The sequence below is a fragment of the Ambystoma mexicanum genome, chromosome 5q (genome assembly GCF_040938575.1).
Source record: "Ambystoma mexicanum isolate Mex_15411 chromosome 5q, UKY_AmexF1_1, whole genome shotgun sequence".
Taxonomy (NCBI): domain Eukaryota; kingdom Metazoa; phylum Chordata; class Amphibia; order Caudata; family Ambystomatidae; genus Ambystoma; species Ambystoma mexicanum.
In genome coordinates this window covers 436,803,090-436,875,178 of record NC_090933.1, presented here as the reverse complement: position 1 = coordinate 436,875,178, position 72,089 = coordinate 436,803,090, and positions in this window count along the sequence as shown.

Here is a 72,089-nt window from a genome sequence, read left to right as displayed (position 1 = left end):
GTGACATCACGCTAAACCATCTGCTCCATATTCATTGGGCACATACATTAAGTGGGAGTCTAATGGGAGTGACTTCTAAACCCAGTTTCCTTAACATTTGATGTTATGTCACCTTGGAGATTTCTACATTAAACAATGTTTACTTTCTGTAAGGAACTCATGATGGCAGCAGTAAAGACAGACACAAGTGATCACAGTATTGAACTATAAATGCAGGGTGGAAAAATGCCTAACCTAAGGCTAAGATGGGAGAAAGTTTCGACAATCAAAGGAAGAATAAGGCAGTCCTTGTGGTGTCATGTCAAAATTAAAAGGCCTATACTAAACAAATTATTCCTTACAACTAATTACAGAAAGAGTGTGGGAAAAGGTTTCAATAAAGAAAGAAGTGTGAACAAATAATAATTCAGGATGTGATTGCCAGGGGTCTCCCTTACCCATGTTTTGACTATGGGACAAAGCGGGTCTCCTCAATGACCACTTTGACCTCTTTTTGTCTATTCCCAAGGCTTCCTGGTTATGGTAGTTTCCACCATCGGGTAATCGCCCAGAGTGTCCTTCGTGAGCACCCACGTGGTATCGGACCCCTCCGTTGCTGGTGTTCCCCCTCTTTTATCAATAGTTTCTTTATGTTTCTTCAAAGTTAAAATTAGCCGTTGGCTATTTATCGTTACACACAGTTCAGGTTCTTATCAGCTTTTCCCTCGACTCACTGGCTGTGATGAATTGCTTGGCTTTCTTCTCCCTTATGTCAAGGTTAGTACCATAGAGACCTGCGTCTCTCCCCGGCTTGGTTGTGAGTGGAGGAGGGTCTCATGTACCCTTGGCTTTCTTCTCCTTCGAAGGAAAGTTGGTACCATAGAGGCCCGTGTCTCTCCCCAGCTTGGTTATCAGCAGAGGAAGGTCTCATGTACTGTAAACATCTGCTGCAACCCATGCTGGCTATTGCTCATGGACTTATGATTCCCTCTGCGGAGGCTTCACAGGCCTTGGTCGGAAATGGCAAGGTCGCATCTCTCCTTGTCACCCCCTCGGTGTCATGATCCCTATCCCTGACCCCCTCAGTTGCAACAGCCCCCTGACAGCAGTCAGGTTACAGCCCCCCACAGTGACTCCAAGGGCCCTAAAAACCCATCAACAGCAAACATGGAGACAGTCCTGGCGCCTGGACTATCAAGACTAAGGAAAGCCCATTTTGGGCCTTAATCCAACATGGAGGCCCGTCCTGTAGCTCAGTTCCACAAACTGAAGCATTCAAGCTAGTGTTTTGGGTGTGGTCGAATCTTCAGGTGTGGCTGGCTATATAAGCCACTCCCGAACCGGGATTCACGCTTCGCGTTATTCTGCACTCCTGCAGCGTAAAGCTCACTGTGTCCAGCTCCAGCTCATCTGCTTCTCCCGGCGGCCTGAATCTGCAGCATCACTCCTGGATTCCACCGGCAACCTGCAAGAACAAAAACAGTGTTATCAAGAACACTTACCTGTGAATAGCGGCTCCAACATCCATCTGTGCATCAGTTCGCGGACAACAGCAACAATCCCTGTGAAAGACAGAAAGAGACATTAAGAGCAAAGAAGGGAAAAGAACCCCCGAAAAGCACAGGGAACTAAAAGAAGACAGGAGAGGGAACAAAGACTAAAACCACTCACCTGAGCACATTAAACAAGTCAGTGTCACAGCCAGACTGGACCCGACACAAGGGCAGAGGACCAGTGAAGTAACTAGGCCTTCAGAACACCCACAACTCAAACGCGCCCCTGCACTGAGACGCAGGACGGAGAGCTTCACGCACAAGAAAATAAGGTGAGGCATAACCCTAAGGGAAGGGACTTGGTAAGTGGGAGGTGGGAACCCCCATCACCGGCTCAGTATATAAACCCCCCACTCTCCTGTTATAGGACCTGTCCACCAGCCAACATACAAACAAGCAGAAAGGGGTCCAGGACAGCGCACATCCTCCCATCCAGCATTGTGTGGGGTCCCTGTGGATATCAGGTGAGCGTAACACTTGGTCTGCACCGTCTTTCTCCTTCTATTGAACTGCTGTGCTGCGTCGGCTCTCATGTCATGCAGTCTGCCTTGCTCTCCTTTTGCTCTTGTGCTCCACCATTTATCCCTGTGAGGAAGGGAAAGGGCCGTCAGGTGTGTATGATTGTGGTCAATTGCCTGACTTTGCCTGACCCTTGTATTGGGACATTTCCAGTAAACAGCTGTGGCTTTAGTCCATTGTCTTTCGTGTTGTGTGAAAGTGTTCATGTTAGAAAAGGGGGGGTCAGTGTTTTAGAATATCCTATGTGGTAGGATGGGGAAAAGGTGTTGAAAGAAGGGGTGTAGAGAAGGAGCCAAGTAACCGCACCTCAATCGACCCGCCCCTACCCGTATGCTGGAAACCAGAGTATGAGACATATACAGAACAGCTGAATTGACAAAGAGCAGAATATGGACTCAGTCCAGTACTAATAAAAGGGTTAGCATATAAGAGGATCTGGGAGCCAAGGTACCCATTGAGAAAACCTTATCTGCATGCAAAGAAATATGATGGCCATCTGAATGAGATTCCTGAAGAAGCAGAACCAATAAACGGCAAGGATAAGTGATAGTATCACTACCCATTGCCCATTATATGTTATATGGAGCTGAAGATGAAGTACATAAAAAGATGCAGTGATCAGAGAATGCAGATATTCTATAAAGGCATCAATAAAGCAATAAGGGTAAGTGACATCTTGGGCTCAAGGTGAAGCAATTTATGCCACAGAACAGATGAAGATATTAAATCATTTTACACGTGTACAGATGCAGAAGAAACGCAAGAAGCAAAGTAATCGTGAAGCTAGCTCTAAGCTTATAGTAAAATAGATTGCGGCAAGCGCCAACATATACATACATAGGAATGAGAGAATTATGGATGTTTCCACTAAACGTATTAAAGCAGGTTGGACATTAGCAAAAAGGTCTCAGTCAGTGTGTCGCAGTTGAAAAAGCAGACATTGAATTAAAGAACCGGAGCTCAGAAACACGAGGTTGGATGAGCCCCAAGAAACCAAGGTCTCATCAAACTGGAGTAGACTGACTTTGGATACAAAATCGTGTGAAAGAGCAAACCTCCTGTCCAAAAGGAGTGAACATAACAAGGAAGAGGTCTATTGGAATAAAATATTAAATGCACAAAAAGGCTTGATTGTATGGTCTCTAGTCACATGGAAGCATGAAGTTGGACAAACAAGATGATCACCCCTACGCATGGAGGCAGACTGTGCTACTCACTTCCTAATTTTCTCATAGCTAAGAACACTCTCAAGGATGAAGTTCAAAGGCCTAATTGACAGGAGACAACTGAGGTGATGATGGATTGATATGCTAATTGGTGGGAAGTTAAAGTTAAGGCAATCTCACAAGCACCTGGACAGCCAGACTGCAGGCTGCTAACGTAGGTGGAAAAGTACTGAAGATGGATAGAATGCCAACGTAGAGGACCTGCGTATTCAGGGGTCCTATAGCGTGTAAACCAATGGGACGTCGTGTATTTAGTGACGTTCATATAGGTCATTTTTAGAGGAGGGCTTAGTTGCACACCTGATGTCAAGTAACCAATCAAATAGTTAAACTTTCTTAGACTAAGTATGGATCATATACTTAGATATCCCCTTAGAGCCAATCACTCCCTCCGTTAGGTTTTTGTAGTTTGCCACGTAGGATGATGTTGGTAACACGTTGTCAGGTTTCATGGAGCTGTGGGTGAGTGTTGAGGTTTGGCTATGTTTATTCATGCTTTTGTTTTGGGCCTTAACCTTGTTGTACAGAGTGCGGAGAGCTTCCCAATCCAAAATGGAGAATTCAAGCAAGTTCATTGATTGGCCAGGAGTTGAAGAAAGGCATTGTCAGAGCATTCTAAACTGCCTTTCATTGTCAGCAGCCCAGCAGGAAGGTCCTATGTTTGGAGTTCAGGTTACTTGAGACTTTAGCTGGGCCCCTGTGTTTGAGTTAAGCTTTCTGGAACAGGAGAACATTTGGAGAATTGAGAATCTTCACCAGAAGGAAGCAAGCTAAGTGACGTTTCAATGACTGATATCTTATTTAGATTTTAGAGGAGTGTTACTCCGGTATCATTTTCTTTCCCAGTTTCCTTTTTTCCTTTATAGTAGTTAAAAGCTATACTTCAGTTTGTTCCTGTTAATTTAAAGTGTTTATCTGCAAAGATATTTTTTTAAACTGTATCATCATTACCATAAACTGTATAAGATTTCTTGCGCATGCCGTGATGTGTAACCGAGAGTAGGTTTGCGTCTTCATTGTTTGGAATCTCATATGCGTCGCATTCAGCGTGTTTATTTTGAGCATAGAGTATTATCTAAGCTCATTCGTAGCGTCGGTCGTTGAGAGGAAGGAATCTTACGTTGTCTGCGCAAATGACAATGTGTTAGACAATATTAAAAAAACTTTCTTTTTATTGGATTCGTTTTTTGGCTGTTCTTCCTACTAACCTCACGCGCGATCTTCTATCAAAGGAACTTCATCTTCGTAAGAAAACATGACATCCATACGCATGCGTGTTTTAATGTTTCACCTAGAGACTGCGTTGAAGAAACAAAACATTATATTTACACGCATGCGCATAATTGAATGAAGAGTTGATTTGTGGAGAAAGACACTTTCCTTCCGCGCATGCTCAATCCGAGTTAATGCTTCATATTGGGAACGCTATGTATACACACATGCGCGTCGTGAAAAAGAAGGAATTACAACGTTTGCCTTTGCGAATGCGCACTGCAGTTAAACAACGTTTATTTTAGCGAATGCGCACTGCAGTTTTACAACGTTTATTTTTGTGAATGTGCATTGCAGTAAACAACAATTCTTTTATTTTAACCAAGTTAAACACAGACAACACGTTAACAAGTTATAACTGGGTGAAGAATACAAGAGTCAATATTTTAAAATATTTTATTATAACTCTATTTGAAAAAACTAATATATATATTTACAAACTATAACTATAATTACAGGTAAACAATTCCAAGTGCTTAAATGGATGAGATGGAAGAGTAGGAAGGTTCATTTTCTCTTGGAACAAAGACTGTTTTAAAACTGTTTAAATAAGGAATTTCAAGAGTGAACTTATTTAAGCAACCCTCCTTTATGAAGTCTCAGATATTGAAACAGTGACTGTGGCTCTTCAAATTGTCATTCAATAAGAATAATAATCCTCTAAGCTATCAGAAGAGGAAATTCAGGTATGGTGGAGTTTTCCTTTTTTCTATGGGATATTACATAAGAAGGGAAGATAGTACTTTGCACAAGAAAGGTCAGTGACTAAATAGTTATTTTTTATTTTCTTCTGCATAGGTTGAGAGACTTCCAGAAGTGGAACCAGACCTGAATTAGCTATTTTGTCCCAATTCCCCGTTTCCCTCTGGGATGTTTTCAGCTTAACTGTTTGTGATTAGTTGAGAGGGTAGCATCCATAGGGGACTACGGGGGCTTAGCAGCTTCCACAGACAAAAAGAAGTAGTGATAAAGCCTGACAGAATGAAAGGCCAGTAAATAGTCCACCCAAGCTGCTATGAACCCCGAGTTTTCAATGGAGGCGTTAAGTGCTCTGGTGAGGGAATTACAGGAGGAACTGAAGGTGGCTTATCAAGGGAATAAGAGTTTAGGAAAACTGGAATGATGAGTTAAGTGAAAAGATGGCACAGACTCAAAGACCTAGGAGGGAGGTAACAGAAGAAACTGAATTTCCCCCAGAATTGCTAAGGGTTGGAGAGGAGAGAAGTGCAGGAAGAGATATAGGGGCTGAAGGAGGTTTTATGGCTTTATTTATGCCAGTACCTTTGGCAGCTCCAGAACGTTATTATGGTGATCCAAGTAAGTTTCAGATATTTTTAACTCAATGTGAGTTGCATTTTCTTAGTCGGCCAGAATTATTCCCTTCGGATGTGTCCAGGGTAACTTTTATGATGTCCTATTTATCTGGAGAGGCTTCTACCTGGGCGGGGTTACTGGTTAGACAGAGGAGTGAGTCTTTAAAAAAATGTTCTCTTTTTATGAAAGAATTTAAGAAAATGTTTGATAAAAGACAAGTTTCTTTGGAGGTGGATGGTGAATTGTTAGACTTGCGTCAAGGTAATAGGGGCTTAGTTTTATATATCACACAGTTTAGGTCTTTAGTTTTAGAATCTAAATGGCCTGAGGAGAAGAGATCTTTGCTTTTTTATCGAGGCCTTAAAGAGGAGTTAAAGGATGCCCTGTCCAATGTAGTTCAGCGACCGGTTTCTTGTGATGAATTAATTGATTTAGTGGTTCAACTGGATTTTCGTTTGAGTGAAAGGAGATCAGAACGGCGCCGTAATATTCAGGGGGATGTAAGGTCAAGTTTGAAGGGAGATCGATTAAAGTTGGAGGTGGTTAACAAGGAAGTTAAACAGAAGGTGAATGATCAACCAACCAGAGTAAGAGGTCCTTTATCGAAAGAGGAGAAGACTACAAGGCGTGAGAACAATTTGTGTTTATATTGTGGTAGAGGTGGTAGAGGTGGTAATTTTTTAGGAAACTGTCCATTTACACCTAAAAGACTTTCATCCACCGGTGGAAGAGGACAGCAAGTTGCAAACACCGTACAGTCCACGGTTCCACACATAACAGTAAATGTATCCTTGTTTTTAAAGGCGGAAAAGGAAGGGTTTGGTGCCGTTGTGATTGATTCAGGGGCCACCAGGAATCTTATGGATTGGGGAGTTTCTAAGGCCTTGGGAATCCTGTTAGTGAGAAAGGAAGCAGTGGAACAGGTTCGGGCTGTGGATGGAACCTCTTTATCATCAGGTCCAATAACACATGAAACTGGTGTCTTAGTTATGGAATTAGCTGGAGGTCATAGGGAGGAAATCTCTTTTGATTTGACTGACATGCCACTTTTGAAAATAATTTTAGGAATGCCATGCCTTACCCTACATAATACAAGAATTGACTGGAGTGCTCGAGTTGTTGGGTTGCAGTCTAGTTTTTGTGTGGAAAACTGTTTTATGGAATGTCATCAAGGAAAGGATGAAACTCAGGGGTTAGTGTCTTCTTTCTTGACTGAGGCTGGAATTACTGGTCATGATATTGGACCTACTTTAGGATATCTTCCTGAGTGTTATCTGAATTACAAGGAGGTGTTTGATGAAAGAGTAGCAGGAGAATAACCTCCACATAGAAGTTTTGATTGTAAGATAGAAATGGAGCCAGGGGCAGTTTTAGCTAGTAGTCGAGTGTATGCATTAACGGAGAAGGAGAACGATTATCTTAAGGAGTATCTTGCTAAAAATTTGGCTAAAGGTTATATTCGTCACTCCCAATATCGGCCGATTCTCCATTATTTTTTGTACCAAAACCAGATGGATCCCTTCGAACCTGTATTGATTATCGAGCAGTGAATAGGGTAACAGTCAAGAACTGGTATCCTCTCCCTCTTATTTCAGAGATCTTGGCAACAATTTTTTGCAAGCTTGATTTACGTGGTGCCTATCATCTGGTACGAGTACAGGAAGGTGATGAGTGGAAGACGGCTTTCAAAACCCGATTTGGTCTTTATGAGTACCAGGTAATGCCTTTCGGTTTATGCAATGCTCCAGCTGCCTTCCAATTTTTTATGGATGAAGTTTTGAGAGACTTTTTGGAAATATTTGTGGTAGTGTATATAGATGATATTTTGATTTATTCCCAGAATTTAGAGTCTCATAAAATTCATGTTAGTCAGGTCTTACAAAGACTCCAAGAGAATCATTTATTTGCTAAATCTCAGTTTCATACTAACTCAGTGGAATTTTTGGGATACATTGTTTCATCCAAAATATTAGAGATGAATCCAAGCAAAGTTCAAGCAGTTAGAGACTGGCCAACTCCAACAAAGGTAAAGGAAATTCAAAGTTTTTAGGGTTTGCTAACTTCTACAGAAGATTTATTGAAGGATTTGATTTTCTCAAGTGGTTACTCCCATAACAAAAGTTTTGAAGAAAGGAGCTAAGTTTGTTTGGTCAGCAGAGGCAGAGGATGCGTTTCGAGAATTAAAAGAATGATTTAGTTCAGGGACAATTTTGATTCATCCGGATCCATTTCAGCCTTTTTATGCTGAAGCAGATGCATCAAATTTGGCAATGGGGGCTGTCCTCTCTCAGAGACATCGGGATATGGGAAAACTTCATCCAGTTGCTTATTATTTCTATTGCGGAACAAAATTATACGATTTCAGATCGTGAACTCTTGGAAATTAAGTTTGCTTTTGAGGAGTGGAGCCAGACATACAGTAACTGTTTTAACTGACCATAGAAATTTGCTGTCCTTGAAATCGGCTAAGACTCTCACTCCAAGACAGTTAAGGTGGTCATTGTTTTTTGCTGATTACGATTTTGGGGTGAGTCTAAGCCAGGCAAGTTAAATGGAAAGGCAGATGCGTTGTCACATCAATTCCCTGGAAGTGAGTTTGAATCAGCCAAGGAGAGGTTACCAGTAATCGATCCATATCGTTTTGTTTCAGCTGGAGTACAAAAATATGAAGATGTAGAGGAAGAAGTCCAAAAGTCCATGTCAATGGCCCAAATTGAAGAATGGATCCGGAAGGACCCGGTTCGAGTAATCAAGAAAGGATTACCGTATTTTGAAAATAAACTTTACTTACCTAATGTGGAGTTAAGAGAGAAAGTGATAAGAGACTGTCATGAATCTATGCTGTCTGGACATCTGGGTTTTTGAAAGACATTAGAACTGGTTAGAAGAAGTTTTTGGTGGGAGAAGATGCGTCAAGACATTCTGAATTTTGTGAAGACTTGTGTTGTTTGTGCTCAGATGAAGAATCACACAGGAAAACCAGTTGGGTTATTGGAGCCGTTGCCTATTCCACCTCGTCCTTGGCACACTATCTCCCTGGACTTCATTACAGATCTTCCCTGTGACAAGGGTTATACATCAATCTTAGTGGTAGTAGATCTCTTGTCTAAAGAAGCTCATTTTGTTCCAAAGGAGGGAGAGGTTACCGCGGACAGTCTGGCCAAAGTCTTTATGCGGGAAATAGTTAGACTACATGGTCTTCTAAATCAAATTATTTCTGATAGAGGTCCTCAATTTATTTCAAGATTTTGGAGAATTTTTTGCAAGCGATTGGGAGTGGAAGTAAGTTTAACATCAGGTTATCATCCCGAGACTAATGGGCAGGTAGAGACAGTAAACCAAGAATTGGAGAAATATCTGAGATGCTACTTACAGGCAGGTGATGAATGGGTTGAATTAATTTGGCTTACAGAGTTTGCTTATAATAATTGTGCTAAAGATTCAACTACTATGTCCCCATTTTTTCTTGGAAGAGGTTTTCATCCGAGGTTTCTTAGTTTTGAAATTTCGGAAGAGTCAGAGAATCCTGGGGTTGCGGTTCGATTACAAATTATGAGAAAAAATCTGGAAAGAGCTAAAAAGGTGCTAGGCGATAGTAAGTTAAAGTACAAAAGGTTTGCAGATAGAAAAAGAAGGTTTGACCCTGAATATAAGGTTGGTGACCTGGTTTGGCTGTCAACTAGACATTTGAGAATTAAGGGAAAAAATAAATTTAGTCTACACTTTGTGGGTCCGTTTGAAGCTGAAAGGGTGATTAATCCAGTGGCAGTACGGTTGAAACTTCCTACTTCCTTGAAAATTCATCCAACTTTTCACATTAGTCTTTTGAAACCTGTAATTCATGGAACCAGGGTTTTGTCACCACCTTCTCCAGTGCAGTTAGAAAATTCATCTGAGGAGTTTGTTGTTAAGAGAATTGTGGATTCCAGGAGATTAAGAGGAAAACTACAATATGTGATTGATTGGGAAGGATATGGGTCAGAATAACGTACATGGGAGAATGAATTGAATGTGCATGCACCACAATTAGTGGCAAGATTTCATAGGAAGTATCCTTCTAAGGTAGGCCCTGGGACATGTCGTTAAATGGGGGGTACTATCAGGTTTCATGGAGCTGTGGGTGAGTGTTGAGGTTTGGCTATGTTTATTCATGCTTTTGGTTTGGGCCTTAACCTTGTTGTACAGAGTGTGGAGAGCTTCTAATCCAAAATGGAGAATTTAAGCAAGTTCATTGATTGGCCAGGAGTAGAAGAAAGGCATTGTCAGAGCATTCTAAACTGCCTTTCATTGTCAGCAGCCCAGCAGGAAGGTCCTATGTTTGGAGTTCAGGTTACTGGAGACTTTAGCTGGGCCCCCTATGTTTGAGTTAAGCTTTCTAGAACAGGAGAACATTTGGAGAATTGAGAATCTTCACCAGGGATCCTCAGTTAAAGAAGGAAGCAAGCTAAGTGACGTTTCAATGACTGATATCTTATTTACATTTTAGAGGAGTGTTATTCCAGTATCATTTTCTTTCCCAGTTTCCTTTTTTCCTTTATAGTAGTTAAAAGCTATACTTCAGTTTGATCCTGTTAATTTAAAGTGTTTATCTGCAAAGATATTTTTTAAACTGTATCATCATTACCATAAACTGTATAAGGTTTCTTGCGCGTGCCGTGATGTGTGAGCGCGAGTCAGTTTGTGTTTTCATTGTTTGGAATCTCATATGCGTCGCGTTCAGCATGTTTATTTTGAGCATAGAGTATTATCTAAGCTAATTCGTAGCATCGGTCATTGGGAGGAAGGAATCTTACGTTGTTTGCGCAAATGACAACGTGTTAGGCAATATTAAAGAAAACTTTCTTTTTTTTGGATTCGTTTTTTGGCTGTTCTTCCTACTAACCTTGCACGCGATCTTCTATCAAAGGAACTTCATCTTCGTAAGAAAAAACGACATCCATACGCATGTGTGTTTTAATGTTTCATCTAGAGACTGCCTTGAAGAAACAAAACATTATATTTACACACATGCGCATAATTAAATGAAGAGTCATTTTGTGGAGAAAGACACTTTCCTTCGGCGCATGCTCAATCCGAGTTAATGCTTCATATTGGGAACGCTATGTATACACGCATGCGCGACGTGAAAAAGGAGGAATTACAACGTTTATTTTAGCGAATGCGCACTGCAGTTTTACAACGTTTATTTTAGTGAATGTGCATTGCAGTAAACAACAATTCTTTTATTTTAACCAAGTTAAACACGGACAACAAGTTAACAAGTTATGACTGGGTGAAGAATACAAGAGTCAATATTTTAAAATATTTTACTATAACTCTATTTGAAAAAACGAATATATATATTTACAAACTATAATTCCAAGTAAACAATTCCAAGTGCTTAAATGGATGAGATGGAAGAGTAGGAAGGTTCATTTTCTCTTGGAACAAAGACTGTTTTAAAACTGTTTAAATAAGAAATTTCAAGAGTGAACTTATTTAAGCAACCTTCCTTTATGAAGTCTCAGATATTGAGACAGTGACTGTGGCTCTTCAAATTGTCATTCAATAAGAATAATAATCCTCTAAGCTATCAGAAGAGGAAATTCAGGTACGGTGGAGTTTTCCTTTTTTTTCAATGGGATATTACATAAGAAGGGAAGATAGTACTTTGCACAAGAAAGGTCAGTGACTAAATAGTTATTTATTATTTTCTTCTCCATAGGTTGAGAGACTTCCAGAAGTGGAACCAGACCTGAAGTTTGTTATTTTGTCCCGATAACCCTTTTCCCTCTGGGATGCTTTCAGCTTAACTGTTTGTGAGCAGTTGAGAGGGTAGTATCCATAGAGGACTACGGGGGCTCAGCAGCTTCCGCGGACAAAAAGAAGAAGTAGTGATAAACCCTGACACGTAGCTTAGACGTCATTAATGACACATATTGCTTATAAAAGTACAGTTATTTCTTAACTGCTTTGAGTTTGAAGATCGAGCGTTTGCGTTGATGTTTGTTATGCTCCCTGTTTTAGATAATTGACATTGTCAACTTCCTGAGTCAGCTCTATTATTTGGTGTATGAGTAAGATCTGCATCCCCATCCATCTCAAGGGTAATTGTTGCTCATCAAAGGAGCTGGACTATCCAGTTCAGGGGGACACTGCGTCTCACCAGTCAGTGTCCTACTCCCACTCCCCAAGGACCTCCCCATCCAGGTGATCCTCCCTCACTGGTCCACCACCAGGAATTGGATCCAACAGTGCTGGCAGTGTCCTGGCCACCTGGATGACAGACCCACGGGCACTAGCCAGAGAGACACCTTCAGGTTTCTCCCATTTCTAAAACATGTGTAAGGGATTTCAATCAGGCACACACCCAAGTCTCGCCCAGCATGTAGTGCGCAAATGAAACCCTTATTGATTTTTGTTGATAAGTTCAATATTCTGAATGGTATTCCACTCATATCACACCCTTCTCAAAATACCCCCCCGGTCACACTGAACCAGGAATCAGGCTAGCTTGTAACGGTAAATATTTATTTATTTATTTATTTATAATTTAAAATCACAATATATTTTTAATAGGTAACAACAATCGCCAATGGGGTGACAAGAACAATGGATAATATCTTTAATGCACTGGGAATCAGGTAATGAACACAAATGGGTTGGTTTGGAACAGATGGCACTGTGGTTAGAGGTTCCCCCTGCAACACCCCTCAACCCACCAATAGGCAATTTAAATAGATGTGAGGAGAGAGCAGGTACTCAGGAATAATACAGACCAAACAGAATATCACTCCCACCTTCCCCCCTTAAATAAAAGAGAAAAACACATTTGACTTTTCAACTGTCAGGATGACTTTAAAACTGGCTGAGCAAAAACACTAAGGGGCCGATTCATGGAACAAACGTGGCCGAAAATCTTGGCGCAAGCAGGCGCAAGCAGGCGCAAGCGCAAAAAAACGTGCGATTCATGGAAGTCCCTGCGCGTGTTTACCTCGGGATGTGCGCCAAACCCGTGCATGGCGCACAAGTCACTGCAACATCCCGAAAGGCGTGCTCGAAGCCCACAGTGAAAGCGCACAACCTCGGCGCATACACCAGAAAGTGGGCGGAACACGGGGCTAAACGCGCGGAATGGGGAACAACGCGCGAAATTAAGGGCGTAACTGGGGATGTACTGCAGGGAAGCAGACGGAACGGCCACACGCACTCGAACCACACGTATTCATGGAATCGAATAGGGCAAAGCCACGCACAGCAAAAGACACGCACAAGCCGAAACACGTCCGCCACACGAAGGCAGGCGGTAGCGTCCCTGCGCATTACAAAAGTGGCAACATACAGCAATTGGGCCTGTGCGAGCGTGGCACGTGTATTTTGGGGGTGTGCGCGGGAAGTTACACACGCGATTGAGGGGGGTACGTGTATTTCGGGGGTGCGCGGGAAGTTACACACGCGATTGAGCGGGGTACGTGTATTTCGGGGGTGCGCGGGAAGTTACACACGCGATTGAGCGGGGTATGTGTATTTTGTGGGTGTGCGGGAAGTTACACACGCGATTCCATCAGGGAACGTGTATTACAGGGGTGCGCGGGAAGGTCCACACGCGATCTCATCAGGGTACGTGTATTTTGGGGGTGCGCGGGAAGTTACACACGCGATTGAGCGGGGTACGTGTATTTCGGGGGTGCGTGGGAAGTTACACACGCGATTGAGCGGGGTACGTGTATTTCGGGGGTGCGCGGGAAGTTCCACACGCGATTCCATCAGGGTACGTGTATTACAGGGGTGCGGGGGAAGTTCCACCCGCAATCTCATCAGGGTACATGTATTTCAGGGTGCGGGGGAAGTATCACACGCAACATCAGCAGGGTACATGTATTCCAGGGGTGCGCGGGAAGTTCCACACGCGATTCCATCAGGGTACGTGTATTACAGGGGTGCGCGGGAAGTTCCACACGCGATCTCATCAGGGTACGTGTATTATAGGGGTGCGCGGGGAGCACCACACGTGAATTGCACGTGTGGGTCCTCCCAGGTGTTCCCTCTACACCCTCCACGGCCCCTGCAGGTGGCTCACACCACAGGGGCCTACCCTGCACATGTCCTGCAGGCACCCCATCCACCATGGCCATGCCCCCCAGCCAACCCACAGGTCAACTTGCACTACTGCCCACCAACGCATGTCCCCCTGCGCCCCCAGCCACCACAGGCACCCTCCACCAGGCCCCCACCCATGTCTCCCACCCCTCCCACCCCCCAGCACTGTGGGGCACCTGCCAGCAGGCCCCCACCCATGTCCAACTTATGTCCCCCCCCAGCACTGTGGGGCACCTGCCAGCAGGCCCCCACTCATGTCCAACTCATGTACCCCTGCACCCCCACCCCCTAGCACTGTGGGGCACCTGCCAGCAGGCCCCCACCCATGTCTCCCACCACCCCCACCCCCCAGCAGTGCAAGGGCAGCCTCCACCAGGCCCCCACTCATGTCTCCGGCCACCCCCACCCCTCACCAGTGCAGGGCAGCCTCAACCGGGCCCCCACCCATGTCCCCTATTACCCTCACCCCCCCAGCAGTGCAGGGGCAGCCTCCACCAGGCCCCCACACCTGTCTCCCACCACCCCCACCCCCCAGCCACCAGGGGCACCCACCAGCAGGCCCCCACCCATGTCCAACTCATGTTCCCGACCCCCCCACCGCCCAGCACTGTGTGGCACCTGCCAGCAGGCCCCCACCCATGTCCAACTCAGGTCTCCCACCACCCCCACCCCCCAGCACTGTGGGGCACCTGCCAGCAGGCCCCCACCCATGTCCAATTCATGTTCCCCACCACCCCCACCCCCCAGCACTGTGGGGCACCTGCCAGCAGGCCCCCACTCATGTCCAACTCATGTTCCCCTGCACCCCCACCTCCCAGAACCGTGGGGCACCTGCCAGCAGGCCCCCACCCATGTCCAACTCATGTTCCCCACCACCCCCACCCCCCAGCACTGTGGGGCACCTGCCAGCAGGCCCCCACCCATGTCTCCCACCCCCCCACCCCCAGCAGTGCAGGGGCACCCTCCACCAGGCCCCCACCCATGTCTCCCACCCCCCCATCCCCCAGCACTGTGGGACACCTGCCAGCAGGCCCCCACCCATGTCTCCCACCCCCCCACCCCCCAGCAGTGCAGGGGCACCCTCCACCAGGCCCCCACCCATGTCTCCCCCCACCACCACCCCCCCAGCACTGTGGGGCACCTGCCAGCAGGCCCCCACCCATGTCCAACTCATGTTCCCCGCCCCACAGCACTGTGGGGCACCTGCCAGCAGGCCCCCACCCATGTCCAACTCATGTTCCCCACCACCCCCTCCCCCCAGCACTGTGGGGCACCTGCCAGCAGGCCCCCACACATGTCTCCCACCCCCCCCAGCCCCCAGCAGTGCAGGGGTACCCTCCACCAGGCCCCCACCCATGTCTCCCACCACCCCCACCCCCCAGCAGTGCAGGGGCACCCTCCACCAGGCCCCCACCCATGTCTCCCACCACCCCCACCCCCCAGCAGTGCAGGGGCACCCTCCACCAGGCCCCCACCCATGTCTCCCACCACCCCCACCCCCCAGCAGTGCAGGGGCACCCTCCACCAGGCCCCCACCCATGTCTCCCACCACCCCCACCCCCCAGCAGTGCAGGGGCACCCTCCACCAGGCCCCCACCCATGTCTCCCACCCCCCCACCCCCCAGCAGTGCAGGGGCACCCTCCACCAGGCCCCCACCCATGTCTCCCCCCACCACCACCCCCCCAGCACTGTGGGGCACCTGCCAGCAGGCCCCCACCCATGTCCAACTCATGTTCCCCGCCCCACAGCACTGTGGGGCACCTGCCAGCAGGCCCCCACCCATGTCCAACTCATGTTCCCCACCACCCCCTCCCCCCAGCACTGTGGGGCACCTGCCAGCAGGCCCCCACACATGTCTCCCACCCCCCCAGCCCCCAGCAGTGCAGGGGTACCCTCCACCAGGCCCCCACCCATGTCTCCCACCACCCCCACCCCCCAGCAGTGCAGGGGCACCCTCCACCAGGCCCCCACCCATGTCTCCCACCACCCCCACCCCCCAGCAGTGCAGGGGCACCCTCCACCAGGCCCCCACCCATGTCTCCCACCCCCCCACCCCCAGCACTGTGGGACACCTGCCAGCAGGCCCCCACCCATGTCCAACTCATGTTCCCCAGCCAACATGTCATCACAACCTAGATCCCTGGTCCCTATGGTCAGCCTCCAAATGCAAAACACCCACCCGAGTATTGCATCCACCCACTCATAATTGGCAATTACATGACAGAACACCAATTGCAAGTTCCAAAACAAACACATTTCCCTCACATACACCCAATTAGTGTCAGTGAATCTCAAAACCCATATCATGAAATGCATGAAACCAATGAGATACCACACATAGAAGTTCACTAAAAAAATATGTATTAAAGGAAACATAAATATAATCAAAAATAAAGAAACAGAAATGTGAATGTACAAAAATGAAAAGAAGCATGTCCGTGAAAAAAAGCAAAACCAAAAATCAAATTCCAAAGTAATGGTGTCCAAAGTCACTGTCCACAAAACAAAATCCAATGGGAAATAAAAAAGAAAGCCATTGCTCCATGGTTAAAATGTGAAAGAAAAATACAATCCAACAGTGAATTATGTACATGGAAACAAGCCAGGGTCCATTATCCCAACAAAAGAAAGGAAACCTATCTAACTACACTAACTAATAAAATAAACTATATACAAAAATGTGGGCAATGTCCGAAAGGGCCAAAATAAATTTTAAAAAAAAATGAAACCTAACACTACCTACATAACTATGTACAAGGGCAGCGGGCTAGTTTGACGGCTCACTTGTGGATGTCCCGGGCCAGGGCATCATCGAACTCCTGCTCAATGTCCCGGAGGCAGTCCTCCTCCATGGCCCCGAGGGGCCGCAGGGCTGTCGCCGTGTCCACCTCCAAACCCCTGAGGATTGCCTCGAGGCACTCGGCCCGCCTCAGGGCCCTCCGCATGGAGTTCTCCGCCCTGACCATTGTGAGCCATGCCTCTTCCGCCCGCTGCCACTCCGCATCTATGGCGTGGCACAACCGCTGCCACACGGAAGACACTCTCTGTCCTGGGTCCTCCTGCCCTCCGGCCGATGCCTGCCCCTCCGATGTTGAAGGCCCTGAGCCTTCATGGCTCCCACCACATTGCTGCTGCTGCTGTGCCTCTGCCCGTGCACTGCCTCCTGCTGCCTGCACATCCTCCGCCGGCTGGGGTGCAGTCGTTGATGTGGCCACCCCTGCTGGACGTCCGACACCCGACTGTGGCAGGGATGCCTCCTCCACCAGCCTGGCCGCACCGTCAGAGGCAGCTCCACAGGGCACCCAGGTGACTGATGGGTGGGAAGATGGCACAGAGGACGACTGGCGCGTAGGGGGTTCAGTTGGGGAGGCGGTCGTAGCAAGCCCCATCATACGGAAGAATCCGGCCTGGGTGACCTGTCCCAGCAGGCTGACGTGGTCAACGAGCCATTCGAGATGACGTGCAGTCTCCTCATGAAAAGACTGCAGGTCACCTCGCATGGCCCGTTGACGCAACGCCACACCAGTCAGGACAGGCTCAACCCGGACCCGGATAGCCACGTCCGCAGGCAGAGGAAGGCCAGTTGACGTGAGCTCATCCCCTGCCTGAAAACGGGTCTGGACGTAGGCATCCCTGCTGGTGCAAGATGATGCAGGGACAGGATCAGGGACAGGATTGCACACAGGCACCTCCGCGGCGGCCTGTGCTGCCTCCTGTCCCTGGTCCTGCACTGCACCACTAGCACCAGTGGGATCCCCACCTCCAGACCCTGTCTCTGGTGCTTGCACGGCCTCCTCTTCCACCAAACCCCCCACCAACCTGGATGACTCTGTGCCATCTTCCCCTGTTGGGCCCTGTGGGGTCCCAGCTGCCCCTTCTGCTGCCGAGGAGTCCAACTCCAACCTCCGCCTCTTGGACCTCCCCCCGGCAGCTGCGGCCTGGGATGCGGCACCGGACTCCTCACTCCCCGACGAGATGACAACATGGGAGGGGAGCCGGGCCTTGCGTCTCCGGATGGCGGTGGGATCCCCGCCGCTGTGCTCCACAGCACCTTCTCCACCCTCTTCATCAGTTGACGCTGCAGACAGGGAGAAATAAAACACAGGCATCAGGGCAGTGTACAATGGACACATACACACATGACAGTTGTACATGAGTGGCATTGGCAAACCTCAGACATGTCATCACAATCCCCAACACACATGTGATTTCAACTCGCACACATGAGCCATCCCACAGCCATATCGCAACTGCCAGCACATCCATACACATACAACAGCATGAGCAGGCAAAGGTGAGCCAGACATCACATGCAACACAGGAAGTGCACCACACATGTACACACACCACCACACTTGCATGCATGTGTACACCTCTGCCAAGTGTCGCAGTGTTCAGATGGGCATCCATGTCACATCAGCCCATCAGGCTTCCACATACCGCTGTCACATGCATCCATGTTGCATCACTGTTGCACCCTTGTCAAATACACACACATGCACATGTACACAGTGCTGATACATGCAGCCGAAAACAACATACATGCGTGACATCACGGACATGTCTACTTACATACACATTCATCCAAACATGTGTGCCCACACAACTGCATTTGGCATACAAGCCTACACACACAAGCACCATCCATGTCTCACACATTCCAGCCCTCGCATGTGTTAGCCCCATGGCCATGTACACCCCCACCCATACTCGACCCCATACAAACAGATGTGCAACCTGCACACTACTGAAAAATCACCACACGCACATCTCACAATCAGGATGCATGTACACTTACTGCTCGACTCCAGACGGGTCTGCCTCTCAAGGACCTGGACGTGGAGCGCTGGGGATATGCGTTCCAGGACCCTCTTCTGTTCTTCCGACAAGTGGCCCCGGCGCCCCTTGGCATCCGCTGCCTTCAAGAGGCGCCGGGCCTTGTTCAGGGTCCTGGACCTGAAGTCCTCCCAGCGCTTCTTGACATGTTGTAAGTCGCGGACTGCCACCCCCTCCGCGTTGATGGCAGTCACGATGTCAGTCCAGATCCGAGTCCGTCCTTCCTTGTCGGCGCGGGAACTTCCGAAGAGGGCATCATACTGCCCCAGGACTTGCTCCACCAGGACACCAACTTCGGTGGCACTGAAGCTGGTGCCCCTCTGCCTCTCTGGCCAGGGGTTGTCAGTGGTCTCAGATGGTGTTTGCCCCGACATGACAACTCCAGAGGCAGGAGTGGGTGGGCAACTGGGTCCTGGGGCTGGGGCTGGGCTGTGGAGCGATGGAATCCCAGTCGGGAGTCTTCGGTTCCAGCAGGGGTGGTCACAGCAACAGCACCCCTGGCTGATGTGCAGGCAGCAAATGGCAGGGCACGTGGGCAGCAGGCAGTCAGGCAGCAGCAGATGGCAGGTGGGAGCGTGCTCAGGGCTCTGGGGGGCAGTAGTTCAGCCTTCAGGGCAGGAGCGTGGTCTTCCGTGTGCTTACGCGTGGCCAGCTTGATACGGAGTGATTTGGCACGTGAAAAACTGCACGTCAGCGTGTAATTCGAGGAAAGGCCCTTAGCGCGTGAGCGCGTCTGTGACGTGACGCGCGCGAGTGTTTCCCTCATTACACATGATGACAGAGCACACGTGGATTTCCACCAATCGTGTGTGAAAGTTCCCGCGCACCCCGAAACACACGTACCCAGGCCAATCGCGTGTACGCTCACTTCCCTCCGATTACACGCGATGACACTCGGACGTACAGTTTTACCACATATCCGAATACGGGAAACCCGCGCACGGCAAAACACGTGCACAGGCGTCAACGCGTCCGCCACACGAAGGCAGGCGGAAGCGTCCCCGCGCACAGCATAAAAGTGCGCGCAAACAACAAACGTGTATATACAGCTACGATGAATGCCCCATTTGTCGCAGCACTGATCGTGGGACACCGCAGGAGGAGGAGAATAGCCAGGGCACTCATTTTCGCACCACGGACAAGCCTTTTTGGGATGCCTGACGACCAGGTCTACGGCAGGTATAGGTTTCCACCCCATATCATCCTAGACCTGGTCAGGGAGTGGGAAGGTGACCTTACATCCCCCACCCTTTGCTCCCAAGCATTGAGCCCCTTGGAGAAGCTGCTCAATGTCCTGCATTTTTTGGCCACTGGGTCATTTCAGCGGACCACTGCCATAGTGGGGGGGTCTCACAGGCCACGCAGTCACGCTGCCTACACCAGGTACTGGCAATCATGACAGCGCGCCCCTCAGTCCGCAGGCACATATACATGCCCAGAACACCCGCAGAAAGGCAGGCCGTTGTCCTGGATTTTTTCAGCGTGGCACACTTCCCCAAAGTGCTCGGTGCCATAGATTGCACCCATGTGGCCCTACGTCCACCTAGGGCCACTGAGCACATCTACCGAAACCGCAAGCACTGGCATTCCATCAATGTACAGGTGGTATGCGATGCAAAGGGAATCATCACCTCTGTCTATACAAACTACCCTGGCTCCACCCATGACAGTTTCATATACAGAATGTCCGCCCTGAGCCGGGCTCTGGAAGCTGGGCAGCATGGCGACACATGGCTCCTAGGTCAGTACAAATGCCCTTGCACATGCATGCAAGTCACACACAGACAAATATCCAAACCCTAATAATCTCAACTATCATCACCTCCCCAGGGGACAGTGCCTACCCTCTGACCAACCACATGATGACGCCAATCCGGAACCCCACCACACCACCCCAGGTAAGATACAACGCCGCCCATATTGCAACCAGGGGCATAGTGGAGCGCACATTCGGAGTGCTCAAGTCACGTTTCCGCTCCCTTGACCGCTCTGGTGGGCAATTACTCTATGCACCACCAGTAGTGTGCAGGATCATTGTGGCAGCATGTGTCCTGCACAATGTTGCAACACGGCAGGGCGTCCCGGTGGACATGGTGGTGCCCCCACATCCCCAACCACAGGCACAGGCGCTGCCCAAAGGAGGGGACAGGGCACGTGGCGAGGAAGCCCGGACCCAGCTTGTGGCCACTTTTTTCACCTAAACTCCCACCCCTGCGGAGTGCACACAGGCCTGGCACATACCAGGTGACAATCGATGATGACAAAGAGACAGTCAACTGTCACAACCCTACCACCCTGAGATAGTTGCCATGGAAGTGCCACATCGTCTGCACTCCTAGCTACTTAAACACAAGCTATCCTGTGTGACCAAAAGGCACACATATGACATATGACATGATATGGCCCATACACAAGTATTTCAAGGCGCGATGAGGCAGGGAGGGGGGAACAAGGGAAGACAGACAACGGTACTACTAGGCCAGGTGTCATTGAGATCGTGCAAGTGCAGGGGTAGGGGGAGGGAAAAGTGCAAGGGGAAGGGGGGGGAAGTGCAGTACAGGGGAAGTAGCCCAAAAAAAAAATACATAGGTTGGCTGGTGGCAACTGCAAAGGTAAGTGCAGACAAGTGCTGGGAAGGGTGGGCTGTAGGGATAGAGAGACAGTACCGCAGTGCAGGGGTTGCCAGGGAGGCAGTGCAAGTGGAGAGTGGCTGGGCCAGGGACCGAGGTCGGTGAGAGTGGCCCAGTTGCAGCTCCAGTGCAGTTCCAGTGAAGAATTCTGCAAGGGAGAGGCAGAGAGAAAGCAGAAGCAAAGAGGAAGGTCTTGAGGTGCTTCCAGAACTGGAGATGGTTCCCCTCCAGTTCAAGTGAGGCAGGAAGTCTGTTCCAGAGCGAGGGCTCTGCCGCGGAGAGAAATCTACCCCCAGCTAGTTGCTCTGAGAAGCGGATGACCCTGACATGCAAGGTGTGCATCACACACACCTGCAAAACAGGCCATGGCCATCACTGTCATGTCACTCAAACCCTCCCAAACCACAACATGACATGGCAAGCAATACCCATACACCAACACAGTAACGATAAGGTACACATTGCCATGTCCTAAATGTACAGTGGCATCAGACAATGATGCCTGACCCGGAATCAGATGAAATGACAGACCAACAAAATCTCCCACCCAAAATAAGTCATTTCCAAATGCATCACAAGAGTCGTAGACGTAACATAACAATGAATGCCTGTCTACATGCACATTGTGCATTGCAAAATCAACACTGCAGCTCATGTGTGCAGTGTCCTACTCCTGCAACACACTGATCAGAGCACAGCACAGTGAACAGCCATTGTATGTGATGCACACCCTGAGCATCACATCTAAGTGACAGACCACATCAAACAGCAAATTAGGCATGTACGGGGTCCATAACCGGTCAGAGAACATGTGCTGCAGGGACACAGTGGGCACCAGAAGGCAAACAGTGTACGCGTGGATATGCAAGGGTGGGAGTACATGTAGTGCATCAGAGTGCAAGTGTGTGGTTCTGCAAGGACATGCACTCCACATATGCATGTGCACTCAAGTGACCATTAGTGTTCTATACACATCACATGTGAACATTCACCATGTGTACACCCCAGCATGTCAAACCACAACTATCCCCTCGCACCTGAAAGGAAAACACAACACATGAACAGGCATTGATCAGCAGAACACAACATGTACATAGGATACCACCATTACAATGTCAGAGTTCCCATCACACTGCAGGGCAAGGCAACTATCAACAACAACCCCCCCTCCCTCACAAATGACCATGACCGACTGAACATTTGCACTTGGGTCATGGAGCCCTCAAACCTCAATTCCACCTGGCCACAGGATCACCTTTACCCTTCGTCACCATCTCCCACCTTGTGTGTAAAAAGGTGCCTGCACCCTCATAATCAATGTCCAAAATCACATAATCCAAGCCAGAAAAATGAACCAGAACACCCTCCAGTAGATGACTTGACGTAGCAGTACCTCACAAAGGCCAAGTACTACCACAATGATGCAACAACCAAGGTAGCACAGCAAAACAATGTCACAACAGGATGTGAAACATGTGTGCTACATGACATGGGATGATGCACCATGAACGGATGTGTACTGTCACAGGTCCCCTGTACAGGCACGGGAGTGTCACGAAACAACCACCCACACCATGTCCCGGGTGCCTGCAAGGTCAAACTCACACAGGCCCCTGAGACCCTGGTGGGGAAGGAGGTTCAGGGATATGCAGTCGGGACAGGTGTTGACACACTGGATGACTGGAATGAGTGGCAGGAGAGGGGAGGAGGAATGACACATGAAACTAGGGAATGCACAAAAATGTACTACCTGCATGAACACATACACAATCCAAACAAACTTGGACATCATTGTCATGGCCTTCTGTAGTCCAGGCTCAGGAGTGGTACGAACCAACCACCCCCTCTAGGGTTTTGGCGCCTGCAAGTTCGGGGCTTACACAGGCATCCGCAACCCCAGCGGGGAAAGAGGGTCAGGGAACGTTGCTTGGATAGGTACGGGAAGCAGGAACACTGGGTAGAGGGTACAGGGTTCAAAATTGCATAGGATCACGGGTGATTAGGGAGAAAAAACATACCAAATTGAACCACACATACATCCATGCATTAGTACACTCCCCAGCATGCCTATGCAGAGCAGTTCGAAATAAAAACAACAAGACACTTAGCTCTGGATTTGAGTGCTGGCCTCCTGCCTGCGCACTCTCAGGTCCGGTTACAGGAGCACTGCAATGCTGCAAAGAGAGCCACAGTCAACAACCTGTACGTGCCAATTACACAAAAACACAACACCAAACATGCCCATAGCAGCAAACTACTCTACCAACAGACAATCTGGTGTCGATGCTTCGTACCCATATATAACATCACCCCTGTGACGGGTCATACACAGTCAATGCAGGAAGTCAGCCGCTGGTGGGTGCGTGGGAAATGGAACACCAATGTGTCACAATACACACAACATGCAATGTTCCCTGGGTAAGCAGACAGACCCATATAGCAAGCCATGACTTCAGAGCAAGTTGCATACCACCATGACTGAAACAAAGTTGGCAGTGCATTTATCATAAAGTACATGGAAAAGACATGCACTGCACCCGAGTATGTCCCTTGCTGTATGTCCCTGTGAGCTGCCCCTTTCCATGTCTCGGAAGGCTACATGGTTGATACAAGTGCCTCAATGGACCTTGGTGTACCGGAGGGTATTTGCCACTGCCCCTGCATGTGTCCCAGACAACCCTACTATCAACAGCCATCAGTCCACCAACACATCTGAGCTGCATTGTGTGCTCCAACACCAATATTCGTCTAAGCTCACCCTCAGTGCTGTGACTAAGCCTGCATGTGCAACTCGCCTGGTGCAAGCTTTGCTGTGTCGTGGCCCCCCTGTGCTGCTCACCTTGCCTGGAGTTCCTTGGAACATGTCAGCAGTTCTAGGATGTGGGTCTGCAATCCCTGTGCCTCTGCTTGTGCACACATATGCATGTGGGCACCAACAAACGGGTCCAGAATTCCGTCGTCCAATGGGCCATGTCTGCTGGCAAAGGTGCTCTGGAAGCACATCCCCCTGCAGAAAGGGCATGAAACACATGATTAATGCTTCAAAGTCATCTGTGTGTGTCTCATCAGGCATCTCATTACTTGACCATGTCAGAGAGTCACATCACAAATCACACCATCAGTCCGTCTTTCACATCCAAAGTGTGGAACACTATCTACAGCATGAATTGCAACAAGCATGTGTACAGGAAAGATATGAAACATACTACACAATGCATAGCAATCAATGTACACATTAATCATGACACACCCCATCTAGCAAAAGCTGAACAGTGGACAATAACACCAAAATCATCCCCACTAGGGTTGTCAACACAAGTCACACAGCACCAGACATGCCACAGATATGACAGTCCAAAGCCCTTGTGTAATATTCTGTAACACCGAACCATCCTTGCGAGCCCATGGATAAGGGAGGCAGGAGTGGCATATATGAGTCAAGGACCCCAAGCAGCAAACACATACACAAGACAAGCCTGAAGGGCCCAGCTGGAACAGACAGTGGATGCCTTCAAAAGCCACAAAGCACTGCACCGTCACATGAAAGCACAATAGACTAGCAATTTTAAACTAAATCAACTATTAACTAATTACACTAACAATGGAAAACCTACATTACCTAATTAAACTAACTATCAAACAGAAACTTAACTAACTAAACTAAAAGAAAAATCAAAAATGGCCACATACGACCCGGGGGGGAGGGGAGGCACCCAGGAGGGGGGAGGTACAGGGTGCTGCTCAACATCCACATGCGATGATGCTGAGCCAAAAAAAAAACCTCCATGGGCTCAACGTCTGCACAGCCCGACCTATGTGGGAGATAGATGGTCGTCCGAGTCTGGCTCATTCTGTAAAGGAGGACGTGGCACAGTAGCCTGGCCACGCCTAGCCGCAGCTTGCCTCTCGTCGGCAGCTGCCGGATGGGTGAGCCTGGTTCTGTGTGGCGATATGATATAGGTCTGCATGCAGAACCTCACGTGATACACGTGCTTCCTCTTCAAGGTAGCACGTGTAACACGGAGTTCCTCCTGCAAGGCCTGGCTGGACAACCGCTGCACCTCCCGGCAAGCCTGTAGCTCAGCCGAGATGGTACGCTCAAGCTGTGCAAACCTCTCTTCTGCCTGCTGCCTCTGGGACATCATAAGGACACCCAGAGTGGATCTGAGGGAAGCATACTCCTCCCTCAGGGCAACCATGTGCGCCTCTGCGTGAGCAGCAATTGCTTGATGCAGAGACGACATTTCAGCCTGGCGTGCCCTGTCTGAGGCCGCCATGCCCAGCCTGAGCGAGCGGGCCGTGGACCGTGCCGCCTGCTGCTGGAGAAGCACCTGCCTAGCAGGGGGGAGCACAGATCGGGCCACACGCTCCATGCTCTCAGCGATGTTCTCCATTGCTGCCCCCTGCCGTTCGGAATTGGCAGTCATGTCTTGCTCCCACTCAGTATACAGCAGTTGCGCACGGCGACCGCGTTGCCGGGCTTGACCCCTGCGGGACCCAAGGCCCGGGGGTCCTCGCTGTGTTGGCACCGCCCGCGACTGCATGACTACATGCCCCCGTTGACGTGATGTCCCAGGCACATCAGTGACTGGTGTGGAGGGTGACCCTGTGTCCAGATCCACCACGGGCGGAGGAACCAAGACTGTCTGATCCCTCAGTGCAGGTGTCGCAGACAGAGGAGTGTCCACATCAGAATCACTCACCCCTGACACATGGACTTGATGCTCATCCAACTCAACATGGGCGTCAGAGTCGTCATCAAGGCTGGACTCATAGGCAGCCAGAGACAAGATGTACTGCATCACTTGGGGGTTTTTGTGGCCTACCACCCCACGACCCCCACTAGTGCCGGGTTGTTGTGGTGTTACCAACCCTGTGTCTGGCATGACAACACCATCCTCCGCCTCCATTGCGTCATCACCTGAAAAATAGAGAGAAAAAAGGTCACTACACATGTCAGAAGCACACGACACACACACACACCAACAGCAAACGCATCCGGCAGACATGTGACACACAACATATAACCTGGCATGCATGCTGGGTCTACTTTGAATAGCTTCTGTGATCAGACCTATTGAAAGGTGGCAGTTTCCATGGAAGTGGGTCTATGCAGTGCAGAAAATGTGTACGCCACTCACTACCTACATGTACAAGCACTCCATGGTGTGTGCCAGGAAATGTGAAGGCAGTGCAATGTCAAATTCACACATCACGTGCATTGTGCATTCAATGTGTACGATATCTAGAAGCCAAGCACCCCTCCACCCCAGTACCAAAGCAGGGATGCCTAGCATGGTATCAAAAGGCTGACCATACACCTGTGTATTGACAGGCAGTGTTGACTGGCATCAACAGCTTAATGTGATTCAAGTGACAACACTGCAAATGATGTTGGGACAGTAGGCAGGACACATGATGAAAACTCCGGAGGTCGCCCACGTGTGAAGAAGACACAACAAGAGTTGGACAGAGTCATTGGCCATTGAACAGGCTGAGGCCTGTGAGCCACACACATTGTCAGAGCCTAAACATGTGTGCAACGCAGGACTGAGCCACAGTTGACATGGGAAGGCTGATGAGATGGCAGGCAATGTATGTAACCAAGGACTTATATTACAGTGATCATCCAGTCAAGGACACATAGGGGCATGCGTGCGATGCACAAGTAGCATGAATGGGCACTCATGTCCCTGCGGGACATCTGACCCATGCACAGTACAAGTGAGATACCCTGCATCGAGTACTAAGGCTGTACCACACGGCATATGTCTGGCAGATTCTACGCTGGAAGTTAACATCTACACAGGACACATGAACAAGAAACTACACATTGGCAAGATTGAAGCAGACAAGTGCAAAGGTGGAACTGGGGTGCAGAGTGGTGGAGGAGGGGCAAGGGAGCATGCCTACATGGAGTCCCGCATGCAGGCAGAGGAGACATGCATGACGGAAGCATTGTATTACTTACACATCAGAACCATGTACACGTCCCATGTAGCAGCAATCATGCACAACACATCCCACAAGTGAAACACACACGTCCTCAACAAACACGCATCAACACTCACTGGACTGCGCATCAAAGTCCAGCATCTCTCCCACTCCTTCGACCAATTCAGGTGGTATGAACTCCGCAATGAGAGCCTCATGCGGAGTGAGCTCTTCCTCCTCTGGTGCAGGCCCACCGCCAGTCACCAGAGTCAAGTTGTAATTAGAGGCACGCTTAGCCTTAGTGCTGCATTTGATGTCATTCCAATGCTTTTTGCACTCTTGCGCTGTGCGCACCTAATGACCGAATGAACTGACATGTTCCGCAACATGCTTCCAGTGGGTGTCACGTTGGGCAGCCGTAGTCTGACTATTGGCACCCACTAGCATGTCACGGCTGTGGCCCCGCACGTAGCCCACGAGGAAGTCCAGTTCCTGCTTACAGAAAGGCTTCTTCCTCGACGTGCAGGAGGTCGTGGCTGTGTGTGGGGTCCCAGCCTGTGCTGCAGGTGCAACCTTCCTCCTCTTGGACTGTGGCGCAGACCCTGGCTGGCCAATGCCGCCCTGACCAGTATGGCCAGTGGGTTCGGTGGATTGAGCCAAGGGAGTGGCAGGTGGAGGGATGACCAAAGGCCTGACTCATGTCAGTGGCAGCTGGGTGCCCACTAATGGACCCTGTGCAGCAACATCAGCTGTGGCAGGGTCATTGACCGCAACGGTCCTGGTTGGCAGACTCACAACCGGGGTGCTGTTGGGTGCATCTGCCCCTGCACTTGCCAACACCCGGCTGTTCGGGGCAGCAGATGACATGACTGCCCCAGGGACACGTGTCTTGGTCTGAGCAGCCCGGCCTGCCCCTATGGTTTCCCCCCTGGCCTGTTGGAGATCTACCAAGGGCTCTTCAAGTGCCAACGCAGCCTGCGCTGGCAGACCCTGAGCCTGGGTGGCGGTGTCCACAGCTGCACCTGCAGCTACCACTACCCTTGGGCCCGTGGCAGTCGATGGAACGGACTGCCGGGTCGAACGGGTGCCAGTGCCAGAAGCAGGAGCTGCATCCCCCGGAACCACAGGGGGTGGTGGCATGACTGCACCGACACATGGCACAACATTGTGCTCAAGTGGCGCACCCCTGCCTCTTCCCCCTCTGTGGCCGCCCTGGACACCCTGGAGTCCCCCTACTCCCTGGTCACCACGGCCATGTCCCCGACCACGCCCACCACGAGGAAGACGCCCAGCTGAGGCGCCCCTCACCTTTGGTGGCCTCCCAACCATGGCATTGATGTAGAAGTGCTGGCACAGATGGAGTGGTGCCAATGGGAGGTGTACACCACAATTGACCTGGGCAATTGGGGTGAAGGGGGTGGAAAGCAAGATATTAAAAGCCCCCCTGCACCTGCAAGGCTGTATGTGACCCCGGTGATGTGGTGACGGGTCACGCAACGCTCAGGCACCCCAAAACTGCAGTAAAACCGTGCACGCAACCCTGCAGCCTACGTGCGTGGATTCAACCTCCCGCAGTACGCGGTGGCACCCAGTAACACGAATAACGCATACGCGTGGGACACGCAGGCTACTATGACATCAAAAATGGGTGCGATACACAGGGGCACCCGCAGTGGGAAAAAGAGCGTGTGCGACTCACCGTCTGACTAGCGCGATGCAGAAAAACACGCGTAGCCAATACCCCCGCCAAAAGAAGAGATACGTCCTTGATAGCTGTGAAGTTGTGATGGCGCGCAAAACAACAGGAAGCTGCAACACACGTCGGTCTCCACGAAAGGCACGTACAGCAAACTGCTGGGCCCGCTCACCTTTAACCCGTGCTGAGGGAAACGCACGCACGCGTCACGTCACTTACGCACATGGGCCCTTTCCTCGTATTACACGCGGACGTGCAGTTCTTCACGCGCGCTCACGTGCATGGGCCCTTTCCTCGTATTACACGCGGACATGCAGTTTTTCACCCGCGCTTACGCGCATGGGCCCTTTCCTCGTATTACACGCGGACGTGCAGTTTTTCACGTGCGCTGAAATGCCCATGCACGCCTGTACGCGTCACGTCACAGGGGCGCTTGCGCTTGAGGGGCCTTCTGTCCAATGAAAATGCATATGCGTGCAGACGCGCTTACGCGCTAAGGGCCTTTCCTCGAATTACACGCTGACGTGCAGATTTTTCACGTGCCAAATCACTCCGTATCAAGCTGGCCACGCGTAAGCACACGGAAGACCACGCTCCTGCCCAGAAGGCCGAACTACTGCCCCCCAGAGCCCCGAGCACGCTCCCACCTGCCATCTGCTGCTGCCTGACTGCCTGCTGCCCACGTGCCCTGCCATTTGCTGCCTGCACATCAGCCAGGGGTGCTGTTGTTGTGACCACCCCTGCTGGAACCGAAGACTCCCGACTGGGATTCCATCGCTCCACAGCCCAGCCCCAGGACCCAGTTGCCCACCCACTCCTGCCTCTGGGGTTGTCATGTTGGGGCAAACACCATCTGAGACCACTGACAACCCCCAGCCAGAGAGGCAGAGGGGCACCAGCTTCAGTGCCACCGAAGTTGGTGTCCTGGTGGAGCAAGTCCTAGGGCAGTGTGATGCCCTCTTCGGAAGTTCCCGCGCCGACAAGGAAGGACGGACTCGGATCTGGACTGACATCGTGACTGCCATCAACGCGGAGGGGGTGGCAGTCCGCGACTTACAACATGTCAAGAAGCGCTGGGAGGACTTCAGGTCCAGGACCCTGAACAAGGCCCGGCACCTCTTGAAGGCAGCGGATGCCAAGGGACGCCGGGGCCACTTGTCGGAAGAACAGATGAGGGTCCTGGAACGCATATCCCCAGTGCTCCACGTCCAGGTCCTTGAGAGGCAGACCCGTCTGGAGTTGAGCGGTAAGTGTACATGCATCCTGATTGTGAGATGTGCGTGTGGTGATTTTTCAGTAGTGTGCAGGTTGCACATCTGTTTGTATGGGGTCGAGTATGGGTGGGGGTGTACAGGGCCGTGGGGCTAACACATGCGAGGGCTGGAATGTGTGAGACATGGATGGTGCTTGTGTGTGTAGGCTTGCATGCCAAATGCAGTTGTGTGGGCACACATGTTTGGATGAATGTGTATGTAAGTAGACATGTCCGTGATGTCACGCATGTATGTTGTTTTCAGCTGCATGTATCAGCACTGTGTACATGTGCATGTGTGTGTATTTGACAAAGGTGCAACAGTGATGCAACATGGATGCATGTGACAGCGGTATGTGGAAGCCTGATCGGCAGATGTGACATGGGTGCCCATCTGAACACTGCGACACTTGGCAGAGGTGTACACATGCATGCAAGTGTGGTGGTGTGTGTACATGTGTGGTGCACTTCCTGTGTTGCATGTGATGTCTGGCTCACCTTTGCCTGCTCATGCTGTTGTATGTGTATGGATGGTGCTGGCAGTTGCGATATGGCTGTGGTATGGCTCATGTGTGCGAGTTGAAATGACATGTGTGTTGGGGATTGTGATGACATGTCTGAGGTTTGCCAATGCCACTCATGTACAACTGTCATGTGTGTATGTGTCCATTGTACAGTGCCCTGATGCCTGTGTTTTATTTCTCCCTGTCTGCAGCGTCAACTGATGAAGAGGGCGGAGAAGGTGCTGTAGAGCACAGCGGCGGGGATCCCACCGCCAGCCGGAGACGCAAGGCCCGGCTCCCCTCCCATGTTGTCATCTCTTCGGGGAGTGAGGAGTCCGGTGCCGCGTCCCAGGCCGCAGCTGCCGGGGGGAGGTCCAAGAGGCGGAGGTTGGAGTGGGACTCCTCGGCAGCAGAAGGGGCAGCTGGGACCCCACAGGGCCCAACAGGGGAAGATGGCACAGAGTCATCCAGGTTGGTGGGGGGTTTGGTGGAGGAGGAGGCCGTGCAAGCAACAGAGACGGGGTCTGGAGGTGGGGATCCCACTGGTGCTAGTGGTGCAGTGCAGGACCAGGGACAGGAGGCAGCACAGTCCGCCGCGGAGGTGCCTGTGTGCAATCCTGTCCCTGATCCTGTCCCTGCATCATCTTGCACCAGCAGGGATGCCTACGTCCAGACCCGTTTTCAGGCAGGGGATGAGCTCACGTCAACTGGCCTTCCTCTGCCTGCGGACGTGGCTATCCGGGTCCGGGTTGAGCCTGTTCTGAGTGGTGTGGCGTTGCGTCAACGGGCCATGCGAGGTGACCTGCAGTCTTTTCATGAGGAGACTGCACGTCATCTCGAATGGCTCGTTGACCACGTCAGCCTGCTGGGACAGGTCACCCAGGCCGGATTCCTCCGTATGATGGGGCTTGCTACGACCCCCTCCTCAACTGAACCCCCTACGCGCCAGTCGTCCTCCGTGCCATCTTCCCACCCATCAGTCACCTGGGTGCCCTGTGGAGCTGCCTCTGACGGTGCGGCCAGGCTGGTGGAGGTAGGCATCCCTGCCACAGTCGGGAGTCGGACGTCCAGCAGGGGTGGCCACATCAACGACTGCACCCCAGCCGGTGGAGGATGTGCAGGCAGCAGGAGGCAGTGCACGGGCAGAGGCACAGCAGCAGCAGCAACGTGGTGGGAGCCATGAAGGCTCGGGGCCTTCAACATCAGAGGGGCAGGCATCGGCCGGAGGGCAGGAGGACCCAGGACAGAGAGTGTCTTCCGTGTGGCAGCGGTTGGGCCACGCCATAGATGCGGAGCAGCAGCGGGCGGAAGAGGCACGGCTCACAATGGTCAGGGCGGAGAACTCCATGCGGAGGGCCCTGAGGCGGGCCGAGTGCCTCGAGGCAACCCGCAGGGGTTTGGAGGTGGACACGTTGATGGCCCTGCGGACCCTCGGGGCCATGGAGGAGGACCGCCTCCGGGACATTGAGCAGGAGTTCGATGATGCCCTGGCCCGGGACATCCACAAGTGAGCCGTCAAACTAGCCCGCTGCCCTTGTACATAGTTATGTAGGCAGTGTTAGGTTTCATTTTTTTTTTGTTTTATTTTGGACCTTTCGGACATTGGCCACATTTTTGTATATAGTTTATTTTATTAGTTAGTGTAGTTCGATAGGTTTCCTTTCTTTTGTTGGGATAATGGACCCTGGCTTGTTCCCATGTACATAGTTCACTGTTGGATTGTATTTTTCTTTCACATTTTAACCATGGAGCAATGGCTTTCTTTTTTATTTCCCATTGGATTTTGTTTTGTGGACAGTGACTTTGGACACCATTACTTTGGAATTTGATTTTTGGTTTTGCTTTTTTTCACAGACATGCTTCTTTTCATTTTTGTATTTACATTTATGTTTCTTTATTTTTGATTCTATTTATGTTTGCTTTAATACATATTTTTTTTATCATACTTCAATGTGTAGTATCATCTCATTGGTTTCATGCATATCATGATATGGCTTTTGAGATTCACTGACACCCATTGGGTGTATGTGAGGGAAATGTGTTTGTTTCGGAACTTGCAATTGGTGTTCTGTCATGTAATTGCCAATTATGAGTGGGTGGATGCAATACTCGGGTGAGTGTTTTGCATTTGGAGGCTGACCATAGGGACCAGGGTTCTAGATTGTGATGACATGTTGGCTGGGGAACATGAGTTGGACATGGGTGGGAGCCTGCTGGCATGTGCCCCACAGTGCTGGGGGGTGGGGGTGGTGGGGAACATGAGTTGGACATGGGTGGGGGCCTGCTGGCAGGTGCCCCACAGTGCTGGGGGGTGGGGGGGTAGGGAACATGAGTTGGACATGGGTGGGGGCCTGCTGGCAGGTGCCCCACAGTGCTGGGGGGTGGGGGGGGTGGGGAACATGAGTTGGACATGGGTGGGGGCCTGCTGGCAGGTGCCCCACAGTGCTGGGGGGTGGGGGGGACATGAGTTGGACATGGGTGGGGGCCTGCTGGCAGGTGCCCCACAGTGCTGGGGGGTGGGAGGGTGGGGAACATGAGTTGGACATGGGTGGGGGCCTGCTGGCAGGTGCCCCACAGTGCTGGGGGGTGGGAGGGTGGGGAACATGAGTTGGACATGGGTGGGGGCCTGCTGGCAGGTGCCCCACAGTGCTGGGGGGTGGGGGTGGTGGGGAACATGAGTTGGACATGGGTGGGGGCCTGCTGGCAGGTGCCCCACAGTGCTGGGGGGTGGGGGGGGTGGGGAACATGAGTTGGACATGGGTGGGGGCCTGCTAGCAGGTGCCCCACAGTGCTGGGGGGTGGGGGAGGGAACATGAGTTGGACATGGGTGGGGGCCTGCTGGCAGGTGCCCCACAGTGCTGGGGGGTGGGGGGGTGGGGAACATGAGTTGGACATGGGTGGGGGCCTGCTGGCAGGTGCCCCACAGTGCTGGGGGGTGGGGGTGGTGGGGAACATGAGTTGGACATGGGTGGGGGCCTGGTGGAGGGTGCCCCTGCACTGCTGGGGGGTGGGGGTGGTGGGAGACATGGGTGGGGGCCTGCTGGCAGGTGCCCCACAGTGCTGGCGGGTGGGGGTGGTGGGAGACATGAGTTGGACATGGGTGGGGGCCTGGTGGAGGGTGCCCCACAGTGCTGGGGGGTGGGGGAGGTGGGAGACATGAGTTGGACATGGGTGGGGGCCTGGTGGAGGGTGCCCCTGCACTGCTGGGGGGTGGGGGTGGTGGGAGACATGGGTGGGGGCCTGGTGGAGGGTGACCCTGCACTGCTGGGGGGTGGGGGTGGTGTGAGACATGGGTGGGGGCCTGCTGGCAGGTGCCCCACAGTGCTGGCGGGTGGGGGTGGTGGGAGACATGAGTTGGACATGGGTGGGGGCCTGGTGGAGGGTGCCCCACAGTGCTGGGGGGTGGTGGGGTAGGTGACATGAGTTGGACATGGGTGGGGGCCTGGTGGAGGGTGCCCCTGCACTGCTGGGGTGTGGGGGTGGTGGGAGACATGGGTGGGGGTCTGGTGGAGGGTGGCCCTGCACTGCTGGGGGGAGGGGGTGGTGGGAGACATGGGTGGGGGCCTGGTGGAGGGTGACCCTGCACTGCTGGGGGGTGGGGGTGGTGGGAGACATGGGTGGGGGCCTGGTGGAGGGTGCCCCTGCACTGCTGGGGGGTGCGGGTCGTGGGAGACATGGGTGGGGGCCTGGTGGAGGGTGCCCCTGCACTGCTGGTGGGTGGGGGTGGTGGGAGACATGGGTGGGGGCCTGGTGGAGGGTGACCCTGCACTGCTGGGGGGTGGGGGTGGTGGGAGACATGGGTGGGGCCTGGTGGAGGGTGACCCTGCACTGCTGGGGGGTGGGGGTGGTGGGAGACATGGGTGGGGGTCTGGTGGAGGGTGACCCTGCACTGCTGGGGGTGGGGGGGTGGGAGACATGGGTGGGGGCCTGGTGGAGGGTGACCCTGCACTGCTGGGGGTGGGGGTGGTGGGAGACATGGGTGGGGGCCTGGTGGAGGGTGCCCCTGCACTGCTGGGGGGTGGGGTTGGTGGGATACATGGGTGGGGGCCTGGTGGAGGGTGACCCTGCACTGCTGGGGGGTGGGGTTGGTGGGAGACATGGGTGGGGGCCTGGTGGCCTGGTGGAGGGTGCCCGTGGTGGCTGGGGGTGCAGGGGGACATGTGTTGGTGGGCAGTAGTGCAAGTTGACATGTGGGTTGGCTGGGGGGCATGGCCATGGTGGATTGGGTGCCTGCAGGACATGTGCAGGGTAGGCCCCTGTGGTGTGAGCCACCTGCAGGGGCCGTGGAGGGTGTAGAGAGAACACCTGGGAGGACCCACACATGCAATTCACGTGTGGTGCTCCCCGCGCACCCCTGTAATACACGTACCCTGCTGAAATTGCGTGTGGCACTTCCCGCGCACCCCTGAGATACGCGTACCCTGCTCGCACGGGCCCAATCGCGTGTGGAGCTTCCCGCGCACCCCTGAAATACGCGTACCCTGCTCGCACGGGGCCAATCGCGTGTGGAACTTCCCGCGCACCCCTGAAATACACGTACCCTGCTGAAATCGCGTGTGAAACTTCCCCCGCCCCCTGAAATGCACGTACCCTGATGAAATCGCGTGTGGAACTTCCCGCGCACCCCTGAAATACACGTACCCTGCTGAAATTGCGTGTGGCACTTCCCACGCACCCCTGAGATACGCGTACCCTGCTCGCACTGGCCCAATTGCGTGTGGAACTTCCCGCGCACCCCTGAAATACGCGTACCCTGCTCGCACGGGGCCAATCGCGTGTGGAACTTCCCGCGCACCCCTGAAATACACGTACCCTGCTGAAATCGTGTGTGAAACTTCCCCCGCCCCCCGAAATACACGTACCCTGATGAAATCGCGTGTGGAACTTCCCGCGCACCCCTGAAATACACGTACCCTGCTGAAATTACGTGTGGCTCTTCCCGCGCACCCCTGAGATACGCGTACCCTGCTCGCACATCCCCAATCGCATGTGGAACTTCCCGCGCACCCCTGAAATACGCGTACCCTGCTCGCACGGGGCCAATCGCATGTGGAACTTCCCGCACACCCCTGAAATACACGTACCCTGCTGAAATCGCGTGTGAAACTTCCCCTGCCCCCGAAATACACGTACCGTGATGAAATTGCGTGTGGAACTTCCCGCGCACCCCTAAAATACACGTACCCTGCTGAAATCGCGTGTGGCACTTCCCGCGCACCCCTGAGATACGCATACCCTGCTCGCACGGGCCCAATCACGTGTGAAACTTCCCATCGCACTCCTGAAATACACGTACCCTGCTCGCACGGGGCCAATCGCATGTGGAACTTCCCACGCACCCCTGAAATACACGTACCCTGCTGAAATCTCGTGTGAAACTTCCTCCGTCCCCCGAAATACACGTACCCTGATGAAATTGCGTGTGGAACTTCCCGCGCACCCCTGAAATACACGTACCCTGATGAAATCGCGTGTGGAACTTCCCGGGCACCCCTGAAATACACGTACCCTGCTGAAATCGCGTTTGAAACTTCCCCCGTACCCTGAAATACACGTACCCTGCTGAAATCGCGTGTGGAACTTCATGCGCACCCCTGAAATACACTTACCCTGCGGAAATTGCGTGTGGAACTTCACGCGCACCCCTGAAATACGCGTGAGGTACTTCCCGTGCACCCCAGTGATACACGTAGCCCGCTTGCCATGCTGGTACAGGGTTAGCGCAGCCCTTTGCGCTGGATTGGGTATATTGATGGCTTTTCCCTGCGCGAGAGGCGTTCTTGGGGGCGTAACTGGCGCTGCTGCAGGGTCGCTGCGCCACTGTGCGCCACGGCTGGTTTTGGTGGCTGGAATCCATGAATACGCTGTGCGCGGAAATGGATTTTAGCGCACGCGGCTAGCGCAGGGATTTGCACGCGCACACTGTGCGCCAGCCGCATGCGCCACTTGTGCGCTGAATTCTATGAATTACCCCCTTAATGTGTTAAAAAATGCTTACATTTTATACATTTCTACGGGAGCCACTTTGACCAGGTGCAAGCAATCAAAAGCAATGATTTAATCAAAAGAAAACAATTGGAATCTCAAAGGCAAAGTGGGAAATAATTTAAAGACAATTTTTGCGAAATGCAAAATGTAAATTTGCGGCAAACTTTTAATATGAGATTTATTGATAAAAACAGGTAAACTACACTGTTTCTCAATGCAGTCGTGGGTGTAGCTAAGGATGTTAGGTATCAGTGGGAGTTGAAATTTCGTTTCTATCTTTAAAACTGTGGGAGTTATAGAGGTTTTAGTGAGAGGTGTTTTTCGAAAATAAAGACACAAATTTGAACAATAACTTCAGTTTAAAACCAGAAAATATGCATTATGCTTTTACTCAAGGCTAGAGCATGCAGGTTAGACAACCAGGTTAGGACGAAGTAAGCTCTGAGACTGATTCATGACTTCAGTAACAGATCCCCAGCGCCTTCCCTGGCAGAACCAGTCCAAACAGTGAAAGTGGGATTTTTGGATCAGAGTTACACAAATAAAAATGACTATGAAAATGACGCTTTAGCACACAGACAGGGTAGGATAGCACTAAAGATTTTGACACTGTTACTGGTTATGAAAGTAAGGATAGTTCAGAGATTAGGGTGGACCAAGATAAGGCAAGTTACACAATAGTTCTCTAGAATCCTGTTAATACTCGCAATCCACTGGGATTCAAGATTTATTTTTGGACAGTGAAAGTTCTGGTCAATGGATCGGGTCTATCAGGGAAGGATAGCACATCAGGCGCAGGACAGGATCAGCTAGGCCGGTCACTGGAACTGCACGGGATCTTGCCCCTCTTGTTTCTGGATTTTTCAGATCAGCGGGATGGCGAGTTCATCAGGCAAGCATTATGGGAGCAAGCCAGATACTTTCAGGATGCTTCCCAACACCACAGCACTTCACTGGGTTGTAAGGATTAGTTGAGAATTGAGGCCTAGCTGAAAATGGTTCAGCTACTGCTTGGCCTGGTGTTTGGCATCTGGATCTAGAAGGATGGTAAAGGCTGGATATTGAATGCTGGATCAAAGTGCTTCGGTGAAATCAGAAGAGAAAGTGTCTATGTGTTGTCAGATGTCCCTATTTATCCTATCAAATGACATCACAAAAATGGGTGTATGGGCCGGCTTAACTAAACTTGTCCCTGTGAACTGGGATTGGATCAGAGCCTCATCTCCGCCTTGCATCCGAGTGATTGGACCAAAGACAGATGATGTCAAGTATATGGTTTGATTTTTACAATCCTTAGAAACCTCCCCTAGCCACTAGTATCAAAATCAAATGTTGTCCTAGATACATATTTAACATTTGTAATTCTACGAAAATCACATACAAGGATTACATATTTTATGGAGTATCTGTTCATCCAAATCCCACAGCTGTGGGACCTTGTTTCGCTTTTCTGCAGCATTTTGTCCATTTCGCCATGAAAACATTTTCCAAACTTTCTCCAAATTTCCACAAATATGCGTGTTTACCATAGGAATGTGTGTGCAAAGTTGAACAATTCTAGCATAAATACAGTTCCCATAAAATCACATAGATTGCCATTCCTGTTCAGAATATACTACACAGTTCCACCACGTTTTGAAATCTAGGGCCAGAAATTAGATTAACAAATCTGCCCGTTTTATATTTTAAGTCTCTAAACATTGTTTATTACATATTCTTAACAGCAAATGGTCAGCCTTTTGTCTGTCTCTGGAGGTAAGGAGCAGCCCCCACCTTTGAGATTTCCTTCTGCAAGCCTAGTTTACAACCTTTTCACATGTCCATTTCCTGGCCTGGAGAATCTGCCATTGTTCAGTCCCTGGCTGCAGACACAAGTCTGGCCTACCCCACAATTATCATGTGTCAGTGAGCATCTGCTAAGATCAATGCCCTTCTCTTGGGTGGAAACCTGTTTTTCAACCTCTTGCAGGCCCAGCCAGCCTAGGTTAATTCTTAATTTCTTGACTTGAAATCCAGCATAAAACAAACTTGTTGCATCAGATGACATAGATAATTTACATTCTTAGATTTAAACCTGTGGGATCAAAACAACTGAGATCTCTGTTCCTTTCAGCAACAGTCCTTTTATATTTGCTAATCCGGTAGATCTTTAGTTTTAGACAACTTTAAAGTTTAATCAGGAAAGCTCATTTGACAGGGGCTGTCACTCAAAGGTAGCCCAGTGTGGCTGCACACAGATTTTTGACAGGAATTGTCATTCACAGGCAATCCAATTTTGCTGAGAAAATATTTTGCTCTTAACATTTCAGGACCTTGTAAATTCACAGTGCTTCATTAGATTAAATGAATTTTAGTGCCAAGCAAGATTTTGAGTGTTGGAAAGTGTTTTGTACAGGCATTTTGAAGTTTCAGCAGGAAACTAAATGTCATTTACAGGCAAATTTTGAAGTTTCACTTGTAAAGCGCTGCTGCTCCCTCTGCACTCTGTTTTCTTGTCATGGAGCCCACTGGCACTTTTTCTGCAGCGTGTGCTCTGTTCCATCACACATGCACCATGGGTGGCAGGTTGTGCAGCCATCTTTTTGTGTGTTGAAAAAATACGGTTTTGGACGTTTTATCGCGCACCAGGGTGTTGCCGCCATTTTACAGTTTCTCGCACCACACATAGCAGAGTGATGCCGCATAGTATAGCAGAGTGGGTCAATACATCACATTCATGATATTCCTCATCTAATCATGTTACTAATCAGTTCATCAGATATCTCTCAATCAGGGGATTTAAATGATGTTAGCATGATTTTGGTATGATGTGTGATGTATGTGTGACAGATTGTTGCCTTTTCTCAGTCATACATTTATACAAAAATTGCAAGAGAGGGAACCAAGTTGGTCAAACTAAGGCGCAAAAGAAACCAGGGTCCAAGGCCCCACAGAAATTAGATGTCTTCCTCATGGCATTGCTGAACCAAGTGGGCTGAGTCAAAGAGAGGCAGAGGAGAGGAAGAACCTCCTATAGATTGGATACTTAATATATGCAGAGAGGAGGGTGAGGAGCCTTCTGCTCCCCCCACCCCGGCTGAAACAGGAGACCAGAGTAAGAAAGACAATGGGTTATATCCATTTAGGGAGCTTAAAGCAGTGACAGGATATAGTAACCCGGCATACAAGTCACCTGTGGAAAGCAGTGACGAAAGCACAGAGAAAAATACTGAGAAAGATGTAATATCTAAGGTCCCAAGGGGCAAAGATAGACGCGATAAGGAAAGGAGTGATTGAGCAAGTACATCTCTAGATATAGGAAGAGGGATAAAACGATGGAAAGCAGAAAGAGACAAGGCTGATGAGGGGCTGATGAGGTAGCGCTATCACAGAATGGATGAGTGGTCAGATTTTATTAAAACTCGTTGGTAAGAGCATTGAGGATGTAAGACAACGGAAAGATCAAGACAAACAAGACAAAGAAGATAAGGAAAGAGAGGAACGATTGAAAGATGAAGGAGCAAAAAGAAAGAAAAGAAAGAGACTATAGCAGTTGTATCAAGAAGAAAAGTCGAGAAAACAAGAGAGAGCAGAAGAGCAAAGAAAATGCGATAATAGTCAGAACGATCAAAGAGCAGGAAAGAATAGAACAAAAAAGACAAAAAGAATAGGAGCAGAGGAACAGAAAATAAGGGATAAAAGAATCCAAAGGTGAAAAGATGAGGAGATACGCTGGGCAAATAAGAAAAGGGATGTAAGGAAAAAAGAGGAAGACAGAATAAGAGAAGAAGCGAGGAAACAAAGAGAATTTGATGATGATATAGAACGTAAAAGAAGGCAGAGAGCACATGATCTCGATCGCCTGGAAAAGGAGATAAGCGATCCGGAGCCAGAAGTAGCATGGGAGGACATAGAGGATATTTTTCCAGAGTTCGAGTCATTACCAGGCCCGTCTAGAGTAAATCTAGAAGACGAGTTTGACTCGAGGAGTTATTGAAGAAGCCATCGATAATGTATATCATGAAATGAAAGCCCAGAAAGAGTTAAAGGGGAAGGGTAAAAATGATTGACTCGAGAGTACTCAGTTGTATGACAAAGAGGGAGCCTCATGTAGCACGAGGCCAAAGGAGGTATCTTTAGATAGACTGACTTTGAGCAGAAATGATGATGAGAGAAGTTGTACAAGTTGGGCACAGGAAACATCGGACGAAGAGAGAGACACCTTCCATGGAGAAGGAAGAAGGGACGTATGTGGCCCTGAGGGATGTTTTTCAATGGAGAAGGAAGTCAGATGCTCAGATTTAAACGCACCTGTAACCAGGGCGCCGAAGCCACTGACACAGTCAGATCGACCCAAGGGGCAATTCCACAGTGAAAGGGGAGAATCGCTGCCTTATGTGAGCAGATTATGATCGCTACCTGGTAGAAGGCGATGTGGTAATATCGTTCCTGCACTGGACAGACAAATGATGAGAGATGAGAATGAGTTTGGGGCTTCACAGTTTCCCTTTTTGGAAAAAGGAGGGGCCATACCACAATATATATTGTGGCACCAGATGGATAAGGATAACTTAAGGTGTAAGCTCCCAAGCTTAACTTTGTGCGCTGGGAAATGGATACATGAATTAGAGAAAATGATGAGAGGTAACACGTTAGCCATAGGGGACATTAAAGGACTCCTCATCGCCATAATTGCTGAGAAAGCTGATGATGTGTGGACGAGGGCATGATACCCTGGTGTGACTATAGTTAACACTGCTCACGATGGAGCACCATTTAATAACTGCAGGGCGGCAGTCTGGAAGGCTCTCGGAGTACTATATCCAGACACGTCCGATATGGGAGCTATAATGACAAAAAAGATCAAGGACGGAGATGGTCCGTTGCTTTTCATTTAACATTTTCAGGAATCTTGAGCATTGGAAACGCACGAGTCTTGGGCAAAATCTATACCAGTATTTTATCATATATTGTGCCAGGGGCTACCAGTACCTGTACAGAAGCAGCTTAAGATATTAGTGGGTATGGAAGCCAAACCGTGGTCAGAGATTCAGCTGTCCATTGCGCACTATTTCAGGCTCTTGCATGAGAAGAATCGCAAAAAAAAGATGATGCCTGGAAAGCGAAGAGGCAAAATTAGTGCAGAAAAAGCTGTCTAAATATGCCATTGAAGGGGCGATGTTGACGAGTGTAGATGGACCGACCCCACAGCAGAATGCAAGTATACCACAGGCGAATGTCCAGAGGCGGTTTGACCAGAGTAATAACGGGTTTACTCCGCATGACAGGGGTGTATTTCGAGGCAGAGATTTTCATAATAATCAAGGAAACTGGCAGAAAAATCCAGAAGGTTGCCAGAACAATCAAAGTGGGTTTCAATACATGCAGAATGACGGTCAGAACATACAGGATGGGCAGTTTAGGAGCCCCCCGCTATTTTGGACATGCGGGATGAAATGGCATTTTGCTCGCATGTGTAGGAGTCAAGGGTTCGTCCAAAACGACCAATTTTCAAGAGAGGGGATTTTAAACCCGCCTGCATATTCGCAGCAGTAAAATTATGGGTTTGCTCAGAATCAAATCATGCAACAGCCGCAAGCGCTGAGAGTGTAGCAAGGCTTGCAGACACAGCAGGTAGCAGTGGCTCCACCACAAGGGCAGTCGCAGCATGCACTCATGCAGATTCGACAGAGTACAAGTACAGGGAAGTTAATGCCCCCACAGTGAGTGGAGGGAATCAGGTTTCAGGTAACGGAATTAGTCTGTACCCACAATAGGACAGCTCACTGGGGGACTTAATGTGTTCAGTCCTATCCATGACGCTGAATCCTCATGAGGAACCAAGGGTAGACGTCACTACAGGGGCACATTTTTTTTGTTTTTAGTAGACATGGGTGCAACGCGCTCATGTATACGTGAGGGAAAGTTTTTAATGTCTGGCACCGCCATGAATACTCAAGACTTTCCAGGAGCTACAAGTCGAGTTCCTTTCGCTGAAGAGTTACCAGTTTCTATAGGAGAATGTGACATGAAGGTGCCACTTCTATACCCTAGGCAGACACCTGTCAATATATTGGGTCGAGATTTGATGACAAAGCTCAATATGACCATCTCATTTACCAATAAAGGCATAGTGTGCTCAACTTCAGGGATGCATTATCTAAATTTGTGTGAAATTAGAGCATTTTGGATGACATGAGAGCAATCCCTTTAGAGCCAGACGTTTTTCATTATGGAGTGTGTGTTCTCTTGGCATATCTGCCAGGCCTAGCAGGCAAGGCTATGAGAATACCTAATGAATTTCTGTTTAGACCAAAGATACCTACGCGCGATGAAGAAGGGCAAGTGTATCCCATGGAATTACAAGCAGCCATTGTGCGAGGTGAAATGGCTTTGCTTGATGGGAACGATGACAAAGGCAGGCAATGGTGTACAGTGATTGCCATTGGAGAAGGTTACAGATTAACTGACGTCACAGATGAGGACATGTTTGGCGATCGTCTATTTCAGTGAGAGCAATCAAACGAGAGGTACCTCAGAAAATGATGTTGTCACAGCAACGTCCCGAGTATTTTGAGGAAAATATGGCAAAAGTGCCAGCTTCATGATGGACTACAGGCCCCTATGACATAGGCCTATTGAAGGGGGTTGGAGAAGTGAAGATTAAACTGAAACCAGGAGCAATTTTACCTCGAGCAAGACAGTATCCCATGTCTCGAGAGGCAGATGAAGGTATTTTCTAAACAATTTCCGCCATGATGGAGCAGGGCATTTTAGTGATGTCAGAGTCACCAGGTAATACTGCTGTGTATCCCATCAAAGAATCTAAGGGGGGGTCATGGCGTTTAATCCAAGACCTTCATCCAATAAACTAGATTGTAGAGGCTGAGTTCCCTTGAGTCCCGAACCCATCTACAATTCTATGTAATATACCTGTTGGAGCAAGATATTTCACTTGATTTAAAAAATGTATTTTTTTCTCAAACCCATTGCACAAAGACTCACAGGATCTGACGTCATTTACGTTCAAAGGCGACTGAAAAGTACTCGGCTGCCCCAGGGGTATTGCGAATCTGCATTGATTTTCAATAGAGTCCTGCAGATGGACTTGAACAATATTGATTTGGAAAGTGTTGTTCGGCAATAAGTAGAGGACATATTAGTTTGCAGTACTACAAATAAACAGTGCAGATGCGATTCTGTCAGCTGATGATGATACTTACTGACAAAGGATATAATGTTGACAAGGAAAAGTTACAGTATTGTCAACAAGAAGTGTTGTACATAGGCCAATTGATTTCACATGAAGGAAAGAAGGTTACTCCTGAGAGGGCTGAGGCTATTTTGAAAACCGCAAAACCACACACGATAAAACACATGCAGACGTTTTTGGGATTATGCAATTACGTGTCATGGTCATGAAGTCAGGGGCACAGGCATGCAGGGGTCGCATGCACAGGAGACCTGGGTGGACTGTCCTGGTGCCTTTGGCACCAGGTTCATGAACAGAAGTAAACAAGAACATCCATTTAACACCAAAAAGTTTTATTATGGATATAGCACTTCAGATGCATTAACCTTGAACATTCCATCCATTAAGCATGATGCATTAACCTTGAACATTCCATCCATTAAGCAGCCCCAAGTGTATTCTTGGGTGTGGCTGCTAATGGATTGCCTTTGCATGTGCTCACTCTCTAGGTGTGGCAGGTTGTGGCTGGTAAACCGGCCCTAATGGGCGTGGCCACGATCTCAGCTATATAAGCTGCCCCGATCCTCAAGACAGACGCTTTGCGTTATTCTGCACTTGCAAGCAGCGTAACGCTCACCGTCGCCTGAGGTCAGACTTACCTTTGAAGACCCTGCTTCCTGGACATCCTGCTTCCTGCCAGCATACTTACCAACTGGGGGAAGCTGTTCTTACATGTACATCTCTTTCGGCGAACCAAGTATTCATCTTTACACTTTCCGGAACGCCGAAATCTTCATCTTGGCACCGCAGCACGACACGCTCCATCATCGACAGCAGCGCCTGCAAGGAAAAACAGAAGACAAGGTTAGACATCGCAAAAACAGTCAGTTTATGGTTGCGCTTCGCCATACTTTGCGCTTTCCTTAAACCATTACTTACCTGCAGTCGAACATTGCGGTAGCATCCATCTTCCATCCGGCTGCGTCTCGCGTCTCACACCTGCATTGAGGCCGCATTTCCATCTAAGGGAAGAAAACAGAAGAGAGACATTATTGCGGGCATAAATAGGAGCAACATATAAACACATTAAACAGAACAAACAGCATCACAAGATCTCAAGAAAGACTCACCAGTCATAAGGAGAAACATAGTCCCAGCTGGACTGGACTAATCCTTATCGGGGATCAGTGAAGGAACCAGCTCCCATTTGATGCGCCACTGCCAGAAGTAGAAGGACAGAGAGCTTATCTTCCATAATTCACAGGTGAGCTTTATGGGCCGGCGTATGCTCACAGAAACCGTACTTTGGGTTGAAGGGTTTCAGAGGTACAACAATCACAGATTGGCGCACTCACACACTCTTATCCCCACACAGGAGCAGTATTACCACGTACCACTGCTTACAGCTTTTCTACTGAGGGAGAGGTTATTCAAGTTGAGAGAGGGCTGCAACCGTGCCCCAACGCCTCCGCAGAGACCAGGTGAGCGTAACATTACGTCAGAGCATGGGTCTTTGATTACAATTCATATATAAGGCCTTTTTTACAGGCTTTAAAGAAAGCACAGGTGACACAGGAAATAAAATTGCATGGACTGAGAAAATGGAAGAAGCATTTGAGGAGCTGAAGAAAGCAGTTTATACAGATCCAGTTTTAGGGATTCCTAATTATGCTGAGGAATTCTTTTTATTCTCACACACAGGTGGCACTGTTATGACAGCAGTCCCCACGCAGAGAACCACGTTGGGGTACAAGACCCTTGCATATTACAGTGGGATTTTAGACCCAGTAATGAGGGGTCACTTCCTGTGCAAACAGTCTTTGGCTGCTGCCGCGTTTGCCATAGAGAAAGCTGCAAGCATAGTGACGGGATGTTCCATAACGTTATTTGTAGAGCATGCACTATGTGCTATTCTAGAGAAACCTAAGGGCACATTGACTTCTCAAAGCGCTTCTGCCTACGAGGTAGTTATATGAAATCCAGCGATTACAATATTTTGATGCAGAGTATAGAATCCTGTCATGTTTGTAGCCCAACCACTGGCAGAGGATGAACATGTGCATGACTGACTATGAAGAGTTCTATGATGAAATCCCAAGAGTAAAAGAAAAGGCCTTGCCAGGTGGAGAAATTGTTTTTATTGACGGTTCTTCGAGAATCGATCAAAATGATGGGCAGAGATATATACGTGCCACTGTGGTAAAATACACAGCCATTGGGGCATTTCAGATATTGGTAAGTGCACGACTACCGTCTCACTATTCAGCACAAGCTGCAGAGTTAGTGGCGCTGATTGTCACGCTCGAGAATCATGCAGACCAGGAAGTAAAAGTGTACAGCGACTCTGCCTATGTGACGTCAACCTTGCACACAGGGTTAGGACGTTGGAAAAGGAGGGGCTACCTCAGAGCGGATGGCACACCAGTGCAGCACGCAGCCTTATGGGAAAGGCTTATCAAAGCACTGCAACTCCCAGTGGCCATCGCAGTCACACTAAAAAGACAGACTTTATTTCACTCAGAAACCAAGCAGCAGACGACGCATACAAAAAAAATCACTGCATGTTCAGAGAATATAATGTCCTTTGAAATACTTCATGTAAAAGAAAAAATGGTTGTGTTGATGAATGTCGTTGAAAAATATAGTGATTTGTCAAGACACACCTTATGGAGGTTCAGGTGGCAGCACCTCAAGATGAGAAGGATTTGTGAACACGAAGAGGGTGTTCTTTAAACCCCTCTGAAGCATTGTGGCGACAGGACAGCACTGGTAACCGGTGATGCCTGTAGCCTTACTGAGGGTGGTACTGGAACAGCTAAACTACCATGCGCACACAACTTGGGAGAATCTTGCTGCAACAATTGCTGAAGATTGGTTTGTACCAAATCTGTTAGAGCATGTTGCCTTCTTTATGACGAACTGTATAATTTGTCAAAACTTCACTGCTGGGCATACACTGCGCATAGTTAGGGGGGTTATTCCGAGACCCAATGGCCCCTTTCAGCATTTGCATATCGACTAGGTCGATATGACTCAAGTATGTAATGGGTACAGATATATGATTGTTGTGGTGTGTCCCTTTTCAAGGTGGATTGAGGCAGGTCCCTGTATGCATCCAGACTCCACCTGTGCAGCAACATTTTTGGTGTGGGAAGTGTTTCCTAGATGGGCAGTATGCGAGGTGATACGGTCAGACAATGGTCTGCATTTTGGGAATCAAACATTTCAACAGATCAGCTTGTTGCTTGGTATAAAGCACAAGTTTTCCTCAGCTTGTCATCCACAAGGTGATGGGATCTGTGAGAGGCTCAATGGTTTGCTTAAGGAAAGGATAGCCAAGTTGAAGCTTACTCTGAAGAAAGGGGGGTTGCATTGCCTACCACTGGCATTATTGCTTTGAGGAACCAACCATCTCACGCCTCACAAAATTGTGACTGGGAGGCGGATGAGAACATCCCTAATACCTCCATCCAGAGTTAGAAGTGATGCTCAGTCAACTGCAGATTAGTTTGGAATGGAAATGCATGACTATTTGAACTGTATGACTTCCAGTATTTCTGTCATTTCAGGACAGCTGCAGCGACAGGGGTGCAGGGCAGTACAGAACACAGGAGATGCTTAAAAAAATCAACCGCAAGAATTACGTCTTCCCCAATTATTCGCCGCAGATGAGGTCCTAATTCGAAACCACTTGAGAAAAAGGTGGGAGGAACCTTGTTTCAACAGACCATTTATCATAGAAGATGTCACGCCATCTGCTGTCAAAGTGCAGGGCAGGCATGCTTGGATTTTTATTGGAGACTCAAGATTTTTACTGGGAAAACCTCTCTGCCCCCTGCGCCCTGCCGAGAAGCAAGTACAAGCATCGGGGAAGGACCACAGCACGTGCAGACGAGATCTATGACAAGGAAAAAGGATGCAGAAGCTAACAAATAAGAAAGATAAAAAGTGTTGGACTGTGGGCCTCATCACGACTTGGGCGGTACCGCCGGCGGTATTACCGCCGGCGGTATTAGCCCTACCGCCGAACTCCCGGCGTTAATAGCGCCGGATCACGAGTTCGCCGGTAATGTAAGTCCCCATTCCCCACTGAGCCCATTCGGGAATGCCCCATTCCCCATTGGGCTCAATGGGGAATTTTCGCGCTCTTACCACTGGCAGTTTCCCGCCGGCGGTAATAGCGTGAATTTTTGGCGGTTTTCCCCCCAGCTCAGAGCTGGGAGAAATCCGCCGAAGCCCTGATTCGGCGGACCCTTAAATCTGGCGGTAATAGCGCTACCGTCGGATTTAAGGGTTACCGCCAAAGTCGTGATGAGGCCCAGTGGCTTGATTCGGGACAATCCTGTTTGCTGGTTTTGAAAAGGTTAAGGTAAGCTAATTTTAACACTCTGTGCAGATCTGTTGCAGGATTAAGGGAAGAGCTATATTCTTAAAGGAATGGTTCGCCCAAACATTTTTATTTCAAAAATAGATAGGCAACATAAAAAAAAACGATTGGCGGTTTTTTTTTCGAAGTCCCTTTGTAAAATTTTGAGCAATTCAAGCTCAAAAATTGAAAAAGCAAGCACATGGGCGCATCCATTTTGTGAAATGGCTGCCTGCCTGTGCTGGCTTTTGCGGCACTAATGAAGGAAAAGCCAGCCAGCTGTAGTAAACAAAAAGCTACCACTGGGTGGCTTTTCCTTCATTGGTGCCAGGACTCGGAGGACGCAGACCGGAGACAGGCAGAAAAGCTGCAGCTGCATCTCGGTAAGTGCTATTTATTTATTTTTAAAAATAAGCACTAGCTGCGTTTTTTTTTCTACGTTTTCCGGGCTGTGGGAGCCCTGAAAACTTAGAAATAAAACCGCAGCTTTAAAAACATATTTATGTTTGCGGTCGCTCTTGAAGTGACCAAAAACATAAATACAACGTTATTGTGTTTGAAAACGCTGCGGTTTTTCTTTCTAAGTTTCTCAGGCTCCTCCGAGCCTGAGAAAATAAGAAAGAAAAACTGCAGCGTTTTCAAACACAACCGTGTTGTGTTTCTGCCTAAATCTGCTTTCCCATTTAGGGCTTTAGGGCTCCCTACGGGGGAGCTATCCGTTTTCAAACACAACCGTGCTGTGTTTCTGCCTAAATCTGCTTTCCCATTTGGGGCTTTAGGGCTCCCTACGGGGGAGCTATGTGCTATGTGCTATGTCCATAATAAAAGCTTTTTGGTGTTAAATGGATGTTCTTGTTTACTTTTGTTCATGAGCCTGGCGCCAAAGGCGCCAGGACAGTGTCCACCCAGGTCTCCTGTGCATGTGACCCCTGCATGCCTGTGCCCCTGACTTCATGACCATGACAGCACTCCCCCTCAAGGCCCCTCTCAAGGGTGGTTCTCCTCCCGGTCCTGGTTTGGTGGGATTATTGCGATGGAACTGTCTGATTATACGCGGAGCATGGACGTGTTCACTGGGTTTCCAAGTTCGGTCTTGAGGTCTGTAACGTTTCCTGTCAATTAGGTAATACAATTTTGATTGAACCACCTTGGAGTCCAGGATGGATTTCACTTCATATTCTGGTTCTCCATCTATGACTTCGGGCTCTGGCGAAGAATTAAGCCGTGTATTGGATTTCATTGGTTTGAGGAGAGAGACATGAAATACGGGGTGAATTTTCATGTGAGATGGGAACACCAATTTTATGGCGACAGGATTGATTATGGGCTTTATATTATAGGGACCCACGTATCTTGGGCGGAAAGCTCTTGGCCCCTTCAGGGGAATATATTTGGATGCTAACCACACCTTTTCTCCAATCTGGTAGGCGGGAGCTTCCTTCCGATGTCGATCAGCAAACAGTTTTTGTCTTTCCTTAGCCTTGTTCAGATGCTCTGTCGCCTCCTTAAGAACCGGAGTGATGGTTTTATGTAAGTTTGTTATGGCTGGCATTTGCAGGGTATCAGGTGGATCAAATACTGATGTCCTCGGATTCCTTCCATGCACAGTGTAGAATGGAGTTTGCCCTGTGCTCGTGTGAACTGAGCTGTTGTATGCATAATCAGCTATCCAGAGTATATTTTTCCAAGAATTATCGGACTGTTGCAACATACACCTGAAATATTGCTCTAAATTTTGGTTGGTTCATTCAGTTTGATCATCAGTTTGAGGGTGATGGCTTGTGGACAACCGCAGATCGATTTTGGCAATCGTACAACACTTTCTCCAAAAGGCAGAAACAAATTGAGTTCCGTGATCAGATACTAATATTGATGGAAATCCATGCACTTGAACAATTTGCTCTAGGAACACAGAAGCGAGAGTTGACGCAGTTGGGAGTCCCTTCAGAGGGATGAAATGGGCCATTTTGGAGAATAAATCCACAATGATTTTCTGAGACTTGTGTTGTGCACAGACACCGCAGGTTTCAATAAATTGAGCGATGTCTTTCCGCCGGGTTGGCCACCAGTAGTTTTGTTTTACCTTAGCCTGAGTTTTGGCTATTCCTGGGTGTCCTTCCACTAATGAATTGTGGTAATTTGAGATGATTTGCTTTTGCAGTTCTTGGTCTTGGACATATAATCGGCCTTGGAAATATGGTAGATTGTCTTTGATGGTGTACTGGTCACCTTTTAACAGCCATTCCTGTTGTGTTGAATGATCCATCGGGGATTGCAAACTGGTTCTTTGGTCATCCACACACGTGGTGGCAGCTATTCTGGTTTGTATCCTTTCCTCAGGAATTATGGCCACGCGGTTGGAAGCTGTAAAAGCCTCTTTTTCTTCACTCATGCGTGATAGAGCGTCTGCTTTCCCATTGTGTACTCCAGGTCTATAAGTGATAATAAAATCTTATTCCGTGAAAAAGAGAGCCCAACAAAGTTAATGCAAGGATTGTGCTTTGGTAGTTTTCAAGTATTGCAAGTTACGGTGGTCTGTGATGACAGTGACCGTATGTCTTGCCCCAAGAAGGTAATGTCTCCAGGCCTTGAACGCTGCTTTAATCGCCAGTATTTCCTTATCTGTGATTGCGTAGTTCAACTCAGGGGCTGACAATTTGCGGGACCAGAATGCGACAGGGTGTAGTTGACCTGTTTTAGGGTCTCATTGTGACAATACTGCTCCCGTGGCTATTTTTGAAGCTTCTGTCTCAACTATGTAAGGTAGGTCTGGTCGTGGGTGTCGAAGGACTGGTGCTGTAGTGAATGCTAGTTTCAACTTCTGGAAGGCTTCTTCAGCTTCTGTCGACCAATGGAACTTTTGATTTTTCTTTAATGAGGAGGTAATTGGATGTACAATTTGTGAAAATCCAGGTATAAACCGATGGTAAAAGTTGGCGAATCCGAGCACGCTTTGCACTCCTTTCGTGGATGTTGGTGAGGGCCATCGGAGGATTGCATTGTAAGTGATTTCAACCCGGCACTGCACCTAAGTCAATGCCTAGCATGTGATGCACAGTTGTAACCCTTAATTATATTTGTTTGTCTATCTATAAGTTCTTTTATTTCTGAATGATGTACCCTTATATCACACCCCTCTCTTTGAATCCCCCCGGTCTCACTGAACCAGGAAGCAGGCTGTTTTGCAAAGTTAAAAGATTTATTTTATGAATTTGAACAATATATATATATCACACTACTAATATTAATACAATGATCACCATGGGGGTGATGTTACAATCATCAACAATCTCTTTAATCAGAAGGAGTATGGATAAGAAAAATAATACAGCATAGAATAATACTTGATATGGGTTCAATCAAATGCAATGTCACTTTTTCCCCCTGCACATTACTCAATTCCCCCAATATGCAGTAGAAAGAGATGGAAGGGGAGAACACAGGCTTCAGGAATACAATCACAACAAATACAGTTTCAATCCCAATTCCCCCCAGCAAGCATAGAGAGAAACAGGAATGATTTCAAAACAGGTCAAATGTTTTTGAATGTGGCTTGAATTAATGGGAAAAACACTGAAAAATTGATTTAATTCTCTAAATTGGATTCCAAACTAGTGGGAGCCGCTTTGTATAGTTCCAGGTAAACACTAACAATGATGACTGAATAACTAGCAGATTGAAAACTGAATTCTGAGGTCGGATGCAAGAAATAGCTGTTTTACACGTGATGAAATTGAGCCAAACGAAAGATTCACAGCAATCTTGTCCTCGCACGGTTTTGGGTTTGTTGGAAAACTGAGGATGTTAGCTTTAATTTGACACTTAAATTTCGTTTCTAGCATGTACGGTATGGAAGTTATAGGGGTTTTAGTAGAGGTCGATTATTCTCAGAAAGAGTCAAGATTTTCAAATGAAAGATGCGCTTTTGAATATTACAAAGAAGGATTTTCTTTACACTAGGGAGGCTATGAAGATACAAGATACCCAATGGGACAGCCACCAGATCAGCAGCGCGTCTGTTCTGACTTTTGCCCGCCGAGACACTTGTCTTTCTTCAGCAAATATATTAGCGCAAAGATGATATTGTCACTACTATTATCAAAGGACTATATGGATGAGGGAAAGATTCAGGAAAAACAAAAGAGATTTCTACAATGCAGTTCTAGATACGATAGAATGGGTTGGATAGGATTACTTAAGGATAAGATACTGGCTATGGACAATTCTATGCTATAGATACTCACAACTATGGTTTGGAATAGGCCTGTCAAAGATCTAGTCAAAGGTTTTGGACTGGCCTTCTGCTAGCCCACTGGACAGGATTCAGGCACTTGGTTCTGCACTCAGTACGGCACTCTGGACACTGCACGGCCTCTGGACTGGATCTGACTGGTTGGTTCTGGGTTGCAGCTATTAGGTTACAGCTCTGTTCGACTGGTTTGGATCTCTGGATTCTAGCAAGAGTTCTTGGGAAGAAAGCAGAAACAGCACAGTCCGGCTGTTCTATTTGGTGTTGTTCCCCCTTGGAAGTCTGGGGTTAAAATCAGGTTTCAAGATTTTAAAGGCCAGCTGAGAAGAGCTGTGTGTCTCTCTAGGTCCTAAACTGTCCCTATTTATGTATTTCCCTAAATGGTGGGTAGACTGAATTATACTAATAAGCACACCCTCTAGGAATCCTATTGGTTAGGGTCTGTCCTCTCTCCTGATTTGAGAAGGAACACATGGTTTCATGATGATGCGGTATTTTACAATCCAGGGAGTACCTCCCCTTTTTTCCGTACAGTAAATCTATTTTTCACATAAATCATATTTATAATACAACCAAATTGCTAACAAACAACCAAATTGCTAACAATACATATGTATATCACAGATTTAGTAGAGCAAGTATCCGTCCGAGTTCCATCTCGGTGAGAGCTTTGGTTCAAATTTGACAGTTTTTCGTGCTTTTGGTTGGGTACCCAGTGTCAGATCTGTCCACATTTTTCTACATATATGTGCATGACATCTGGGCATAATCCCGTGAAGTTTCATATTTCTAGCATTATCACAATTGCTATAAAATTACAATTTCGGTAGTCCTGTCTCTGAACATAGCACAGAGTTCAGAGTAGTTTCAAACTGTGAGCAGAATTTTCATGTTAACAACCCATAATTTACAGATTTTTACAAATGTTGCACAGTTCTCTATGAGTCTTTTTCAAAAAGATATTTTCTTGGGTTTAAGATACACAAATCTGTCTGGCCCCGCCTCCATGGTTTTCTGGGCCGAGAGCAGTCCAGAGCTCTCTTCCTGCTGGCAGTTGTTTCTGTTCACACCTGAATTTGCATTCCCTTTCAGTCCAGGAAGCCTATTGTCTCTCCTCAGAGAAGCAGAGCTAAATCCCTTCCTCCTTTCATTAGCATCTGAGAGTTCCTGGGCAGAGAGAGCAAAGGGGAAGGCACCTTTGTTTGGGGCAAGCGGTGGAATGTGCTTTTGAAGTCCTGTGGCCGGCATCAGTTCACTTTAAAACACTTTGTTTAAAATTGTCTTTTCTAAATAAACTTTACATTTTCAACAAATATACACACAGATCTCTTAATTCCAGTCTTTTTAAAACCTAGACATTGAATAGTAACAACCTACATTGCTTTTGATGGCAAGTCTCTTCTTTTCCACAATTTGATTTTAAGACACAAGTTTTACACTGCCAGTATAAGTAAATGACAGCTTTGACACAGGCGAGCGGCGGTACAGCGCCCATATTCTGACATATTTTCCCAGGCAAGCACCTTTTTGAATGTGGATATTGTGATGAATTGTGCTTCTCCTGACATTGTGCTTATGGGAATTCCTTAAATAAGGTGATGGTGAACACCCAACAAGGATGTTGGATCTTTTCTGATGTTTGGGGAACCATTATTTTGCAATTTCCACAGCCAAGGAAAAACGGATTTTAGAGCACTTCTGGGTTTTCCTGGCAATGAAACACTGACTTTTCAGGTAGGTCCATTTCACTCTGTGTGCAGCCCAATGACAGGTTGTGGTAGTGTGGTCTCCTGTTCTACCACTGACACAGGCAAGGTAGATTGGCGGCCTATTTTTCTGGTTTCCTTGCGCACTTCTCCGAGATTTTTAGCACGCACCAGGCTTTTTGGCGGCCATTCTGTTGTTTCTGATGAAAGCAGCACACAGTAATGTTGCAGAGCAGAGCCTAGTGGGTCAGAACATCCCACAGCATCCACCTTTCGTGTATCCATATGTATGCCTTATGGTGTGAGCATGAAACTGAGAAACTCGACCTCGGTTACATGGAAGAAACATTTTTCCAACTTGGCATGCAATTAGTGTTGTCGAAGCTTCACTAAGCCTGCCCGGACATGGCCTACAAGTTCTTCCATGGAATTTGAGGAGATGAGAATGTCGTCAATGTAAACAAGAGCACAAACATCCAGTAGTTCATGGAGTACATCATTCATAAAGAATTGGAACACCGCAGGGGCATTGCATAGCCCGAAGGGCATGACCTGGTATTTAAAAAGGCTGTACTTCGTGCAGAAGACCATTTTCCACTTGTCTCCCTCTTTTACTCTTACAAGATGGTATGCTCCTCTTAAATCCAGTTTTGTGTAGATTTGAGCATGTTTCACTTGGTCCAGGAGCTCTGGTATAATTGGTAAAGGATATCGATTTTTTTATTGTGATCTGATTGATGGCTCTATAGTCGATGCAAGTTCTTGAGTCCCCCTCCTTTTTAGGCACGAAGAATAAGGGAGAGGATGCAGGTGACTTGGACGGGCGAATGAAACCGTTCGCCAAGGAACTGATCCAGGGAAGTTCTAAGATGCTGATTTTCCTGTTCTGTCAGAGTGTAAATTTGGCTGCAAGGGATCTGGGCTCCGGGTACAAGATCTATTTGACAATCGTAGGGTCTCTGCGGGGGCAGAACGTTGGCTTGCTCTTTTTTGAAGACATCCTGGTAATCTTGGTATTCAAGCAGTAAGGAGCTGATGAGGCCCGACACAATTCCTTTCTTCGGTTTCAGATTGGTGTCATCTTTTTTGTAACATGTGTCGGCACAATCATGAGGAAATGTCAGAACTCGTTTTCGCCAGTCAATCCTAGAATTGTGGGTCTCCAGCCAGGGCATTCCCAATAGCATCTGGAACTAAGGAGCACCGATAAGATTGAAAGCAATGTCCTTGTGATGCCCGTCCTGACACAGAAGCTTGACTTTCTCTGTGTATTGTGTCACCGGGCTGGATGATAGCTGAGAACCATCCACAGCAGTGACGTTTTCCAATTTCTGCTTCTGTCGGAGAGGAAAGCCTATTCGGAGAGCCAAATCTTGGTCAATGTAGTTACCCACAGCTCCACAATCAATATATGCCTCCAAGGTATGCATTCTTGATGGTTGCTTGTGATTCACCAAAAGCACTGGAAGGACTAGATGTGAGGTCTGTACGGATTCCTTTTTCATGCTCGACAAGCGGACCCCTACACTTGCGGGGCATTGGTGTTTCCCGAGTTCTGTTCTTCTACTTCATCAGTTTTGTCTGTTGCCCCAACCGTTTTCTTGGGTGGTTTTACCGGGCAGTCATGGAGGAAGTGACCTGCTTGTCCACAATATAAGCAAAGTTGCTGTTGTTGTCTTCTTTTTTTCCCTTTCTGGTTTAGTAAGGGGACTTCGTAATCCACCAATTTGCATTGGCTCAGACTGTTCATTTGGTTTAGTATGATTCTCAGGAGGTCGTACATAAACCGACCATCCCTCTGATCTAGCTTGATCCATTTTCCGATTCTGCAACCTATGTGTTACACACTGACATCCGATCAGGGCTCCTTCTGTACCCTTGTTGCACCGTAACAGTGGCAAGTCCACTATCAGGTCCTCCAATAGGTACTTGGCAGTTCGCCATGGTATACAGCATGTTGCAGCACCATTTTTGTCTCATTGGTGGCTGCCCTGGAGAAAGCTGAAGCACCTTACACTGCGGACTACAACTCCCGCGGTTCCTGGAGCCCATGTGTGGTCTCTGGAACAGACGTGGGAGCCTTGTTTCCGCTTAGCCCCACCTCCAAATTGATTTAGTCTATGGCAGCCCGCTGTACGCTGCTTCTGTTTGGAGTTGCTAACGGGCCTTTTTGGACTTCTGTGTCATTATCATTATTGGAATTCACGTGTACCGACCCTTTCTTCTGCCTTATCCGGATTGCCTGGTCTGTGCCCTTTTGATCGTTAACCTGTGTACCGGACTTTTTGTTTATCCCCAACGGTCTGTCTCGGATTACGATTTTGTGCCACGTTGCCCTCCAGTGTACCGAACTTCAGCCACGTTTACAGGACTGCCTTTGTCTACAACTCTGCATTTTGGTGTCCTTCTGGTTGAACACTCTGCTAACTTTGTGAGCTTTGGACTTCCTTGGTGTCTGCTCCCCGCGACTCTCTCTCCCTGGAAGCTCTGCTTATAGAATCCTTTTTTCCTTACTTCACAAGAGCGGTAAGTGAATCCCTTACCTAACGGACTTTACCTTACTCTGGAACATTTCCCTTCTGCTGTAACTGGGATACTAGTCATTGCCTCTGCTACCTTTTACCATCTTGTTTACTGGCTGCATTGCTACAGTTCCATATCCTGGACTACACCCTTATTAGTGCACGCAGGGACGCTGTGCTGGGAAAGAGCACCAACCCATCACTAGTGCACTCCTCGTGCCGTCCGGGTATTGGTTCCCTTACTAACATTCCTGTTTGTTATTTTAAACATTTGTTGTTTTCCATCCTGGATATTCATTCATTCAAGTTCCAAATAGGGGTAAGAACCGTGTATTATTACTTGCATGATATTACACTTCTCTAGGAAGTATAGTGTTTAATATCCCTCTGTGTTTTTAGGTGGTATCCAGTACCAGTTACATCAGGATAGTTGGGGAATAAATAAGGTATTATCACTGTTAGTTGTTACTAAGGAGAGGAATTTGTTTCTTTGTGGAATTTACTTCTTTTCAGCTGGGTCCGTGGTGGTGCGTTCTCCCCGCTCTTTTATATGATCAGTCCCTCTGTCTGCTGTTTTCCCAGCAGAGGGTCACATAGCAGAAAAGATCCTCTTCCCTCACAGAGAGGAGGCTTGGTTGGAGGCTCCAACTGTCACATCGTGGAGTAGATGGCGAGTCTGGGATCGGTATCGACACTATCCGCCATAGATCCTGCCGTCACGTTTCCTTTTCCCCTGCGTGTTTGCAGGTCTAGTCTTTCTCCGCTCGCGTACGCGACCGGGAGCTTTTAGCCTTCCACTTCCGGGTCGCGTACGCGTTGCAACGCTCCCGGGTTGTCCGCTTGCTTGCCTCTCTAGGAAGACTTCTGTGTTACCTCCGCCCGTTCCTGCAGTTTTCTTCCTCCCCTTACTTTCGTTTCCTTTTCCCCTTTTCTTCCCGTCTCTCTCTCTCTCCCTCTCTCTTTCCTTCGTTCCGTCTTCCCTCCTCCTTTTTCTGTCTACTTCGCTACTCTACTCCCTTTCTGCTCTACCTTCCTTCTCTTGCCTGCTATTTGGTTCTGGCTCAGCCTTCAGCTGTTGTGGAACATATTATCATCCCGTGTACCGACCGTGCCTGCTATTTTGGACTGCCTCATCCTCCCGTTTTGTGAACTGTTCCTCTTCCTGTGTACCGACCCTGCCTGCTATTTGGACTGCCTCAGCCTCCCGTTTTGTGAACTGTTCCTCTTCCTGTGTACCGACCTTGCCTGCTATTTTGGACTGTCTTCGCCTTCCGTTTCTGTGGACATTGGTCCTTCATGTGAAGCTTACCCAACCTGCTTACAGATCACAACCTGAAATCTTCCACTAGGGTTTTTTTGTGCCTTTGGCTTTTTCCCCTTATCCGACGGTCACGGAGGATCTTTCACCGCCTTACCTATACGGTGTCGCGGTGGCGTCCTTTCGTGGCCGTCCATATCTTCATAAAAAAAAGGAGAACCCAGGAAACAAGGAAGGAAAGAAAATCAGGAAAAAAGACAGAGGTGAGGAGGAGGGGGAGGAATTTGAGACTGAAACTTCAGTTGAAGAAGAGGACATTGCTGACCTTTGTGAGACCAACCTAGCTCTTCAAGCAACTATCCGAACCATTTAGGCATCCTGTCTTTGGGTACTCCCTGTTCGGTGAGTAACAAAAACAGAAGCGCCATGGAAGAAGCGGACCCCTTAAATACTTTGGTCCATTTAGTGTCTGAACTACGGACTGATATGACTGTAGCTCATTATGCCTTACACCAAAGTATAGACAATATGCAGGTATTCCCGACTCCCCAATCTTTGGGTGTCGACATGTCAGATGCTGCTGCTTCTGGTTCTGGAATCCACTCGCCCTCTCCTTCCGGGTTTTCCACAGCCCCTGTCCTCATGGCTACGCAATTCCCGTTGGCCCCTCCAGAACGATTCGCGCTCTCGTAGGAATAACCTATGCATAATTGGAGTCCCCGAGAACGCTCTTAAGGGGCGCATGGAGGACGCCGTTGAGGCTCTGCTCAAGGATCTACTGGGTAATCCTGCTCTCTCACCGTACTTTACTGTTGAACGTGAACACAGAGCCCTGTCTCCGCGTCCGAACCCGGGGGATATCCCAAGGCCCATCATCGCCAGGATTCTTAATTACCGGCACAGAGACCTTATCCTTCGACTGGCCCGGGAAAAGGGAGACCTACGCCTTGAGTCACACACCGTTCGGATTTTCCCAGACTTTTCAGTTGCGGTGCAACAGGAGCGGCGCCAATTTCTCGGGGTTAAGAAACTGCTTAGAGAACGCAACGTCCCGTATGCCGTATTGTTTCCAGCACGCCTCAAAATTACCCACAACAACAAACTGTACTTTTTCACTGTCCCGGACGAAGTGGTAAAATTCATTGAAGCACACATACCGCTTCATAATCCGGCACCTGACCGCGCCAATGTTGACTAACCAGATGTGACTCAGCCTGGTATGGCTCCACTTGCCTGATAATCCTCCATTGCACATGGGTCGATGGCAATATTCTATCATTAACCATGCAGTCCAGGCCCCCTCAACATTCTTCTAGGCCGCGGTTCGGCTCGGGCGCTGGGGTCTTTGCTCTCCTGCCCCTTCTTGAGGGGTGGGGCTGGCCTCTGGCATTGGATGCCTCTTCGGCCACACCTTGGTACCGTTGGCCTATTGGGTCTGAGGCCCTACAAAGACTCAGTATTCCACAGGAACCTGTTTCCGGCAGCCCATGCTGTCCTACACAATGTTCAAGTAGCCGTCCACACGGCAACAGCGCACCTCACTGCAATTGCAATGCTCATGTTTGGTTGGATGTTACTGCTAGTTGGCCCCAGTTGGGCCCTGTTAAGGGCACATCCCCGTTGGATTTTGCCCTCTCTGACCTCTACTAGTGAGGGTCGGGTTAGTTGTTGGCACATGCATCTGGGGGGGGATTTCCACTGCACGTTGGGGGTGGGCAGTGAGGGTGGTGGGTGGTATGATTGGGGTCGGGGGTAACGGTACTGTAAATGACAGGGGCAGTTTGGCAAAATGCACGACATCGGGGCACCCCTGTGGAGGCCTTCTACATTCATCATGTAAGTTTCAACAGCGGTTGTGGGATGTACCCTAGTCTCTTCCAATGTCCACAACAGTGATGTCCTGGAATGTCCAAGGTTTAAGTAACTACACCAATGCGCGCAAAATCATGGCCCACGCCAACAGACATGGCTGTAGGATATTGCTATTGCAGGAAACACACTCTAAGGGCCTGCTGACTAAGTGCATGGCACTATCATGGGGTCCCCACAGATATTCTACTGCTTACTCTACCCATGCCAGAGGGGTACTGACAATGATCCATAAGCCCCTCAAGTTTGTTCTCCATAAGAGCTACATTGATCCAGAGGGAAGGTATGTTATTTTGCATTGCGCAATTGCTAACAGGGAATATCTACTGGTTAATACCTATGGCCCTAATGTGAACTCTCCCGACTTTATTGACCAGGTGGCTTCCATATTGCTGGGATATGTGGGGGTGCAGATCATTTGGGGGTGACATGAATTTCATATTAGACACCACACTAGATAGAACAGGCACAGCCCCCAGACCCCTTTCCAATGCGGCGCGCAGGCTCCTGGTGCATAGCAGTACCCTTGACATTCAAGACGCATGGCGGGCGAAGCACTCGCAGACACGTGAATATACGTATTATTCCTCTGTACATGACAGCTCCTCCAGAATTGACATGTTCTTCCTATCTGGTGCTTTGCTAGGGAGGGAGATGGAGATTCAAATATTGGCACGTACCCTGTCAGACCACTCGCCGGTCCGGTTATCCATAGAATTAGGAGTGCCCACCCCCACCATTAACACATGGCGTTTCAAGTCCTTGGCCTTACAGGACATAGTCTTTAAGGCTGATATCCTGTCCGATATCCAGTCCTACTTTGAGCTTAATACACCCCTGTCCACTTCTGTGGGGGTCCGGTGGGAGGCCTTCAAAGTCTTTATAAGGGGAATGTCCATATCTAGGGAGGCGGGAGTACTCAAAGCCATCAGAGCTGCTCTTGCCCTCTCGGAGGCCAAATTGCGCGACCTTGAGAGTGCTCATCCCACATCCATTGACCCTGTCACCCTCTCCCGGATCAGTGAGGAGCTACAATTCTTCAACGAACAGGCCACCAGGGAGGTTCAGTACTTCAGTAAGCCACAGGAGGCACGTAAATATGGAGAGGGGGACAGGTCCGGCAAGACGCTGGCAGCATTGGCTAGCGTTGAGTGGGGCCAAGTGCAGATCACTAGCGTCAAGGACAACATGGGGTCGGAACGGTGGTCTGACCAACATATCTTGGAAGTCTTCACAAACTTCTACTCAGATCTGTACTCCCAACCCCCCGAGCACAGTGAGTCCCAGATGCAAGACCTTCTCGAGCAGATCCCCATGACTATCGTCTCCCCCACAACCAGGGACCAATTGGATTCCCCCATCCTGCTGGATGAAATAGTCGAGGCTATATCCAAATTTCCCAAAGGTAAGGCACCTGGTCCTGATGGGCTGACAGCTGAGTTCTATCAGGAGCATGGGGCCATTTTGGCCCCTAAACTACTAAAAGTCTGGAACAAGTCACTCCGGCTAGGCACCCTTCCCCCAACACTGCGTGAGGGCGTCATTACGGTCTTGCTCAAACCCGGTAAACCTGCTGACGAGTGCGGATCGTATAGGCCCCTCTCGCTAATGAATTTGGACACCAAAATCTTTGCCAACGTGATTGCCAGCCGCTTCCTCCCGGTCATGTTGTACATGGTCCATGACGACCAATCAGGGTTCGTACCTGGGAGATCAACGTCCCACAACATTAGAAGGCTACTCAATGTCATGTCGCGCATTGACCGGGGTGTGAGTGCAGTTGCGGTCACGCTAGATGCCCAAAAGGCATTCGACATGGTGTCTTGGAAATATATTTGTTTGGTCTTGGAAACTATGGCTATAGTGCCTAATATGATAGCATATATTAAGTTGTTGTACACTTCCCCGGTGGCCAGGGTGCGAATTAACTCCCAAACATCTCTTTAGAGGCACTCGGCAGGGATGCCCGTTTTCCCCAATCCTGTTCGCCTTGGCAACAGAGCCAATGGCCGACTACGTCAGGGAGCGACACGCGCACAAAGGAGTGCGGCTGAAAGACTCCCCTGAGATTATCTCGCTCTACGCAGACGATGTATTACTCTTTGTAAGAGACCCAGCTGTGCATCTGGACCCAATCCTGCGCGACATCACTCGTATAGGTACATCGTCTGGGTTCACTATAAATTATACTAAATCTGAGATCTTCCCCCTTACTAGCTCTACGATACAACCCACCACCGAGTACCCGCTCTGCTGGTCCCCGAGCAGGATCAAGTACTTGGGAGCCCAGGTGTCCCTGTCCAAAGACTTGCTGCTGGAAGACAATTACCGGACTGTCGCAGAGCAGGCCGAGGTCAAGATTGCGCGCTGGCGTACCCTTCCACTATCATTAGCCGGAAGACTTTCGTTGGTAAAAATGATCTTACTCCCCAAGTTGCTGTATATATTTGGTAACGTTCCCGTCTGGCCGGGTAAGAGATACTTCAGGAACCTGCATAAATGATTTGCCCAATTCCTATGGCACTCCGGCACGGTGCGTAAAAAGGGGTCCAACATGGCGCTACCCTACGATAGAGGGGGATTTACAGCCCCGGACTTGCTGCGGTATTGGACTGCTTCACAGGCACAGTTCGCATCATATTGGTACCCTGGGCCCCCTCCCCGTCCTCACGTCAAACTGGGGGCTCTGGCAGTGGCAGGCACTAATGTAATGCCCTTCATTCTAAACCAGCAGTATGAGCCAGACTCGCCCATTGACCCGTTCCGGACCACGGTACAGGCTTCGAGCCAGATGTTTAAAACTTGTGATGAACAATGTCCGTACTACAAATGGCTCCCCGCCTGGAACTTTCCAGGACTGGAACCCACACATGACGTCGCCCTGGCGCGACACTGGGAGGCCCTGGGATGCCGTGCCCTCACTGATTTCTATCCAGAGGGACAGTTTATAACACCGCAGATGTGGAGGCCAGGGCACTCGGGCTCCGTTCTGGAGCTTCTGCAGTACTACAGACTCCGCGCTGACTTTCGAAATGCATGGCCTGTCTTCCCCATTAAGCCCCAGGATTCTCCTGGGATTGCCTACATCGCCAACTCGGGTGGCGCGCGCGGCATGGTTTCTTCATTATACAAACCCCTCTTGACCGCTGCTTCTCCCCTTCCATCCAGAATTCGTGATGGCAGGTCCTCCGAGCTGGAGCTGGAACTCACCGATCAACTATGGGAGAAGATGTGCTCTCATACTAGCAGGGTGTCCCTGAACTTCTGCTACCGCACCATACAATATAAATTGCTCAACATGCTGTATTACACCCCATGCAGAATCTCGAGGTTTGCTAGCTCTGATCCTCGACTCTGCCCCCGCTGCGGTGCGGAGGGTGCTGATCATCTGCACATGTTTTGGAACTGGCCGGAACAGGCCACATTCTGGGGTAAAGTCATAGAGGCACTGTCTGAGATCACTGATAGTGTTGTTGAGCCCGATCCAATGGGGGTTCTGTTTGGGGTGTGGCAGCATGAGGGGCCAGGGACATTGTCAAGTTCCTGAATGTGGGCTGTGTAGTTGCCAAGAAATGTGTGTTACAAAGCTGGAAGAGCCCTACTCCCCAGACATTCCAGAAATGGTTGAATTTACTCACGTGGTCCCGAAACTGCGAGGAGGAATTCCTGGGTATGCTCCCTGTACGTTCTCGTCCTCAAAACATATGGTCCGCATTCAACAGCTATTTAATTAGCTTAAATGACATTTCTTCGGCGGATGAGTCCTCCTAGTTTCTCCATCAACTGTTTGGTAACTTGGTGCTCCACGATATGTTGTTATTCAGGGTGGTCAGTCATAATGTAGAATGCAATAATGTAGAAAGTCAAAATGTCAAATTTTTTTTTAGAAAACAATAATGTCGAAAAACAATAATGTCGAATTTTTTCTACATTTTTTAGAATTTTTTCAAAAAAAAAAATATATATATATAATTAAAATGTGTTGAGTATGAGGGGTGAGAGGGTGGGGGGGTTGGCCGGGGGGTGTTGGGTGAGGGGACTTGGGGGGGACTCCCCCCTAGTAAATTATACTCTTCTTGTTTATTTATTTATTGATAGTGCTAATTGACATTTTTTTTCTAAAATTTGACTCTTTTCATTATGTGTATAGGTTTTCGACATTATTGTTTTCTACATTTTTTTTTCTACATTTTTGTAAGTCGACATTTTTTTTTCTACATTATGACTATAAACCATTATTCAGCTGTTGTTGTTCTACTTCTGCCTATATGCTCTGGTATTCATCTGCATATGTACCAAATTTGTTTTTATTGCTCTGATGTGTGTGTATGCTGTATGCCTCTGTCAGCAAAAATAAAAGTTTAAAAAAAAAAGAAAAAAACAAATAGATGCCAGGAGAGCTGAGAGAAAGGGGGAACAGAAAATTCCCGTGCAAACACCTTCCCTCCTTGATCCTCCTGGTTCATCTGTCTCTGCCCCGGAACCCATACAAGTTGGGGCAGTTAGGGGTCCTTTAACGCCTGCACAACGTAAGCACAGACGCTCCCACAATCTATGTATGTATTGTGGCTCGGCCGAGCACCAGTTGAAGGACTGTCCTAAAAAAACAGCTAAAAAGGTGGAAAACGCCAGAACCCAGCGATAGATAGAGTCCCTACGCCGGGGGTACTTTCTTTGGACTCACAAGGGACAATGACTGCACCAGTCAGTTTGCAAGTAGTATTCACTACACCTACTGACAGTTGGTTCTCTTCTCTAGCCATAATAGATTCTGGGGCTACAGGGAACTATATGGACTATGATTATGCAGCCAGTAATAACATTCCTGTTTCGACTAAGGCTCACCCTGAAACCGTCCACGCAGTAGACGGCACATCTTTGATCTCTGGTCTGGTTACCCATAACACGTCCTTGGTCCAAATGCAAACAGAGAACGGGCATGTAGAATCTATTTCTTTTGATCTAATCAAGGCTCCCCAGTTTTGGGTCATCCTGGGCATACCCTGGCTACAGCACCACAACCCTGCTATTGATTGGAAAAGGAAAGTTGTACAGTTCCCTTCATCTTTTTGTAATGAAGAGTGTTTTCAGAACACTAGTGTACACCTGGAATATTCCTGTCAAGCGTTAGTGGCTTCCGTGGCCTTGATAAGGGCCGTTTCTGCCCTCACCGAAGCGTCTATTCTTGAGGAATATCAGACCTACCGGGATGTGTTTGATAATGTTGGTGCAGACCATTTGCCTCCGCATAGACCATATGATTGCCCCATTGATTTGGCGCCAGGTGCTAAGATTCCTGCCGGCAGAGTGTACTCTCCCACCCTGCCGGAAGATAAAATATTGAAGGAATACATAGATAAGACCTTACTTACAGGGTTTATCCAACCTTCCAGGTCCCTAGCAGTGTCACCTCTCTTCTTCGTCCCTAAGAAGGAGGGTGATCTCCGCCCTTGTGTCAATTACAGGGCACTCAAAGCAATCACAGTGAAGAATCAGTACCCCCTTCTGTTGATATCGGTCTTATTAGATCAACTTGGTTCTTCAGTGATCTTTACCAAACTTGATCTCCGAGGTGCTTACAACCTTGTTCAAATCAGGGAAGGCGACGAATGGAAAACTGCCTTCAAAACTCGCTATGGCCTGTTCGAATATCTCATTATGCCTTTTGGCTTATGTAACGCCCCGGCTACAGTTGAGGCGTTTATGAACGACGTATTCCATGACTGTTTGGATCAATTTGTCGTCGTCTATTTAGACGATATATTGGTATACTCGACCTCTAAAGAATCGCACACAGAACATGTCTGTTTTGTTCTACAAAGATTGAGAGAGAAACACCTGTATGTCAAGGCAGAAAAATGCATCTTTAATGCCACGGAAATTGAATTTCTAGGAAATGATCTTAAAAATCGTGGCATTAAAATGAGCCATTCTAAAGTCAAGGCTGTTCTGGACTGGCCTGTTCCATCTTCCACTAAAGCACTTCAATCCTTTTTAGGGTTTTTGAATTTTTATAGGCGCATTATCCATTTGTTTTCCTCCATTTCAGCTCCCCTGACAGCGCTAACCAGTTCCAAACAACCATTTTACTGGAATGCGGAGGCCCAATTGGCATTTGAAGCCTTGAAAGCAGCATTTTCCACTGCACCAGTGTTACAACATCCGAATCCGCTTCTGCCGTTTTTTTGTAGAAGCCGATGCACCTGGCTCGGCAATTGGGGCGGTTTTGTCACAACATTGTCCGAACTCTGGAGAGGTCCATCCAGTTGCCTATTTCTCTAGGAAACTTGCCCAGTATGAACGGAACTATCCGATCATGGAATGTGAACTCCTAGCCATTAAAGATGCCTTCTCTGAGTGACGGCAACATTTGTTGGGGGCACTTCACCCTGTTACGTTTTTTTTGGACCATCAGAGTCTTCTAGCCTTCAGATCCATGAAGTGTTTTACCACCCGGCAAGCAAGCCGTCATCTTTTATTTCCCCGTTCAATTTCTCTGTCACTTACCGGCCAGCACGTCTCAACACCTGTGCTGATGCACTGCCCGTCTGTCCTCGGGTCCTAGCTGTCATTCAACGGATCGCCCTCTTCTGCGTCCGTGTTGAGTAGTCTGTGGATGCACCGTTCAATCCTCCTTGTGCTCCCTGATAACCGATTGGGCCTCTTCACACGCTGAGGAATGTAAAGACCTCCAGCTGGATTTGGTGCAGGGACTGCCCTACATCCACGGATGGTTGTTCATCCCACCGGGACAGGCCCGCCTCCGTGCACTGGCATGGTCTCATGATTCCGTGATCACAGGCCATCCTGGTCAACAAAAGATGTTGGAGGCCCTATGTCGCTGGGCTTGGTGGCCTCTTATGTCTTGGGATGTAATCGACTACCTGGCCACTTGTTCCATATGTTCTCAATGCAAGGTTTCACAATCGAAGCCTGTGGGTCTCTTACACCCTCTTCCGGTTCCGCACAAGCCATGGTACATGATTTCTATGGACTTTGTGGTCGACCTGCCGCCTGTTGACAGCTTTGATACTATTTGGGTTGTCATTGATTATTATACTAAAATGGCTCTATTTATCCCTATGTGGGACTGCCTTCCGCTCCTGTCCTGGCATCTCTCTTTCTAAAAAATGTATTCTTTTTCTTTGGTCTTCCTTCTTTCGTGTTCTCTGACTGAGGTCCTCAGTTCACATCGTGTTTTTGGAGAGCTTTGACAGCGTCCCTTCGTATTGATGATCGGTTCAGCTCAGCCTATCTTCCTCAAACAGATGGACAAACCGAGAGGGTCAATGCAACGCTTGAACAGTACCTCTGTTGCCTTTGTCTACGGTTTCAGGCTACTTGGCTGTCCATGCTTCCATCCGCTGAATTTGCCTACAACAACTCTATGCATACTGCTTCCGGGGTTTCCCCTTTCTTTGCTCTCTACGGTCAGCATCCGAGCACTTTGTCTTTGGATCCCTCTCTACGGTTGACAACCCTGCTGTCCGGGCTTGTGTTCGGGACCTCAGTGCGGTCCGCCTGCATGTTCGCTTGCATCTTTTACGTGCACAGGCCAGGGACAAGATGTTTGCGGACCGTCATAGAGTCCCGGCTCCCGCCTTCAAACCCAGCATGAGGGTCTGGTTATCGACTCGCAACCTGCGGATTCCCGGTAAACGTATGCTCTGTCTAAATTTGTGGGTCCCTTTCCTATCGCTGAGATAATAAATCCGATGGCTGTATGCCTCTCTTTGCCCTCTTCATGGAAATTGCACCCAGTTTTCTATGTTTGTCTCCTCAAACCTTGTCCTTTGGCCACCCTTTTGCCTTTCCGCCCCTCTTCGGTTTGGGTGGAGAGTGGCGTGGAATACGAAGTTGCGGATATCCTGGACTTCCGGCTCCATAGGGGTCGTCCTTTCTATCTGATCGACTGGAAGGGCTACGTTCCGGAGGACAGGACATGGGAACATTTGGGTAATATCCACGCTCCTGCTCTTCTGCGTCGCTTTCATGCCCGCAGGGGTTGGCGCTGCCTTTGGGGGTGGATGCTGTTACACACTGACATCCGATCAGGGCTACTTCTGTACCCTTGTCGCACTGTAACAGTGGCAAGTCCACTATCAGGTCCTCCAATAGGTACTTGGCGCTTCGCCATGGGATACAGCTTGTTGCAGCACCGTTTTTGTCTTATTGGCGGCTGCCCTCAAGAAAGCTGCAGCACCCTACACTGCGGACTACAACTCCCGTGGTTCCTGGCACCTGTGTGTAGTCTCTGGAACAGACATGGGAGCCTCGTATCTACTTGGCCCTGCCTCCTCATTGATTTAGTCTATGGCAGCCCGCTGTGCGCTGCTTCTGTTTGGAGTTTCTAACTGGCTTTTTTGGAGTTCCGTGTCATTATCATTACTGGAATTCACGTGTATCAACCCTTTCTTCTGCCTTATCCATATTGCCTGGTCTATGCCCTTTTGATCATTAACCTGTGTACCGGACTTCTTGTTTATCCCCAACGGTCTGCCTCGGATTACGATTTTGTGCCACATTGCCCTCCAGTGTACCGTACCTCAGCCACATTTACAGGACTGCCTTTGTCTACAACTCTGCATTTTGGTGTCCTTCTGGGTGAACACTCTGCTATCTTTGTGAGCTTTGGACTTCCTTGGTGTCTGCTCCCCGCGACTCTCTCTCCCTGGAAGCTCCATTTACAGAATCCTTTTTTCCTTACTTCACAAGAGCTGTAAGTGAACCCCTTACCTAACAGACTTTACCTTACTCAGGAACATTTCCCTTCTGCTGTAACTGGGATACTAGTCGTTGCCTTTGCTACATTTTACCATCTTGTTTACTGACTGCATTGCTTCAGTTCCATATCCTGGACTACACCCTTCTTAGTGTATGCAGGGTCGCTGTGCTGGGAAAGTGCACCAACCCGACACTAGTGCGCTCCTCGTGCCGCCCGGGTATAGGTTCCCTTACTAACATTCCTGTTTGTTATTTTACACTTTCGTTGTTTTCCATCCTGGATATTCATTCATTCAAGTTCCAAATAGGGGTAAGAACCGTGTATTATTACTTGCATGATATTAAACTCCTCTAGGAAGTATAGTGTTTAATATCCCTTTGTGCTTCTAGGTGGTATCCAGTACCAGTTACATCAGGATAGTGGGGGAATAAATATGGTATTATCACTGTTAGTTGTTACTAAGGAGAGGAACTTGTTTCTTTGTGGAATTTACTTCTTGTCCTTTTCTTTTCAGCTGGATCTGTGGTAGTGCGTTCTCCCCGCTCTTTTATATGATCGGTCCCTCTGTCTGCTGTTTTCCCAGCAGAGGGTCATATTGCAGAAAAGATCCTCTTCCCTCACAGAGAGGAGGCTTGGTTGGAGGTTCCAACCTAGCTCTTCAAGCAACTATCCGAACCATTTAAGCATCCTGTCTTTTGGTACTCCCCGTTCGGTGAGTAACACTATGATCGAGTTGCACCGTCAGGTCTATGTAGTCCACACACATCTCAGGGGGATTCACCACTTGTGCCAACACATCCTTAAGTTCTCCATGTGACCCTCAGTAAAAGAGTGTAGTCCTCTTCTCTTCTGGCCAGTTGGTCTGGGCTATGAGACAATTAAAGTTTGTAATATAGGTTAATAGATCTTGACTCTCTTGTCTGAGTGCCAACAACCCGTTGTCCAGAGCTTGTCCTTGAGTATGACGGGCAATTTCTCCATCTCATGTTGGAAATTCCCAAAGTTCCAGAGTAAAGGGTCATCTTGATTTACCAAAGGTACAGACCAGTCTGCCGCACTACCTCCTAAATACGAGAGTACAAACACCACTTTGGCTTGGTCATTAGGAAAGGCTCCTGATCTGCACAAGAAATGAAGGCGACATTGGTTCATGTTTGGGTCACCGATGAAGCATTTGGGAGGGGCTAGAGGCACTGCTCCTGGAAGAACCCCCTGAACCGGCGTTGATTGTTGTGGTGTGAAAGAATGAGAAGAATGGGTCACTCCAGGCAGTGGAACCTGTCCTGCTTGTGCTTGTAGCATTTGTCTTGCCAATTCGTCAGTTCTTTCTCGAGTTACACTAATATCCCTCCGTAATGTATTGGTTTCTTGCCTTAAAGCATGTACTTCAGCCCGTAATTCCCCTAGTAAGAGGACTAACTGATCTGTTTCTGAAGTTTCCATAATGCCCAGGCAGAGAGTATTAGAGGCTTTGTGCTCAGTTATGCCCACCTGGTCTCTGCGGAGGCGTTGGGGTACGATTGCAGCCCTCCCTGAACTTGAATCACCCCCTTCAGGCCTCTCCCTCAGCAGAAAAGCTGTGAGCGGTGGTACGTGGTGCTACTGCTCCAGCTTGGAGATAAGAGTGTTTGAGTGCGCCAATCTGTGATTGTTGTACCTCCCGAAACCTTCACCCCAAAGTACGGTTTCTGTGAGCATACACTGGCCCATAAAGCTCACCTATGAATTATGGAAGATAAGCTCTCTGTCCTGTTACTTCTGGCAGGGGTGCATTGAATGGGATCTAGTTCCTTCACTGATCCCTGATAAGTATTAGTCCAGTCCAGCTGCGACGATGCTTCTCCTTATGATTGGTAAGTCTTTCTTGAGCTCTTGTGATGCTGTTCGTTCTGTTTAATGTCTTTATATGTTGCTCCTATTTATGCCTGCAATAATGTCTCTGTCTGTTTTCTTCCCTTAGATGGAAATGCAGCCTCAATGCAGCTGTGAGACGTGAGACGCAGCCGGATTGGAAGATGGATGCTACAGCAATGTTCGAAAGCAGGTAAGTGATGGTTTAAGGAAAAGCGCAAAGTATGGCGAAGCGCAACCTTAAGTGCAAGTGCAGAATAATGCAAAACGTCTGCGTTGAGAGTCGGGGCAGCTTATATAGTTGAGATCGTGGGCACGCCCATTAGGGCTGGCTTACCAGCCACACCCTGCCACTCCTAGAGAGTGAGCACGTGCAAAGGCAATCCATTAGCAGCCACACCCAAGAATACACTTGGGACTGCTTAATGGATGGAATGTTCAAGGTTAAAGCATCTGAAGTGCTATGTCCATAATAAAAGCTTTTTGGTGTTAAATGGATGTTCTTGTTTACTTTTGTTCATGAGCCTGGCGCCAAAGGCGCCAGGACAGTGTCCACCCAGGTCTCCTGTGCATGCGACCCCTGCATGCCTGTGCCCCTGACTTCATGACCATGACATGTAATTGCATAAACCCAAAAACGTCTGCATGTGTTTTATCATGTGTGGTTTTGCGGTGGGAGGGTCGAATTAATTCGGCTTCCATGGTTCGGGGGACAGTGTCGATGTCTCTTCCTTCCAGTTAAGTGTGATTGTGATATAATAAGCCACCCCCATATTGGGATACTCACAACCACCCAAGCCAAATGGACACAACGCCTCCCCCTTTAGCTGATGTGCTAAAGGTTTTACAGGATATTCAGTTGGAATTAGCTCATGCTAGGCAGGAAGCTACCACCTTGAAAGCGCAGGTACAAGGATTGGTAGCGCAAAGTACGCCTTTAGAGGGGCTCAGTACATCAACCACTGCGGGCACCTCCACTAGTGGAAATCCCATGGTCATTGTTCAACCCCCTAATAGTGTACCTTTGGCAGCACCAGAACGTTTCTTGGGGGATCCTAGAAAATACATGACTTTTCTTACCCAATGTAGACTCCATTTCTTGGGCAAGCCTGCAGCATTTGAAACCATCCAAGCCAGAAACGTAATATCCTATTTGACAGGGGATGCAGCAGCATGGGCGATGCCTTTGGTACAGAAAGATGACCCCTTGTTATATAATTGGGATAATTTTTTAGTAGAATTTGGTAGACTGTTTGATAGACAAGAAGTTTTATTGGCTCAAGACAAAGAGTGTTAGGGCTAAGACAGGGATCACGAGATTTGGTAACATATGTGACACAGTTCAATAGATTAGTGATTGAAACAGAATGGCCAGCGGCAAAACAGATGGTATTATTTTATCAAGGGCTAGGGGAGGAACTGAAAGATGCCATAGCACAAGTAGAACCAGAGCCTGGTACCTGTACGGCTTTGATAGATCTAGCCCTTAGGTTAGATCATAGAATGAATGAGAGAAGGGGAGACAAGAAGAAACCGGAAGCAGTCCCGTTTGTGAGATTGGATAGGAGTAGAGGAGGAAGGAGCAGCGAG